General features: G+C 44.1%; 3 protein-coding genes and 2 long non-coding RNA genes across 7 annotated transcripts; 3 read left to right on the plus strand and 2 right to left on the minus strand.

Moving 5' to 3' along the window:
• The first annotated feature begins 13,086 nt into the window (after window positions 1–13,086).
• Window positions 13,087–16,291, plus strand: LOC120713704. The gene is made up of 4 exons (XR_005691244.1): window positions 13,087–13,542; window positions 14,167–14,221; window positions 14,362–15,820; window positions 15,909–16,291. It is a non-coding gene; the product is annotated as an uncharacterized LOC120713704 (long non-coding RNA).
• Window positions 16,292–16,742: 451 nt separating this feature from the next.
• On the minus strand, window positions 16,743–18,167 carry LOC120713705. The gene has a single exon (XM_039999655.1). The coding sequence runs from the start codon at window positions 18,082–18,084 to the stop codon at window positions 17,230–17,232; it is 855 nt and encodes a 284-aa protein (XP_039855589.1). The 5' UTR covers window positions 18,085–18,167; the 3' UTR covers window positions 16,743–17,229.
• A 6,417-nt stretch (window positions 18,168–24,584) lies between these two features.
• LOC120713706 lies at window positions 24,585–25,624 on the plus strand. Its single transcript, XM_039999656.1, has one exon. It carries the CDS (start codon window positions 24,659–24,661, stop codon window positions 25,355–25,357), a length of 699 nt encoding a protein of 232 aa, XP_039855590.1. The 5' UTR covers window positions 24,585–24,658; the 3' UTR covers window positions 25,358–25,624.
• A 9,860-nt stretch (window positions 25,625–35,484) lies between these two features.
• On the plus strand, window positions 35,485–46,553 carry LOC120713707. 3 transcript variants are annotated; one of them, XM_039999659.1, is made up of 5 exons: window positions 35,485–35,912; window positions 36,030–36,158; window positions 36,250–36,441; window positions 36,570–36,817; window positions 46,042–46,553. In XM_039999659.1, the coding sequence occupies exons 2-5, from the start codon at window positions 36,044–36,046 to the stop codon at window positions 46,096–46,098; spliced, it is 612 nt and encodes a 203-aa protein (XP_039855593.1). In that variant the 5' UTR covers window positions 35,485–35,912; window positions 36,030–36,043; the 3' UTR covers window positions 46,099–46,553. The 3 variants fall into 3 exon arrangements, with proteins under 3 accessions (XP_039855593.1, XP_039855591.1, XP_039855592.1); XM_039999657.1 differs by lacking the exon at window positions 46,042–46,553 and having other exon boundaries at window positions 36,570–37,012; XM_039999658.1 differs by lacking the exons at window positions 35,485–35,912; window positions 46,042–46,553 and having other exon boundaries at window positions 35,922–36,158; window positions 36,570–37,012.
• Window positions 46,554–60,737: 14,184 nt separating this feature from the next.
• LOC120713708 lies at window positions 60,738–61,975 on the minus strand. The gene is made up of 2 exons (XR_005691245.1): window positions 61,829–61,975; window positions 60,738–60,991 (listed from the first exon to the last, which is right to left on the minus strand). It is a non-coding gene; the product is annotated as an uncharacterized LOC120713708 (long non-coding RNA).
• Between the last annotated feature and the right edge of the window lie 10,114 nt (window positions 61,976–72,089).

The following is a 72,089-nucleotide window of genomic DNA, read 5'->3' on the forward strand; positions in this document are numbered from 1 at the left end:
AATGCAGTCACCATCAAAAACAAATATCCACTTCCTCGTATTGATATTCTTTTTGATCAACTAGCCGGAGCTAAGGTATTCTCAAAAATAGATCTGCGATCTGGCTATCATCAGATAAAAATCAGACCGGTGGACATACCAAAAACAGCTTTCTCTACTCGTTATGGTTTATATGAGTATTTGGTGATGTCTTTCGGATTAACCAATGCTCCCGCTTATTTCATGTACCTCATGAATTCGGTATTCATGCCGGAGTTAGACAAGTTCGTCGTGGTCTTCATTGATGACATCTTGATCTACTCCAAGAATGAGGAAGAACATGCCCAGCATCTTCATATAGTACTTCAGCGTCTGAGAGAGCACCAGCTTTATGCCAAATTCAGCAAGTGTGACTTTTGGCTGAAGGAAGTACCATTCCTCGGTCACGTCATATCTGCTGAGGGCATCTCTGTGGATCCCAGTAAAGTACAGGATGTACTCGATTGGGAAGCTCCCACTTCAGTTCCTGAAATCCGCAGTTTCTTGGGCTTAGCTGGGTATTATCGCCGATTCATCCCAGAGTTCTCCAGAATTGCGAAGCCAATGACTGAACTTCTTAAGAAGGGTGTCAAATTCTATTGGAGTGCTCAATGTGAGGAAGCTTTTCAGAAATTGAAAACACTTCTCACTTCTGCTCCAATCTTGGCCCAACCAGATACTACAAAACCATTCGATGTCTACTGTGATGCCTCGGGCACAGGACTTGGCTGTGTTCTGATGCAGGAGAACCGAGTGATTGCTTATGCATCTCGATCACTCAAGCGTCATGAAGAAAACTATCCCACTCATGATCTTGAATTAGCAGCTGTGGTCCATTCACTGAAGATCTGGCGACACTATCTTTTAGGTTCATTGTGCAACATCTATACCGATCACAAGAGTCTCAAATATCTGTTCACTCAAGCTGATTTGAACATGCGTCAAAGAAGATGGCTTGAGTTGATTAAAGATTATGAGCTCGAAGTGCATTATCATCCTGGCAAGGCAAATGTAGTTGCCGATGCGCTGAGTCGCAAAGCTCACTGTCATTGCATCTCAGCTATACCATTAAGCGAATCTCTTTGCTTTGAAATGGAAAAGCTGAATTTAAGTATTGTACCACATGGCACATTGGCTCATCTAGAGCTTACTCCTACTCTTCGCGATCTCATCATAGTGGCACAAAAGCAAGATAAGGGGGTTAAGGAAATTCAGAGAAGACTATCAGAAGGAGACCCTAAAGTGAATTGCTTCCACCAGGATAATGAGAATGTGTTATGGTTCAAGCACCGACTAGTAGTGCCTAAGAATTTTGAGCTTAGAAAACAGATCCTTGATGAAGCCCATACTTCACGATTATCAATTCACCCGGGTAGCAACAAGATGTACCAAGACCTGAAGCAACGATTTTGGTGGACTCAGATGAAAAGAGAAATAGCCAAGTATGTGTCAGAGTGTGATATCTGTCGAAGGGTTAAAGCCAGTCATCTCAGACCAGCTGGGACTCTTCAGCCCTTGAGTATTCCAGAATGGAAATGGGAAGATATAAGTATGGATTTCATCGTCGGCTTACCTCGAACTCAAAAGGGTTACGACTCTATTTGGGTTATAGTGGATAGATTGACCAAGTCGGCACATTTCCTCCCAGTTAAGACGATGTACTTGACTAAGCAATATGCGGAATTGTACATGGATCGCATACTATGTTTACATGGTGTGCCAAAGACTATCATTTCCGATCGTGGAACTCAGTTCGTTGCTCGTTTTTGGGAGCAATTACATGCTTGCTTGGGAACGCATCTTATTCGCAGCTCTGCATATCACCCTCAAACAGACGGCCAAACCGAGAGGATAAATCAAATTTTGGAAGATATGCTCCGTGCTTGCGTCTTGACCTATCCACAGAAATGGGATCAATGTTTGCCATTAGCTGAATTTTCTTATAACAATAGTTATCAAGAGAGCATCAAAATGGCTCCATTTGAAGCCTTATACGGTCATCGATGCCGTACACCTCTGAATTGGTCTGAAACCGGGGAAAGAACAATCTTTGGGCCCGACATGGTTCAAGAGGCCGAAGAACAAGTCCGCCTTATCCAAGCCAACTTAAAGATTGCACAGTCTCGACAGAAGAGCTATGCAGATAAAAGAAGAGATCCACTCGTCTTTAAAGTCGGTGATCACGTCTATCTGAAAGTATCACCATGGAAAGGCGTGCAAAGATTCGGAATAAAAGGGAAGTTAGCTCCCCGCTACATCGGTCCATATCAAATTATGGAACGATGCGGTCCTGTGGCTTATCGGTTGGACCTTCCGGCAAATCTTTCTGCAGTTCATAATATCTTCCATGTGTCACAACTCAGATTGTGCCTTAGAATTCCGACGGAAGCTGTAGAAAGTGACTCGATTCAATTAGAGTCTGATCTCACCTATTCTGAGCATCCTATCAAGATTATCGATCGCAAGGATCGAGTTACTCGTCGCACAACCAACCGATTCTACAAAGTTCAATGGAGTAATCACTCCGAAGATGAAGCGACTTGGGAGAAGGAGGAATTTCTGAAATCCAAGTATCCGGAATTTTTGAACACTCATCCAGGTACTACAACTTCGAACCCCTTCTGCCTGTCTTTATTCCTTTGTGCCTGAATCTCGGGACGAGATTCCTTTAAGGGGGGAAGGCTGTAACACCCCTGTGTTAATCGTCTCGCTAATCAAGAGTTAACTCGCTAATCGTGCACTCAAATTCGTCGTTAACGCTAATCGCGTTCGCTTAGCCAACATCTAGTTAGCAGTGTTCGATCTCGTTTTTGTCCTTGATCCGAGCTCCAAATCAACTTTCGCCCAAAACGAAAGTTGTAGATCTCCTTTTTCTCTACAACTTTTATTTTGGCCAAATTTCATGTTCCCATATGAAAATTTGAGTTTCAACTAGTCAAACTCGGGCAAAATCATTTAAACGAAGAAACAGTGTCTTCACTGTGCAGCTCGCCGGCCATACCGGCGACTGTGCTCGTCGGCGCCGCCTCCACGCGTCGGCAATCGCGCCCGACCTCGGCGTCGGCGCCCTTATCCTCGTGGACGCCCGAAGCTTCCCGTTCCGTTCCCCATTCTTCTTCCTCAGAGCTAGGTCGAGCTCAAGCGGGCAGAACCGAGCAGGATCGCCGCCGTTCGTCGCGCCGGCCACGGCTCGCCGCCCCGCTTCGATTCATCGCGCTCCAACCCACTACACCTCGCCCCGAAGCTCGTCCATCTCTCCACGAGCGCGGCCGAGCCCTATCCGGCCGAAATCGCGCATCAGACCACCGTCCACCATTGAAGCTCCGCTCCGAGCTTCGCCCCTCTCGTCGACGACCACCTTCCGGCCTTCCTCCGCGCAAAATCGATCCACGGTGAGCCCGACCGCAACCCTAGCTCACTCCCCGACCCTCTCCCCACCCTAATCCGCGGCCGCCGCCCTTGAATCGCTGCCGCGCCGCCGCGGAACACGCCGCCCGCCGCCCGCGTCGCCGCCGGCTCTCCCTGGGCGCCGCCCCTCGCCGCTGCCGCGCGCCCTAGGGCCACCGAGCCTCCCCGGAGCTCAAGCCGCTCGCCCTCGCCGCCGGCCGGCCCGGGCTAGGCCGGAACACGGCCGCCGCCGCGCGCCCCGCCCTGCGCCGCCGCGCGCCCCGCCCTAAGCCGCCGCCCGCCTGCGCCACCCCGCCCTGTGCTTGGCGCGGCCGAGCCGCGCCGCTCCGTCGGCCGGGCTCCGCCGGCGGGAGCCGGAGCCGCGCCGCCGCTGGCCGCCTTGGCCGCGCGCCGCCCGTGCAGCGAAGCAGAGGAGGGGGCGGGCCTGGCTCCCTGGCAAGTGGGGCCCGGCTGTCAGCCCCCCCTCTACCCCTTTATGTTTTTCTTGTTATTTCTTTTCGGCTGAAAGTTCAAAATTGCATAGAAATTTGTAGAAAAATCCAAAAATTGCAAACCCAATTTTGTTAGGTTTCTAAAATCATGATCTTCAGAGGAAAAATACTGGTTCATGTGAATTGTCACTTTTGTTGTGATGAAAATTCAGTTTGTGTTAAAGCTAGTTTAATTTTGTACCACTTGTTCTATAACTCTAAAATTTATGAAAAATTTGCAGTAGCTTTATCCTTGCATGTGTAATCCACGGTAAAATTTTCAGATGCATAGCCTTTGTGCTTGGTTGTGCATCTGTTAGTGTTTGCTTTCCTTTTCTAGGGTTAAAGGAAATGTGTTTCTATAACATTATTTTTTTGGAAAAATTCTTTGGCATGCTTTACCGTCTTCACATTACACTGATTAGTTGTGTTGCTAGATCATGTTTGCAAGTTAGGGTTTTGCTGCTCTTTTCGTTATTTAAGTGTTGTCAGTCGTTTTTGGCAGGAAACGCCTCAGGCTAATTTGAGTTAATCGTTTCATCGCATTATGTGCTTATGCTTTGCGCTGTGTTCTAATTGTTGCATGACATATTTTATTCGTGTAGACGCCACGAACGAAGCTGTCCACGAGCTGATCGTTGAGCCGGTCCAGGAGCCACGAGCAGAGGAGCAGCAGCAGGTCGCCGTTGAGCACGCTCCAGCAGACCTAGTTAACCCCGCTGACCTGCAAGGCAAGCCCCGGAGCATAACCATAATTTAAAGTATTCATTGTTTATTTAAGTATTGTGCATTTATGTTCTAGGAGTTGAATGGAACCATAGTATGCATGTTTTTCCTAGGTACCGTGGGCCTATACTAGTATGCAGGTGTCGATAGAAATGCTTTGCTAAATAGGATTTCGGTAGAAGTCGAGTGATTGCTGTCACTCGCGAGTTTAGGATCTTGATCCCTTAGCTTTGGCTTGAAATGATTTGTTGAGTAAAGAGAAATAGAGACCGGGCGGAAATGAGTCGGTTTTGGTATGGAATGGATGGAAAGTTAGCTCCGCCTGTGTCGATTGAGGACCGTTCCGTTGTTGGCAGTGCTGATCGAGGATTGAACAGTACTAACCACATACCGGAAGTAGGAGGTAGTCGAAACCGGTAAGCTGTGTACCACCTTACAGCGGTAATTTGAATTCCGCCATGCTACGCTGGGCGTGGGAGTTGGCGGGTGTTGGATAGGATGCCGCCTCCGGGTTCTCCGGGAGTTCACTGCGAGGGGCCCATCACCTGGGTTTTAGCAGGCGTAGTTCAGATGCCGTGGTAATGTGGAAACAGTTGACGCGAGTGGCCCGACGGGGCTTGCATGTGTCGTGTGAGTTAGGTCCACCTTGCAAGGTTAAATCGGATCGATTCGCCGTGACTCGCGGTTATGAGAGCCTTGATCTCTTTGTCACATCGTAGTAAGAAGTGAAATAAGTCTTGAAAGGTAGCGATGGAATGTGTATCTGTTGTTCTAAAAGATAATCTGTTCCACCATGTGTGTTTTAGATGAATAGACGAACTTAGTAATACTTGGTATACTAAACGGAGCTAAAATACTGAAAGTAAGGATTCACTTTTAGCAGCCTTTCAGCAAAAGGACTCCAGAGCCAAAAAGCCTTGCATGTCTAGGTAATGGGCTAAGTATACCCAAGGTCGGGTAAGCCTTGCTGAGTATTAGTATACTCAGGGTTGTTGTTGTAACCCTTCTGAGCAGGTTGCGTCCCTGCGGACTTCGAGGAGATCTGTGCGTCCTGGATTGGACAGCCACTTCCTCCAGGTTGGACCGTCGAGTGGGCCCCGTCTTCCCCGTGAAGATTGGGCAGGTTGGCATCACATCGGTGGGCAGGATGTGGAGCTCACCTTTTATCGTCGTCGTAGCTATCGTATTGTATTTCGAACTCAGTTTTAAACTTCCGCTGTGCGTTTGAACTCTGTTGTTTGTATTTAAACCTTTTATGTAAAACCTGTGTTGTAAATTTAATTTGAAGATTTCTGTATGCTGGTAACACCTGTGCTCGTCTTTGTACGGGTCTAAGTGCAATTGTGATCCTGGAGTACAGTAGTTTAATCGGGATTTTACCCGACAGCCTGTCAGGTTACACCGTTTTAAGTGCACAGTAACTTGATTAAGTATTAAGATGATGGTTAGTGCATTTAAGCCGGTTTAATTTGGACGGTGCTGCTACAAGAATGATCAGTACTTAAAAGGAGAAATACTAAATAAGCATAAAACAATGGTCATTGCACGAGTAATGTAGAGAAAAATGTTACAACTTCTATTTGTCACCACTTATAAAATTATAATGTAACAAATTATATAAAGACAGTGTATCAACTTATGAAGTAAATATTGACAAGTTATCTATAGTAACATAGTTTAACTCCTCCCATCCCTGACATTGCTCTTGTCTTCCTCCTCGGAGAGGAGGCAGATTCGGCATTTTAAGTTCTCGCTTTCTTGCCATGCTGTAACAAAAAAAAACTAGTAAACATACCAGAAATAGGTTATAGAAAAAAAAGACATGTAGATTTTGGTAAAACAAAAGGGTGTGACATATTTGACATAAGTTGACACATGACGTATAAAATTTGATACCTTAGACAAGTTAAATTAAGATTACAAAAATGATTAAGTTGATACAGGTGTGCCGTAACTCCGAGATCTCAATTCCAGTCTAAAAAAGCACAGAACTTAGGTGTACCATAACTACAAGTAGAAAAAAGAATAACTTGGTACCTCATATAACTTAACTTGAGATTAAAAAATTGTATAAGTTGATACAGGCGTACAATAATTATATGTGACAACAAAATATAACTTGATATCTCATACAACTAACTTGATATTACGAGTTTCGTAAGTTGATACAGGTGTACCATAAAACTTCGATATGTCTCATTTGTTGTCTAAAAAGGCACGCAAAAAAACTTAGACCTCATTGTTTCAAAGCTATTTTGAAAAACCTTGTCATGTAATTATTGGTTCTCTCTAGCAGCATTACTAGGAGAAAAATTCCAATGAAGGTAATCCTAAAATCCACTACTACCAAATGTAATCATTAAAAAAGAAATTCGGTTTGCTAACAAGAACAAGAAATTGCCAAATAAAAGCTGAATATGTGCATAGACTCTAATGTCATCAGCCCAATACAAAAAATGGTTCTAGTGGCAACTGAAAACAAAATATGGCTAATCTGATTACTACCAGCCTGCTACATAAAGTCTAGCGAACGTGAGCACTGAGCAGGGAATCCATGGATGAGCCGCGTGGCTTCCGATCAGCACAAAATGTTGGGGATCCATGAAGCAAACATGTCGAATCTTCCATCGAGGTTTACTGACCGCTAGCCAATATCTATGTTGACACTTTATATTGTAATTTGATAGTGACCTTGATCTAATGTTTTGACAGAGTTTACGCAAAAAAGGTGCATCTATAACTCTGACACTATTTACATGAAAAAAGTTCACACAACTTGTCACACTGGTCCAGCTTCGCACCGGCACCGCCCCCCTCAGCTTCTCCTCCCCCTCCCCCAGCGCAGCATCTAGACGGCGATTCACGGCAGTGAGGACGTCAGTGGAGGCGATGACCGCTAAGAAGCTGGGCCACCTCTCCGAGCTCGGTGTCCGTTAATGCCCCAAGTAAGCTGCTACCCACCCGAACACGCCCCTTGGTATCTCGATCTCTGATCCCTGTTCCTCGCTCTACACTGTGCCTGCGCCACTTGCTGGTGGTTTGCTTGTGAATGGACGAATGGATTTCGAAAAGAGCAAGTTCACGTGGACCTACTCAGCCAAGGAGACATGCTAACTGCTACAGGGGAAGGGGAAGGTGTACCTGGAGGGCCACAGGAGATGAGTTCGCGGAGATCGCCGCGAGGGACCTGGTCATCTTCCTCAAGGTATGAGCTGCACCTGCAACGCGCCGATACCATCGACAAGCACTTCAACTGCGAGTACCGCATGAGCACACCCCCCCTCCTCGCGCCCTTCGCCGCATAGATCCCCACCGCGCGCCGCGCTGCCAGAGCTGAAACAACGCAGCACCATGGTGAGGGGCGGCGGTAACTGTAGGGGGGACGAGGACTCACATTGAACCGCGGAGAATCGCGGGGAGCCACCCCGCTGGTCGCCGCACGTGCTTCTCGCCGCTACCCGCTCCATTGCTCTTCCGGCGAGCGAAAATCACCTCCCCAATTCGTCTCCGCCGCATTGCCGTAGGAGGCTGAAGGTTATGCTCCAAATGGGAAAAACAGAGGAGGTACATGGACGGTTTGTAGTCGCGCAGGCCGGAGGCTATGTGGGGCCACGTTAGCCTGCTGGGCCGCAGGGGTCGCGCACTCCGTCGCTGGCGCGACGGGTCATCTAGTAAACTTTACGTAAAAAACAAATATATATATACATATAATGGTATGAAAGTCCATTTATATGAAATCTTATTAGCAACGGCAAACCTGCGTAACTCAACGATTCTCCTTCTCCCCCGCCCTCCTCTCTCCAACGGACATCAGTATCGGAGAGAATTCCTTATTTGCCATCAAAATTTACATTGCTTCCCTATTTGCCATTGAGAAAGTTTTCTTTTCCTATTTGCCATTGAGCTAAACTTCATTTCCTTTCCTGCCACTTCCGTCCGTCTGTAAGGATGACGGTGTTAGAGAGCAGATGAAAGGACTATTTTACCCTCGGTACAAACTCTATTGTAAAATTTGGTGTTTCCTTTCTTGCCATCAGAATTTGGCTATCATTTCCTTTCTTGCCATCAGCCTGTGTATCGCTTCTTGATGTAATTAAAAGTGGACATGGAGCTGTTAAGATATGCACAATTATATTTTTTTCACACATGAATAATCACCAATAATTCATCCATAACACATCAGATTCAAGACACATCCATAACACATCAGGTTCAAGAGACATGACCTAGACCGTGACATTACCTTATGGCCATTAAACAATGTACAGATCACATTATATCATGTGTTCATTGTGGCCAAGCAAAAGGATTATACTACTAGGTGAGAGATCCCACTGGTGATGAAATGCTAAGTTGTTCATGCATACATAAGGCCAGAATCACATTACATCATAGTTGCTCATGCAAAGCACCACCAAAACAAAATAAATAAGCATCCATTCACAGACTGAGCCTTCTTTTACTTCTTGTTGACATTGCTGGGCTACTTGGATATGTTGTTTTGCTTCTAGTGCCCATTGCAGGGCTGTCAAGTTTGAGCTTCTTTACCTTTTCTGTCTTCTCCTTGACTGCAGCCCTTTTCTTGCCTCTAGTTTTGGTTGGTGCCTTCTCAGTTTGTTGTCCGGAATTAGACAAAATCACAGGATATTCAATGGAGAGGGCCTCAGGCTGATTGGATCCACTTATTCTCCTTGACCTGACATGCATACATTTAAGTAAGACAAAAAAAATAAGTGTGAAGATAGCACACAATATGTTAATCAACTACCTGACATATTTTCCTTTTCCAGAACTTGAGGTGCGACCTTTTCTTTTTTTCTTAGCTGAAAGTTCACTGTTTTGGCTATGAAAAAAGATAGAATAAATAAGTGATTGTTACTTGTTTTTTTGTTGGTACTAGTGTTTCAACAGTATGAGGCCTAACCTTGGTGGAAAACTCATGCAGGGTGCTGCTGCATCATCCAATGGGACAATGCTTAACTCAGTGGCTGCCATGGTAGTTTTCTTTGTCTTCTTCTTTGGTGGCCTGCATAGGAATCATAGAAACATAGGAATAACATCAAATTATTTTATAAATTCTTGTAAGAATGTAAACACACATGATCTGTACCTTTCAGCCAACAGGGCTGCAATGTCCTCCGGGTCACCTTCCCTGCATTTGTACCAGCGATGACCATAGCCCTTGCAAACCTTACATTTGTGCTGCCCCTTTTTCTTCTCTGCACATCCTTTGAAGCTCTCAGTTCTTCTCCTACCACCTGCTACAGCCTTTAAAAGTGGTGGATTCATGAAGAATCCATGTTCAGATTTTGGCCACTGAGACTTGTCCACCAATGCAGGGAGTTGCTGAGCATAGGCTGTTCTAAATCTCTCTACAGAGTAGAAGGGGTCCACATAATTCTCTAGGGATGCATTGCTAAGTGAAGTAATGAATGCTAAAGCATGTACACAGGGAATGCCTGAAACTTGCCATTGTCTACAAGTACATGTTTTGTCATGTAGGTTGACCACACACCTAAAGCCATTGCCAGACAATACAGAAACTTCAGCAAGCCCATTTCCACATTCTATCACATCCAAGTCCAAGTCCCTGCTCCTTTCATTCAACCTTTTCAATATGTGGGGCAGAATTAACCCTTCCAAAATGTTTGAGATTTTCCTCCTTCGGTTCCACTTTTGCATAAGCAATTGTCTAATTCTGTCCATGAGATCATCCAAGTTCAAGGACTTGTAGTCTTTAATCCAGTTGTTGAAGCTCTCTGCTAAATTGTTAGTCACATAGTCAACCTTACTGGCCGTTGAGAATTGACTTCTTGTCCATAATCTAGTGTACCACTGCCTTAGATATTGTGTTGCAGCTGGGTTTGCTTCTTCTATTTCAGCCCAGTGCTTCTCAAAGATGTATGGATTCCATGCATATGCAGCCTGCCATAGATGTTCATCAAACACCTTTCCACGATACCTCTTCTTAAAGTTTGTTACCAAGTGGTACATACACTCCCTGTGTTCTGCTTCTGGAAACACATCTTTCACTCCTGTCATCACTGCTTGCCCAGCATCAGTGCATATGGCTAAGCCTCTTGGTGATCCTATTACCTTCTTAAGCATTCGCATGAACCAAGTCCAGTTCTCATTGGTTTCAGAATCCATCACTCCAAAAACAACAGGATACATCCAGTTATGACCATCAACAGCACAAGCAGTAGCCAATTGCCCCTTATACTTTCCTGTCAAGAAAGTGCTATCTATTACTAGATATGGCCTACAGCCACTAAGAAACCCCTCTATGCATAGTTTAAAAGCAACAAACAGTCTACTAAATCTGATCTTGTCATTTATTTTGTGATGTTCAATGTCAACTAAACTACCAGGAGAGACCATCTCAACTTGTGCCTTAAACTTATAAAGATTGTCAAAGCTAGTATCCCAATCACCGTAAATCTGTTTCAGTGCTAGCTCCTTACCCATATATACTCTCTTATAGTGGACCTTTATCTTGTAGTGCTCTCTGATCTTTTGTTGTAATGCTTTTGGTCCCAACTTTGGATCCTCAAGTAACCAGCCCTTCACCTTGTCACATACCCAATGCTTGGATGCATTCTTCGCTTTCTCTTTCCTTCTAGTGCTTGAACAGATATGACCAAAAGGGTTACGTGTTACCTGAACAAGTGAAATAATGAGAGGTCAAAAATTGTACAGCAAGCAAATTTTACAACAATGAACATTCAGCAATTACCTTTATAGTTTGCTTGTCATCCATTGTAGAAGCATGTAACCTCTAGGGGCAGTTATCTTCTTGCTTCCTTGTACAATAGGCTCTGAATCTGCCCTTATCGCTCTTTTCTGTGTTGTATTCAAACTCATGTTTGATAGCATGTTGAGCTAATGCCAATTTAAATACTTGAATATTTGGATATGTCATCCCAACATGCATTGGAGGGTCATTTTTATCATAATCTGCATCTATAGGATCCATCCCTTCTACCTCATTTTCATCATCCATCTCAGAGTCTGAGCCTGAATCAGAATCTTCTTCTACCACATAGTCCGCGTCCTTGTCCTCGCCCTTGCTTGGAACATCATCTGCAGGCTCCTTGCCCAAGTACGTGCTCTCCTCATCAATATCTACGTACTCATTCTCTAGTAATGGATTTGGACAATTTTCGTCCTCAGGTTCAGGCTTTCCTTTGTTCATAGGCTGCTTTCCTTTGTTCATAGGCTGCTTTTGCTTTGGATCACAAGTAAAATCAGAATCAACATCACTAGCACCAGGGCACTTAGTGATTGGTATATATGGTTCCAAAGGATCATTGTATGTGATGGCCATGTCAACAACCTTTGTTCTCGGTGTGTTTCTGAAACATTGACAGCAACTCTTGGTCTGTTTTAACTTCAGGAAAAGCTGCCAAATAACTATCATAATAGTGCACATGAACAACTTCCTAGTAACCTGGGGGATACTGGTTTATGATGGACTCAATGAAATCCTTAAAATTTGTCGTGTCTGAATCAACAACCTTCTCGAACAGAAAACAAGTGACATCTTTCCTAACCTTTTTTGGGTTGCCAATAATTCTAATTTTCAGTAAGTAACTTGAACTAGCATCCATCCTATCAACCAAAATAATAAAACTAACTCAAATTTTGTTGGATCTCTTCTATTTCTACTGAACTAGCAACATCTTGAAACAAAGGAAAAAAATATTGTGCTGGAAAACCAAGCCATTCGCGAGTACTCACCCTTCCAATAACCATTTGCTTGCTCCGGCGAGGCTCCCGCAGAGGACAAGCTCCGCACCTGGGCTGCTCCCGCGGGGGGCGCGGCCGCTACCGCCCGCCGCTCCTCTAGCGCCGGCGGCTGCGACAGATTGCCCCTGGGCAGCGCGGGAGCTGGGGCGCACATGCCGTTTGCGCTGCTCGTGTGGGGGCCGCGGCCCCTGCCGCCCACAGCTCCTCCAGCGCCAGCGGTCGCATGGAGTCACCGGGCTCCCTGGACGCCTCGGGAAGGGGACCGCCAGGCTCCCTGGGCGCCTCGGGAGGGGGACCGCCGGGCTCCATGCCGCTCCGGGGGGGCGCGGCCACGCCCGCCCACCCTTCCTCCAGTGCCGGCGTGCTCATGCACGCGTGAGCGGGGGTGCGGCCAGTGCGGCCCCTCAGCGCAGGAGCAGCCAGGCGGGGAGAGAGCGTGGTGAGGAGAGCGTCAGATTTAGGGTTTGGTGAGGACAGCGTGGGGAGAGAGGAAATTTGGGGTAGAAAGGGAGCACGAGGGAGAGAAATAGAAAGGGAAGGGAAAGAGAGCAAGGGGCAGTTTAGCCAATATGAAAAAAATTGTATGCCTCTGCGTAACAGACCATGATGGAATAGATGGAAGTGGTAGGAAGGGAAACGAAGTTTAGCTCAATGGCAAATAAGGAAAAAAAACTTTCTCAATGGCAAATAGAGAAGCAATGTAAATTTTGATGGCAAATAACGAATTTTATCTCGGTATCGCAGGTGGATTCGCGCCTCCCGCTTCCCCTCCTGCGCCGCCGCCGCCACGCGCGACCCTGGCGGCGGCCGCCGCACCGGCGAGGACGCCCACGGAGGAGGCGGTCTTCGAGGCTGTGCTGCAGCAGGCTGCGCTGGTGCAGGAGGGCGCCGGTGTCAAGGGCGCGGCGGCGCTGCTCCTGCGGTGGGCGAGGAGAAGGAGGCCGAGGGGCTCTTCAGCGACGCCTATGTCCGGATGGCTCCTGTTTCTTTCGGGTCAGCGACCCAGCTGCAATGTCCAGGTGCCGGTGTGCCGCGTACGCCGTCCGTGGCGGCCGCGCGGGGCAACCGGGCAACGGCACGCCGCCGCGCTGCCGCAGGCGGCACGGCCGGTGGGGAACAGCCTGGCGGGCGGCGTGGTAACCCAGCAATGAAGAACGGAAGAGCGAAGAAGGTATGGAAATACTGCCAGGCAACTTCTACTTTCTGAATGTAAAATCGCACATGCAAATAGGCTTTTACCTTATAGTGGAGATTGAGGCTTTAATTGTTTTCTTTGCCGTATTATCAGTTTATCACTGAATCGCTGAATTGCAATTTTTATGTTTGAATCACTGAATTGCAATTTGTAACATGTCAAAAAGAACATTGTTGAGCTATTTATATTAATTGAGGCTTTAATTTTTTTTTGTCGAGCTATTATTCAAGGGTGAAATTTCTTTGCTCGGATATTATTAATGATGCAAACCAGTTTAAGATGGAACCTCATGTGGCAATCCCGCAAGCAGCACTGCATGGTGGGGTTCACATTGGGAGGTTCTTTCTGGTATCTCCTGAGCTTGAAGCACAGCAAAATGGATTGCCCTGTTCTATTACTTTTTCGAGGAGACATATAACCAAAAGAAAGTCTGTCGTAGTAGTAAAATGTGACAATAGGAAAGCTAAAGTTCTGATCTAAAACACACATATAAAAGGTTAATTAGAGTCCCATAATTGGTTTTTCAAGCTCATGTATGTTTAACTGAAATGTGTAGTTGCAGAGGATTAATTAAGTTACATCTATATGCCAAATGCATAGGGGAACTGAACCTATTGGTGGAAAGGAAATATCTATCAATGATCTTGTTATTAAGGTAATTGCCAAGTCAAACCTTTTTAGATTGTGTTTTTCTTTTCTTTACCTTGGTTCGGTGAAGATTGGCTATTTTCATCTTTTAACTTTTGTTTCAATGCAGTCTCCTATTAATTCCTCCTGTCTTTAATTGATGTGCAGGTTGCATCTTCGGCTCTTCGAAAAATCCTTCGTGTTGCAGCAGGAAAATTGGAGCCAGTGAAGCACAGCGAGCAAGGTAACTACCCTAACCTGTTAGGATTTCGGACACTACGAATGTAGCCATGTAGGATTGTTGATGGCTAGGTTGTCTGCAATTGGGAAATAATAAGTGGCATGGACAATGAGTCAATGACCATGATGAGATATTGTCTAAATTAAATTCATATTGTTTAGGGATTTAACTATTTTGCTGTTTATCAATTGGAATTTTGATTACCTATTATCAGACAATCAACTCCACACCCAGCTACATTGCAGAGAATATTCCATAGCTTCCACACAGATTACCTGTTCATTTTTTTTTGTTTTTAATACTGAACACTCCGTTTTCTTATAGATATTTGCTTATCTTCTCCATTCTTGAGATAACTGACAATTATAGCGCAATACCACCTGGAGCAAAGTTTGATAACTAGAGCAACTCAACTGATCTGGTGCTTTGTTGGGATGCCATCTCTATTCTATCTCTTGGTTATAAAGGACACATTGAGATGGTCTTATAACTGATTATTTTTGTATTTCAGAGAACAAAATACAGTTTCCTCTTTTTTTTACTTCAAGCACTTTCATTCTCTTGAGATCTACTAAATACGTAGATCCATGTGATGCATAGTAAATTTGCCATACTAAATGTATGTAATCTGTGCTCAAGTCCTGATTTATTCTATTTATTTATCTGACATTGAACATTTTCTTTCCATTCCATTTTTCTGATAGTATATGGCAAGCTATAAAATCATGGCTTGTTTAGAATCTTAACCCTTGTTTTCCTTGCAGATGTACACACTCTTGATTTGGAAATGAAGCCCATGCCCAACTTCTAAATGATTTTGGTTTAATCATTGCTTGTTTAATATGTAAATACAGGTCCAAGTGTGAAATTGACCAAAAGTATCGGACAGGAAGCTTGGGAACAAAAGGAGGTTTTGGCCCATGTTTATATTGTTATTCTGCATGGATTGGGCTGAGCTCTGATATATGATTCTCCGTTGGTGAATCCGAGATATTTAATTTTGGTTCAGCTGGTAAATCGAGTCTTTTTTAGCCGGAGTGGTCTTGGTTGGCTGAACTTAAACTTTTGAGGCTACTAGATAAAAGTTTCATCTGACCATGTCTGTTTGCCTTCACTACCTAAACATTGACTTGTAGTCTTTTTCCAACTGTGCCAACTTCTAAATGATTTTGGTTTCATCTTTACCTGTTTAATATGTAAATACAGATTCAAGTGGGAAATTCACCAAAGTATCGGACGTGAAGCTTGGGCACGAAAGAATGTTTTGGCCAACTTATCTGTTGGCTGCAGCATGTCAGCTACTGATCCTCGTGTGTTGAGGTAACAGGGGACTTTTGTTACCATGGAATGCTGGAATTTTTGTCTGTATATTGTGGACTGTTTGAGGTAACAGGGACTTTTGTTACCATAGAATTTGGAATGCTGGAATTCATGATTTGATTGTTGCTAATTCCGGGCTCATGTAATGTTCTAGATCCTGTGTCTACCAGCTGTTGCGCCGAACTCTAGGAGGTCGTAGTGAAGTGAAACACCGCGCGCGCGGGGGGTGGGGCGGGGGTGACCTCTTATTATATAGCCAATATGGCTTGGAGTACAAGATGTACACATGTGTGTACTACAATATACGGCGCGCGGTGCTGTACATCAGAAAGTAAGTTTGCTGCTGCTATCTCCATGCCACATCCAAATGGTCGAGGTGGACCTGAGTGAACCGCGTAGGTAGACACAAAATGGATGCTCCACGAGCTTATGGCTCGAGGGGTGCAGGGTGGCTGCCATTATTTTAGTTTTTTAAGATACTTACCATCAGTTTTGTAAAAGAATTTTGGAGGTTATACAAGGTATATTTCTCAATCATATGTTTGGTTGTATTGTAATTAGTGGAGTTGCAATTTAATTCTTGAAAAAGAAACATTGGAATGCAAAAGTTGTCTACAAAATTTTAGAGGCAAGGCTTGGTTATTTTTTTGGTCTCCAAATAAATTTTAGTAAATTTCACTAGATGGAATTCATAGACCATATGTTTATATTGGAATTCCATGTCTGGTGGTTGTTTTAATTTGCATGTTTGAATGTCGTTGTAGTGTTAGTACGGACAGGCTACTAGTAGTTAGGTTTTGGGTTAGCCGGCTGCTTGTATAGTCATATATATTGGACCTTTTTTCATGGCCGGAACTTTGGACCGGCCTACAATTTGCTTGTACGCTGCCGTGTAGTCGGGGTTGATCAGTAATAGGGGACTGGGGATGGCAGGTCATTGACAGAACACAGGTTATGCTAGATCTTTTCAGGTCGGACATCGCCAACAGAAATCAAAATGAGTCCTCACTGGATTATGCAAACAACATTCAAGATACAGAATTTGTGTCTTCCATGCAGATAACAGGGACAGATGGACAGCAGCCGCCCACAAACTTCTTTCTGCAGCAACCATCCATCAATACAGGTCAGCCTTCCTTGTTATTGCAGAACAGTGGACCGTGTGCTCTCAGCCACCCCTCCAACAATGTACAAACTAAACGCTCTCCTGCTTGGTTATTTAAGCCAAATATTAAAAATGGTACGCGCACATACACCCGGCACGGGGCCGTATAGGATGTGGAATGTGCGCAACGCAATGTGCGCACATACATCAAGCTACGGAATGCGAAATTACAAACACAAGGACAGGGTCACATACGAACGCAAGAATCCATCGAAGACAATAGCCAACAGACCCAACGAGAAATGTGCGCCCAACAGTGCTACATATTATGCGACGATGCCATCGTTCCAATATCCATCTGCAATAAACCTTACTGGCCGAACGCGGAGCGGCCGTACTCCCCGCTGTAAGGAAACGCTCCGCCGCATGGGTTTGCCCGGACGCTTGGAGTGGTGCTCGGCCCAGTCCGTGGCATCATGAGCGGGTCCATGATGCCAAGCGGGTTCACGACGGCAAATGGGTCCTCCTGGTTCACATACATCCTTGGCGGCGGCGGCGGCATTGGTGGGAGGATCCTCCCAAACCGTCTCGTGCGGTCGGGGACGCCGTTCTGTTCCAGACATGCGTACGGATAGCCGAGCATATGATGGTACTCGGGGATGCAGTTCGCATGGAAGTGGATGAGGCAGCGAAAGCATCGGTACCCCCACGTGCCCGGCGTGCCGCACCCCCGACACATGGTCGGGAACGTGCAGATAAGCGTGAGCTCGTGGTCCGGATGGTGCGCCTGGCTGCTCGGTAGCGTAACCGGGAGCTGGGTGCACACCGGGTGCAGGAACACGCCGCACGGCGCGCACTGGTAGTGCATCCCCTCGATCTCGTTGGTGCAGATGTCGCAGTAGACCGGGATGTGGCCGTCCGCGGCTGGCGAGGAGGCCACCAGAGCCCTGGCGACCTCCGGTTTCATGGGGCTTATGATTCCTTCCAGGTCGGGGCCGGAGTCCACCAGCTTGAGAAGGTGATGCGGGTGGCCCCAGAAATTGAGATACTCCGGCGACGTCGCGCACTGGCCATGGAGGTCGAAGGGGCAGCTGTCACAGCTGTACCGGAGGGCTTGGGAGCTGCCGCGCTTACAAGCTGCGCAGTTGAAGGGGTTGCCATCGCTTTTCAGCACCAAGGTACAGCTTGCGTGGAGGCGGTGGTGGTCTATGGTGCTTTGTGCCATTCCGGCACCTATTAAGAGATTGTGTTAATTGACAGTGTGGTGCATGAGAGGTGGGGGTGTGGGATGGCTATGAACTTTGTTCTGCCGTTGGCTCAGCTCTAGTGTCTCTGGTGGTTTATATACTAGTGTCGGCATAGTACTGGTGAAAGTGCGCCAACAAATAAAGTCCACTCAATGACTCAACAAATGCAAAGCTAGAAGTAGTGACAGTGCGCCAACAAAGTCCACTCAACAAATGTTCATCTTAATTTTTAGTTTCATGTGAAGTTTCTATATTTTTTTAAAAGATTGACCAGTCGCGATGGTGTTTTTATAATATATATATATATATATATATATATATATATATATACACACTCTCTCTTGGTCCTAGAATACATGGCACACATTAAATATAGTTTACTGCGACATAAATTCGTCCATTGCTCACCCACTTAATTTGTTTTAAAATTCCTTCCATTCCTTGTATTTACTTTCATATACCATCCTATCACGATGCTACGCTATAAATACTAAACTTAGACATAACCACATCATCACTTCATATTTTAGCCATATTAACAATTATATCCAACTTGAGCATTTCATATGTCATTATTTTCGTGCTATGGTTATAGTTTAGAGTCGTCATCCACTATATGTATTGTCACTTCGCTATGCTACATAGTCCATTGTGATCCTAGGTTAATAATCTACCCTACGACTATGGACGCCCTGATGGTGTAGCGGTAAAACTTCCAGTAGATGAGGGAACTAACTGTAGAGAAGCAAACCAACCATGCCCAAATCATGGCGACAAAAAAAAGTCCCGCGATATAAGCTACTTTCAGAGTTATATGCGACCTTAAGGCCCGTCTGGATTATTGTTATTATTAGCGCTAATTTTTAGCTCTAGAGAATCTTACTATTTAGGAGTATTAAATAAAATCTATTTACAAAACCTTTTCATATATGGGTGCTACTTCGTAAGACGAATCTGATGAGCTTAATTAACCAATAATTTACTATGATGCTGCTATAGTAACCATCCGCTAATCATGGATTTATATATCTCATTACATTCATCTTGTGAAATAGACTTTATTTAATACACCTAAATAGCAAGATTCTCTAGTACTAAAAGTATTTTGCAAACTCTATCTGTATGAATACCTCTAGAAGATTGGATTGGAGGATTCGAGATTGGTGAAGTCACTGTAGATGCCTAACTTTAACCTAGGTGGGAGCTTCATCACAGGAAACCTAATTGCCTTAGTTACATTTAGTTTGCATCAATAACATTTTGATTTCATAATGTTTTCTAGGTACATTGAGCCTCCTAGGTGTGCGGATCAAACGAATATTGCGAAACCAAGGTAGTACTATTTAGAACATCTGGAACACACATAATCTCTCGTTGTTGTTTGGAGCCATCTAAGATGAATTGGGAATCGTACAGAATAATGTATTCCGGGTTTGGATCCCATTGGATCATAGAAGTTCAATTTTTGAAAGTTAGATTATATTAAAGCTGGATTGTAAAAGCTATGGGGTTGTTTGGATCCCAAATTTGTGTACGACTATAGATCGTTACTTTATGTTGTGAAATAGCAAAAAATACCCTTGTATTTATAGCTACTTGAGCCTAGTTTTTTTTAAATATATGGACAACATCGTGTATTCTACAAGATATGAGAAATTGGTTTGCCTCACTTAGAGAAATTCTAGAATTTAATCGTCGTTCAGTTCTAGAATCTAGACCAAAATCTTGGATGTTTAAATTTCTAACTAAATTATAGAAGCTGGATTCCGATATCGAGTAGGATACAAACATTCTCTTAAGGGCCTGTTCAGTACCGATTCCCGAGCCGCTGCTGCTGCTGTGCGGCACTCACGCTGCTACAGTATACCAGCAGCAACAGCCGTAGCGGCGGTTGAAAAAGAATCGCAAACGAGCGGGGGACTATAACACAATCTTGTTTGCAACCTTAAGGTAGGAGTAGGATTTCTCACAGGTCGCGGTCTTTGTTTGGGAGCATCTAATATAAACACATTTCTGAAATGATGGTTCCAAGTTCCAACTATGTAACTTATTAGCTCGAATGCGTCCCAGCTTTGAGCCATCATAGAAGACATGTCGTAACTCAGACGGTTCTAAGGTAACATATCATCAGAGATCATATATGACGCGTTTTTTTGGTAGTGCATGGAAATGTTTTAATGTTCCAGCAATGTTAGGCAGACTCTTGTTTCGTTTTCTTAGTACTTTGGTATATCGATCTTTGTCATTTTTTGGGGTAAAGTCCCAATAGGAGAAACTATATGGTTCAATTGCATTAAATAAGAAACTAATCATCATAACTATAGTTTTCTTGGTGTGGTCAGTGAAAGGAAAGACAGAGTGAAGGACATACGAAAAGACAAAAGTTTTTGGTTGGATCGTCATGAACGGGACGGGTCCTCTGTTTGGATGGGAGCTTGAATCGCACCATCAAAGTGAAATATTCTCCAGGGGATTAACCTCTTCGCATGATCCATTGGTTGGTGTGTGTGGGGTGGGGAGAAGAGGGGTATTTGTTATGACTGACCTTTTTTTTTGCGAAAGGATGGAAATGTATTAAACAAGAACAGCACAGTACATCCCCAACTTTTTACAGAAAAGCCCCTTAAAGAACTGAAAATTACAACATGCAACTCCAGCACTCAGCAGCTTCACGCCGTCTTCCATGAAACCAGCCGCCGATGCCTACCGGCAGCAGGCCAGCTCCACCTTCCCCCATGACGCCGGACTCCACGCCTTGGATTTGCCGCATAAGCCCGCGCCCAGACTCCTCCCAGACACATCGGTTCCGCTGAAAGCATATCGGCCATCCGCACACCATGGAGCAGAAGATAAGCTGAGATCCGCCATCGCCGGTGGAAGACCCAGCGACCGGAAGAGCAGTCCCCCATTGGCTATTCTGCTCACCACAAAGGATACATGTGCCTTGATCCTGTTTCTAACCGGGTCATTAGTTCCCGTCACGTCATCTTTGACGATTCTATGTTTCCTTTCGCTAAGCAGTTTGCCCCAATCCAGGCCTTCGCGTTGGAGTTTCTGGATGATTTTACTAATGCTCCGCCGGTGCCTATAGGCCCGTCGCTTCCTCTGTCCTCTGCAGGTTCCTACCGTGCTGCATAGCCACGTGCACCCCCCTTAGCGGCCTCCACACCTCCCTGTGTGGATCCGGTGGCCCCTGCTGGCCTCGTCTGGCCGGTCCCTGCCACGCCACCACCTGCGCCATGCATGACACCGGCCGCGCCCGCAAGTCCAGCGTCCGCACCACGCGCGACACCCGCAGCTGCCCCGGCGACCCTCGGCGCCGCGTTTGACGCACTCCCGGCTTCGCCTCCCGTTGCGCCAGTGCTGGCGCTGTTTGGATTGGAGCTTGAATGGCAGGAACGGGACAGAACAATAGAACATATCCGTCCTCTTTTAATTAGGGCGTTTTAAGCTTGAATGGCACCATCCTAGTTGAATGACAAAGACCTTGACTCGATCAAACATGGGTCACTGAGCGATAAGTAGGTTGATAGCAAAGGAAGCCTAGCGGCGCAGTTGAACGAGGAGGCGCTGGGGAATATGGCAAAGACCTCGACTTGATCAAACATGGATCGCTGATCGACAAGTAGGTCAGAAAAATTATGACAGAGGAGGGTAGTGGTTGGGGGTGAGGGAGGGGGTGCTATGACAAACATCTTGACTTGATGATCAATAGGTCAACAAAAATTTGACAGATACCTTGAGTTGATAAATAAGAACATGGCAGATACCTTGAGTCCATAAACAAGAACATATTTCAATTAAAAGATCAGAAGCCTGACATGATGTGGTTAGAGAAAGCTAAGAGTGAAAGACCTTGCGCTAGTGTGCTGCCAGTCCGCCACCGCCTTTTTTCTTTTTATCTCTGTTTCCCAGTACCGTATAGCTACAGCCTCACCTAACGGAGTGCCCCCTTTTAAGGCATAGTAGAGAGAGAGGGATGGCAAGTTAAAGTACAAATTATTGAAAACATCATAATGATTTAATGGCATAAAGTAAACTTATTTTAGGCTTTTCATATTGGGCAGTCCCAGAGTGTCTTAAGATGATGTATTCGGCAGAAAAAGAACAATTAAACACTATCTTTCCAATGGATAGTGTACGTCATTAGGTGGTGTCTTAATAGCAATTTAGAGAAAATCCTAAGAGAGGGCCGTCTCAATTTGTGTGAAGGCACTGGTGTGCTATTAGTACATGGTGTGCATCGGGAGTTCCCCTAAACATGTCCCAAACCACCATTTTACCCCTATTAATTGCGTAAGACACTACCTTAGCACACCCACTGGAACTGCACTTACCTGCAATACTTACATGGGTTGTTTTTTTGGCAAGGTTGAAAGGACAGGTAGCGCGCTCTAGCCTAAGAGGGGGAGTGAGTGAATTAGGCAAGTAAAAACTTAGACCTATGGCTCCAACTAGTTTGCACAAAATTAAACTAAATCAAGCTATTTAGATGTGCGACTATGGTTGTTCTAGTGTGAAACCCCTATCCCAAAAGAGTTTAGCAACCTATAGCCTTTACTATCAAGAAATTACTCTATGAAAGTAAAAGCATACAAATTGCTAATATGAAATGCGGAAGCTTAAGGAACGGGATAGGAGATAGCAAACTCTTGACGCGGGTGTTTATCTCGTGGTTCGGTTAGCTACAAAGGCATACCTACATCCACGTTGTTGTAGCACTCACTAAGAGTATTGCTACTCGGCCACCAAGTCTCTTCCGTGAACACAATCACGGTCACCTTGGCCCTGAGTTCCACTAAGGAGCTTCTCCACAAAGGATGGGGGTCTCCACGTCCCCCGCACAAAGATGTCGTCGCCGCTCCACACCAAGTCGGTGGGTCGATGACGTTGCCGTCGAGCTTCACGCTCCAAGGTGCAGGCGCACCAAGCTCTTATTTTGGTTCGCTAATGAACCATAGCACAAAGGCTCAAAGCCTTGCAATCTCACTCACTAAGAGCTAATCCTTTACACAACACTCTTAAAGTGTGCTAAGGGCTAAGGATATAATCTTGATGCTCTTGTATGGCTTGGAGATGTTCTTGGGTGTGTGTGGGATGTCCAGCAACTCCAGCAAACTTCAAATGGCCGGGGGATGCCATATATATAGGCCTTGAAGTCGTGAAGCCGTTGCTCCAACGGTCAACATAAATCTGTGTATCATCGGATGAACCGATGCCTCTGGCAGGGGTAGCGTCGGTTCATCCGGTCACTCTAAGACCCGAAGTAGCCGTTGAACTCCTGACAGCTGATACAGTGATCATCGGTTGAACCGATGCTTGCCCGTCGGTTAAACCGGTCACTCACAGCGACTTCTTCTCTTCTGCTGACGTCATTACACCGGTGCTTTGCTCCGATGCATCGCCGGTTCATCCGGTGCTGAAAAATCTTCTCCTGGGCGTTTGACATCGTCTCTGGAACACAGTATGCCCAAAGCACCGATGCCTGTCGTGATGCCGTCGGTTCAACCGGTGCCTTAGAAACACCAGGGCGTCGGATCATCCGGTAACCATCGGATACACCGATGCTTAGGCGTTGGCTCATCCGGTGCTACTGATTTCTGCAGAACTCATCCAATTCAGTGTTTCTTTGAGTTCTTTCTTCGTGTTTTGCTTTGCATGGCCTTTTTACTTCATCCCTGGGATCTAGAAATGTTCACTTAACAATACCATTAGTACCATTGATTGTGTTGTCATTCGATCACCAAAATCACTTGAAATGGCATAAATGGTGTCATGTTCGTTACAAAGGTAAAAATTAGAACACTTTGGTCGGAGAGAAGGAAGAAGGTATTTCAGTTTTAAGCCTGCTCGTAGATGTTATCTCTTTCTAATGAAAAATAGTTTCACAACAATGGGAAACTCCCGCAACTTCCAAGGGTAATTGTTCCAGTGGCAGTGCTAGAAATTGTGAGTTGGGTATTCCTAGGCAATAAGAAAATGATAAGTTAAAATTGCCTGCTGTCATATTTGCTTGTTGGTTTGTTTGCAATCAGTTTAGGCTTAGATAGGAAGCTAAGAGCGGGTGAATTTGTCTAACACAAGCAATATACATCTATATATCATAGATATACTTCATTGTTTTGCTGAAATGTTGGGTATTTCTGTGCATACCCATGCACCAATGTGGCTCCGTCCCTGAATTGTTCAAAGGGGTGCGACCTCAACTCCTCAAGTTCCTTTTGTTTTGAAGGTTGTGATTGTGGGCAAGAATCAAATTGTGAAGAACTTACTCAAAATAAACAGCTTCCATTTGAAACAGTCTCTACAGCAACTAGCATATGTGAAAGGTTATTATGCGAAAAATTTACTATTGGATGGAATTCATTAGACTTTCCTTGGTATTTGGAAGCTCCCGGCGTCTTAGCCGCTGGATTGCGGCATATGGCTTGTGGTGTTCCGGATGATGCGGGGATCCCCATATATACGCGGGTCGGAAGGTGTCTTCTGCCCATCTCCAATCTCCCAATCATTCACACACAATCCAAAGGGCAGAGCATACCGCTCGCTGCCATGGAGGAACAGATAAGAGACCACCGTCTTCATCCCAGCTGCCCCCTAGCGCTGGACAGGAGCGGGAAGCAGTTTGTATGCAGTGCATGCAAGCTCGCCGGCTCCAGGATGTTGACTTACTGCTGCTCTAAGGGCTGTGATTTCAATCTCCACGGCCAGTGCGCGACGTGCCCGGAGAAGTTTAGCTTCTGGGGCCACCCGCAGCACGACATCGTCCTTGAGCACTCACGCGCGGACATGGGCCGGACGCTGCTGGAGGTGCGGGCGGATGTTCACGCAGCCCTGGTGTCATCGACTCCCCACGGCGGCGTCCTCCCGGTTTGCTGCGAGATGTGCACGAACGAGATCGAGGGGATGCACTACTTCTGCCGCTCGTGCGGCTTCTTCGTGCACACTGTCTGCGCCATGCTGCCGAAGCTGATGCCAAGCGTGGCGCACGAGCACGAGCTCGCTCTCTTCTGCTCCGCTCCAACCATGTGCACAGCGTGCCAAACGCCCGCCGTTTGGGCCTACCGCTGCATGCCTTGCCTCGCCTTCTACCACCAGAACTGCCTCCCAGAGAACGCAGAGATGTTTGCCAAGCCCTTCAAGAATCTGCCGCCGAACCCGTTCGTCGTACCACCGCAGATGGTTCCCCCGACGATCAACGAAGCCAATCCATTTGGCTTGGCACACACATACCGCCACCGAGGCCTGTAATGGCAGTACGCTACACGCACGCACCACAAGGGGTCTGGAGGTTGCAGCTATCCGGTAGCACCATAGTACCAGTACTTCAATTCCAATTTCAATTCCATATATCATTGTGCTCAACTTTCTTTCGTCGATACGCCATGTACTTTACTGTGCTGTACCGCACAGGAAGATCCAATCCGTCCATCTTGTTGAATCGTACTCAATTGATGTCGTTCTTCCAAACTCATAGTAAGTCTTCCATCTTTGTTATTGTGGGAATTGATCTTGCCATTGCTGAGTGCTGATGTTGTAATTTGGCCCAGTTTCTGGTTGTTGGGATGTACCGTGTATAGTGAATCATCACGAAACACGCAACGCAAGCTGAAGGGGGCTAAGCTCGGTTCGTGCACGTGGGAGATCGATAGGAGCTAGTGGGGTGAGGGTGGCCTCAGAAGCAGGGCAGTAAGATCTTGCTGCTGATGAGATTGTCGACGTAGGTGTATCTACTTATTACACACTCCGGATAAGCCTCAGCTCGCTCAATCTCTCACATCAACCCCCAATCCTCAAACTTAAATTTGCAATACATTTTTGCGATGGATTTTATGGTTGGTTTCTCTCATTACAACTTAGCAAAATATGACCACTGTGACTTGGATTTCTCTCATTCTAACCTAAGAAAAATATTCTGTATATATGACCGTGTGCCGGTACCGAACTACCGATCCTCTAACCCATATTACTTTACCTGGATAGAATTGATTAAAGAAGCAATTACAGTGCAACATAAATGTGTGGATAGGAGGCTAAGTTGTGGTGTTCCGTAACATACTGTGCAGAGGAGAATTTGATAGAAAATACATTAAATTTTACCGAATTCATGAAATTTACCATAACTAAATAAACATATGAACGGAAATAACGTACAAAGCTAGTTAGGGGAGCCAAATCTGTACAAAATTCCATGATTAGAGGGGTTTTTTTTTTTTTTGGGGGGGGGGGGTCCTGCTTGCCCACAGGAGTGCTTGTCTGTTTTTTTAGGTGAACAGGAGGAGTGAACCCTTACTGATTAATATATTTATAAATTAAAGAGTTTTGTACAAACAGAGTGAAATTATATAACAAAACAAACGAAGAAAAAAAAGAAAGAAACCAAACAAAAGATTGTTTGGTTGTCTGAATTTACAGAATCACTATGCATCCACTCATTAAAATTATACCGTCATACAACACGACTAGACACGCCCAGAATGAGCTCAACTAGTTATGCAACATGTGGCCCATATGCCAGCCGCAGGGTGAATGGTCTCTGCACCCACTCGTGCAGTTAAACAAAAACATTCACAGGGTTATTACAAACGTAGGTATAGCTACCATGCACCAGACACTTCCTTTTCCATACAATGCATTCATTCAGGCTACATCCATATATCCGAGTTAAATAATACTGCATGTATGAAATCCTATTTGGCCATCAGACGCACACCAAAGTGGATGGCTACTTGTTGACGTTTTCTTACTGACCAAGAAGAAACCCTATTTGGCAATAAAAACACACAAAGTCGATAGCTAGCTGTCTGACATTTTCTCATTGACGAAGACGAACAAGTCAATGCTAGTTGCCAACGTTTTCTTACCGTGTGCTTGGTTGGGTGAATGAAACGAACCTAGATGGGTCGAACCCCTCTTTTTGATGTTTGGTTCTGGGTTGGACAGGGGACCAAACCAACTCTGAGGGAATATTCCCCTCAGATGCGGGTTGGACCCGTCCGCCCAAATCTGGCGGACGAGTTCAACCCCCTCGGGTTCCACCCTTTCCGTCTCCTCGTCTTCAATGCCGGAGCAGAGAGGCGAGTCAGAGCTTCTCATGGCAATCCAAGCGGAGGAGCGCGGCCGGGCGGCGGTCCTGGCGGAGGCGTGGGCGGAGCGCAACTGGCCGGGGCGGACGAGCACGGCCATGGCGAAGGCGTGGATGGGTAGCGTGGCCATGGCAGGTGGGGGAGCTGGAGGAGGCGACGGGGCGGCAGCGAACTTGACCGCGCCACCGCGGTGGTAGGCGACGGCGGCGGGGAGGTCGAGCGTGGTGGCGGCGACCTCGGCCCCGGATCTGGCAGCGGCGAATTCGGCCCCGTGGATCTGGTGCCGTCCAGAGCGGCGGCGCATGGAGGCAATGTCGGCCGGCGGACGGGAGGGCGGCGATGGAGGGCGACGCTGGTGGGCAGGCGAGGTCGGCCGGCGGGCGGAAGACTGCGCGGCTGAGGAGGATGGGGCCGACGGGCGGGCCGCGGTGAGCAGGCGAGGAGCTTGGCTCGGTGCTGCTGTCGAGCGGAGGAAGATAAAGAATCTGATAGACTGACACTGACACATGGGACCCGCTGATTACTGTAGCTATGGCATGATAACTGTACTCCATCCCTCTGTTACCATCCCTCCGATCAAACAAAAAACAGGATGAACACAGCCTTTTGAACCAAACACTAAGAGGGGGTGGTTCCATCCCCAAAACGAGGGACATAGCCAACCCATCCCTCTAGTCCCAGAACTAAACACATGGTTATTGATGAAGATGAAATCCTATATTTGGCAATCAAAGAAACACCAAGTCAATGGCAACCTGTGAACGTTTTCTCATTGATGAAGATGAAATCCTATTTGGAAATAAAAACACGCCAAGTCGATGACTAGCTTTTCACATTTTGTTACTAACGAAGACAAAATCCTATTTGGCAATCAACACATGCCAAGTCAAATTGCTAGATGTCAACGTTTTCCACTGACGAAAAAAAAATCCTATTTGACAATCAAACACACACCAAGTCGATTGCTAGCTGTTGACGTTTTCTTATTGATGAAGATGAAATCCTATCAATCAAACACACGGCACGTCGATGGCTAGCTATTGACGTTTTCTTACTGATGAAGACAAAATCCTATTTGGCAATCCAACACATGAGAAGCCGATGGATCCTATTTGGCAATCAAACACATGGCAAGTCGATGGCTGGCTGTCGACGTTTTCTTATTGACCAAGAAGACTTATTACCTTTAGAACTTGAACGGTCTATGCTACGGAAAACCAGTTCGGTGAACCATAAATAAAGCTCCATTCATCGATTAAAAGCTCCAAGACTATGCTAGCCCCAAGACACCAAACCAAAGTTTATGGCCTCTTTGGCATGGCTTCTCGCGAAGCCTACTAAACGGATAAAGAAAATTGGATTCACACGTCTAACACTTGGAGCCGGAGCCCTTTTTAAATGGAATGGAGAAGCCCAAAAAAACGGTGGCTTCTCTTGGATCCTTTCCCTTCAAGGATCTCTAAAATTACTACATTATATTGACATTAAGAAGATGTTTTGCCAAACGATTTCCAAAATGGCTCCTACTCCTCATAAGAAGCTACTCCACCTGAGTAGCCAAAGCTGGAGATGAATTTGAGGAGACAGAGTCATGCCAAATGGGGACTTAGTCGTTCACATTTTCTCTTAACCCTCCTTTGGAACTGGTTCACATTTTCTCTTAACCCTCCTTTGGAACTGATGCGGCACACTATATTGGAGGTCAAGTACAAGGTGCTAATAACTATAAGAACAACATAAAGTGTTGAAGGAACAACATCAATAATGTGCTAGTAGAGATAACACCCTAAGGGCAGTTCGAATCCACAGAAAACAATCCGAATACACAGATAGTACAAGTTCAATCCAATGCTCAAGAACAAGATCTAATCCAAGATATATAATAAGTTCATCAAGTTGTATTGATAAAATGGTGAATACAAGAGACAAATTTACAAAACATAAGGGCATTGCCTCTGTTTTAGGCTCCAAGGCCTTAGACAACTCAAATACAACTAATATGACAATCCATAACCTACTAGATGACAACCAAGTTACAACTATATGACAACTCTTGTATAGCTCATAATAACTCACATGTTACTCATATACAACTAAGAAACAACCCATAGAATAGCCTAGTATCTTCTAGCATGATATATATGAAATATGCCAAATTTTACCTAGCTAAGTAAACCAGGAAGCTCTGGAGGTAAAACTCAATTTGAATTCTAGGTCTTAATAGAAATTTCATATTTCTCTTCTAACACTTGGTATCATCTAGTTTGTGTTGACATTCTTTATGAGACTTGAATGCTCATGAGACATCTATATGTTGTCCCTCATGAGGAACAAAGGATTGAATCAGGAATTTATTGGGATTTGAAATGTGTAGAAAATTTTCCTATGCCCCTTTAGAATAATGGACTAGACACCAAAGAATAATCCAAAATTTTTATAGAAGGGAGTTCATGCCTTAAAAATTTAGGAGAAAATATAACATGAGCTCCAACCTAATAAAAACTTTCTTGTATGTCTGTCTCTCTCTTCACGTTCTATGTTGTTCTTATGTTGCGTCCAAAGGATATATTAGGAAGCTTCATGTGTTCTAAATTCTTGTGAGATTGCCATTGTCATGTATCCTGTATTTTTTTTCTATTACTATGTTTTGCAAAATCATATGTTCCAAAGGACCACTAAACGAGATACTACTATGCTAGAGCTGCACCGGTGTATACTCGGAAAAATTATGAACCTCGACAAATCATTCAAGTGCTACTTGCTCGAGCCTACAGCAATACAAGCCAACACCCACCAAGGCCGTGTTTAGTTGCGTGTTGTAAAGTTTTTGAAAAGGCATCTTTCTATATTTGAAGTACTAAATATAGACTAATCACAAAAATAATTACAGAACTCGTCTGTAAATCGCGAGACGAATCTAATGAGCCTAATTAATTTGGCATTAGAGGTTATTTACTGTAGCATTAATGTAGCAATTTAGCATCTAATTACAGCCTAATTAGGTTCATTAGATTCGTCTCGTCATTTACAGACAGCAGTCGCAATGCGTTTTTTATTTCGTCTAGATTTAAGTTTTCATGCAGGTGCCGAAATTTTTTTTTGAAATTTTGATTTTTGTAACTAAACACGGCCCAAACAAAAAAGGAATTCCAACAAAAAAATAGCCAACACCCACCTAACAAAAAAAGAGCCCGACATGCACCAGGCCACTACTACGGTATTACCCTCCAGTGTGAAGCATTGGGGGTGCAAGAACAAGATTCCATATTAAAGGGTTGTGTAACAGTAGGATCCAACGTGAAGCATGCAGCAGGAATCTTTACAGACATGTCACAGTCACAGCAGGCCTTCATTTCTCTGTGTCGAGTGGGCCTGTTTGGTTGCTCTTACTAAATTTTAGTGAGGGTCACATCAAATGTTTGACCATTATTTAAGAGTATAAAATATATATTAATAATAAAACTAACCGTAGAAATATGTGCTAAATCACAAGACGAATTTAATAAGGTATTTGACCCCATAATTAGTAGATTGTTACTGTGTAACATCACTGTAGTCAATCATCGATTAATTAGGCTCATTAGATTCGTCTCGCAAAATAATATCCATATGTGAAAAGATTTGCAAATAAAATTTATTTAATACTGCTAAATAATAAGATTCTTTCAGACTAAAGTTACTAATATTTAGTGATGGAACCAAACCGGGCCTGGTCGATGAGACTTCATTACTTCAATTGGTGCTCTTTAGCCATTCACATTTTTCTGACATCAAAGGACAGCTAGCCGAGGGCATGGTGTGCGGTTGTTTAAATTGACTTGACCCACTGTACAACTATAGAGCTCGATGGGGGCTTTGGGGCCTACCCGTGTTACCAACTGCTAAGTTAATTAATCATTCATGTCTCCAAGGTAGTAAGTACTACCTCCAAACAGGCCCGACGAAGACTTCAATTGGTGCTCTTCATAGCCATTCATATTTTTCTGACATCGAAGGACAGCTAGCTGAGGGCATGGTGTCCGGTTGTTTAAATTGACTTGACCTACTATACAACTATAGAGATTGATGGGGGCTTTGGGGCCTACCCCGTTTTACCCACCGCTAAGTTAATTAATCATTCATGTCTCCAAGTTAAGTACCACCTCCAAACAGGGCCCAACGATACTTCAATTGGTGCTATTCATAGCCGTTCACATTTTTCTGACATCAAAGGATAGCTAGCTGAGGGCATGGCGTCCGGTTGTTTAAATTGACTTGACCTACTGTACAACTGCAGAGCTTAATGGGGCTTTGGGGCCTACCCCGTGTTACTCACCGATAAGTTAATTAATCATTCATGTCTCCAAGGTAACTACTAGCTCAAACAGGGCCCGACGAGACTTCAATTGGTGCTATTCATAGCCATTCACCGTGTTCGGCAGTCTGGAGCTGGAGGCTGGAGCTGGAGTGGTATGAGAGAAAAATACTATTATCTAGCTGGTGGACGGAGGCTGGAGCTGGAGTGGTGTGAGAGAGAAATACTGTAGGGCTGGAGGGCAACCGACCAGCCGAACACGGTGATTCACATTTTTCTGACATCAAAGGACAGCTAGCTGAGGGCACGGCGTCCGGTTGTTTAAATTGACTTGACCTACCGTACAACTGTAGAGCTTGATGGGGCTTTGGGGGCTACCCCATGTTACCCACCGTTAAGTTAATTAATCATTCACGTCTCCAAGGTAACTACTACCTCAAACAGGGCCCGACGAGACTTCAATCGGTGCTATTCATAGCCATTCACATTTTTCTGACATCAAAGGACAGCTACCTGAGGGCACGGCGTCCGGTTGTTTAAATTGACTTGACCCACTGTACAACTATAGAGCTCGATGGGGGCTTTGGGGCCTACCCGTGTTACCCACTGCTAAGTTAATTAATCATTCATGTCTCCAAGGTAGTAAGTACTACCTCCAAACAGGCCCGACGAAGACTTCAATTGGTGCTCTTCATAGCCATTCATATTTTTCTGACATCGAAGGACAGCTAGCTGATGGCATGGTGTCCGGTTGTTTAAATTGACTTGACCTACTGTACAACTATAGAGATTGATGGGGGCTTTGGGGCCTACCCCGTTTTACCCACCGCTAAGTTAATCAATCATTCATGTCTCCAAGTTAAGTACCACCTCCAAACAGGGCCCAACGATACTTCAATTGGTGCTATTCATAGCCGTTCACATTTTTCTAACATCAAAGGACAGCTAGCTGAGGACACGGCGTCCGGTTGTTTAAATTGACTTGACCTACTGTACAACTGCAGAGCTTAATGGGGCTTTGGGGCCTACCCCGTGTTACCAATAAGTTAATTAATCATTCATGTCTCCAAGGTAACTACTAGCTCAAACAGGGCCCGACGAGACTTCAATTGGTGCTATTCATAGCCATTCACCGTGTTCGGCAGTCTGGAGCTGGAGGCTGGAGCTGGAGTGGTGTGAGAGAAAAATACTATTAACTAGCTGGTGGCTGGAGGCTGGAGCTGGAGTGGTGTGAGAAAGAAATACTGTAGGGCTGGAGGGCAACCGACCAGCCGAACACGGTGATTCACATTTTTCTGACATCAAAGGACAGCTAGCTGAGGGCACGGCGTCCGGTTGTTTAAATTGACTTGACCTACTGTACAACTGTAGAGCTTGATGGGGCTTTGGGGCCTACCCCATGTTACCCACCGTTAAGTTAATTAATCATTCATGTCTCCAAGGTAACTACTACCTCAAACAAGGCCCGATGAGACTTCAATCGCTGCTATTCATAGCCATTCACATTTTTCTGACATCAAAGGACAGCTAGCCGAGGGCATGGTGTGCGGTTGTTTAAATTGACTTGACCCACTGTACAACTATAGAGCTCGATGGGGGCTTTGGGGCCTACCCGTGTTACCCACTGCTAAGTTAATTAATCATTCATGTCTCCAAGGTAGTAAGTACTACCTCCAAACAGGCCCGACGAAGACTTCAATTGGTGCTCTTCATAGCCATTCATATTTTTCTGACATCGAAGGACGGCTAGCTGAGGGCATGGTGTCCGGTTGTTTAAATTGACTTTACCTACTGTACAACTATAGAGATTGATGGGGGCTTTGGCGCCTACCCCGTTTTACCCACCGCTAAGTTAATTAATCATTCATGTCTCCAAGTTAAGTACCACCTCCAAATAGGGCCCAACTCATACCTCAATTGGTGCTATTCATAGCCGTTCACATTTTTCTGACATCAAAGGACAGCTAGTTGAGGGCTCGGCGTCTGGTTGTTTAAATTGACTTGACCTACTGTACAACTGCAGAGCTTAATGGGGCTTTGGGGCCTACCCCGTGTTACCCACTGTTAAGTTAATTAATCATTCATGTCTCCAAGGTAACTACTAGCTCAAACAGGGCCCGACGAGACTTCAATTGGTGCTATTCATAGCCATTCGCCGTGTTCGGCAGGCTGGAGCTGGAGTGGTGTGAGAGAAAAATACTGTTATCTGGCTGGTGGCTGGAGGCTGGAGCTGGAGTGGTGTGAGAGAGAAATACTATAGGGCTGGAGGGCAACCGACCAGCCGAACACGGTGATTCACATTTTTCTGACATCAAAGGACAGCTAGCTGAGGGCACGGCGTCCGGTTGTTTAAATTGACTTGACCTACTGTACAACTGTAGAGCTTGATGGGGCATTGGGGCCTACCCCATGTTACCCACCGTTAAGTTAATTAATCATTCATGTCTCCAAGGTAACTACTACCTCAAACAGGGCCCGACGAGACTTCAATCGGTGCTATTCATAGCCATTCACATTTTTCTGACATCAAAGGACAGCTACCTGAGGGCACGGCGTCCGGTTGTTTAAATTGACTTGACCCACTGTACAACTGTAGAGCTCGATGGGGGCTTTGGGGCCTACCCCGTGTTACCCACTGCTAAGTTAATTAATCATTCATGTCTCCAAGGTAGTAAGTACTACCTCCAAACAGGCCCGACGAAGACTTCAATTGGTGCTCTTCATAGCCATTCATATTTTTCTGACATCAAAGGACAGCTAGCTGAGGGCATGGTGTCCGGTTGTTTAAATTGACTTGACGTACTGTACAACTATAGAGATTGATGGGGGCTTTGGGGCCTACCCCGTTTTACCCACCGCTAAGTTAATTAATCATTCATGTCTCCAAGTTAAGTACCACCTCCAAACAGGGCCCAACGATACTTCAATTGGTGCTATTCATAGCCGTTCACATTTTTCTGACATCAAAGGATAGCTAGCTGAGGGCACGGCGTCCGGTTGTTTAAATTGACTTGACCTACTGTACAACTGCAGAGCTTAATGGGGCTTTGGGGCCTACCCCCGTGTTACCCACTGTTAAGTTAATTAATCATTCATGTCTCCAAGGTAACTACTAGCTCAAACAGGGCCCGACGAGACTTCAATTGGTGCTATTCATAGCCATTCACCGTGTTCGGCAGGCTGGAGCTGGAGTGGTGTGAGAGAAAAATACTGTTATCTGGATGGTGGCCGGAGGCTGGAGCTGGAGTGGTGTGAGATAGAAATATTGTAGGGTTGGAGGGCAACCGATCAGCCGAACACGGTGATTCACATTTTTCTGACATCAAAGGACAGCTAGCTGAGGGCACGGCGTCCGGTTGTTTAAATTGACTTGACCTACTGTACAACTGTAGAGCTTGATGGGGCTTTGGGGCCTACCCCATGTTACCCATCGTTAAGTTAATTAATCATTCATGTCTCCAAGGTAACTACTACCTCAAACGGGGCCCGACGAGACTTCAATCGGTGCTATTCATAGCCATTCACATTTTTCTGACATCAAAGGACAGCTACCTGAGGGCATGACGTCCGGTTGTTTAAATTGACTTGACCCACTGTACAACTGTAGAGCTCGATGGGGGCTTTGGGGCCTACCCGGTGTTACCTACCGCTAAGTTAATTAATAATTCATGTCTCAACCATTGTGTACCCTATAAATTATACCCAGGAAACTATCTCTATTAAAATCTACGTATGATAGCTATCTCTCGTAGGCTTCAACTTGATCTGATAGCCAGTGTTTTGTCTATCACCAGACTCCAACACACACCTCCCTAGACTCCAACACACACCTCCCCGACGTCCACCCTCTGCCCGCAAAACCCCCCACGCCAAGTCCCTAGTTCGAACCACGATCTCCCACTTAAAAAAATGAAATACATTGACCGTGCAGATGGTCTTCCGCTGAGGGAAACCCCACCCACCTCCCCCCTCCCCCCCCCCCCCCCACCCCCAAAAAAACCAAATGTTTCCACTGTGAATAGGGCTGGTCTCTCGCTGAGGAAAAAATTCCAAAAAAAAAATCAAACGTTTCCACCATGAAACCCTACATGTGCACATCGCCACTGGATATCTATGCTACGGCCACCGCCTATCGTCGGGTCTCTGCCGCGGCCACTGCTCGTCGTCACATTCAACCCCGATCATTAGGTCTACGCTGTGGTTGCCGCCGATCGTCGTGTTCCGGTCGTCGGGTCTCCGCCGAGGGTGCTGGTCGTCAGGTCTCCACCGCGGCTGTTGTCCATCATCGTGTTCAACCGTGGGCAACGCTTGTCTCGGGACTCCACGGCCGCCCCCAGACGTCGTCGTGTTCCGGTCGTTGGGTCTCCGCCGCGGCCCTGTAGACCATCTGTATGCCCAGAACGACCCTCAAACATTGCATCGCAAGGTGCGGGATATTTTTTTAATCTACTTCCCTCTATTGTCTACTTCCCTCTCTACTTTATATGTTTCACTAATATTAAATATTACATTGTGCATATTAAATATTACATTGTGCATGTAGGTGGGTCATCCAGTATGGATTACCTACGTAGTCAAAGTGAGAGATACAACAACATGGATGCACATAACAAGGAGGCTCTATTGCAACGTAAGGGGCAGCACTATAGAAGAAACGCCAGCGACTTGCCAGGTGAGAATGTTTACAACTAAGTCCGCTAAAACTGAGGTTGAAAAAGAAAATTGTACTCTTATTATGTGTGACCATGTTATTTTATTTCCAGATGTAAATTTGCCTGGCCTAGCCTCCAACAATGTAGCTGCCAAAACCAATTTAGATGAATTCGACCGTGCCATATTCGAACCTACCCATACATTTGAAGACGGTGAAGAAACCGACATGAACGGTGGCCATGTATTGCACACCGACGATTTATATGCTGCTGATAATGGAATCGTTCTGCTACAACCACAAGGTTCCATTACTTCCTACATACATCGTTTCTGACAATTACCTTAATTATATTATATAGATATATATATTGTATTAGCCAATCAGTTTTTTCATAAATCAATTAATACTGGATATTTATTTCTCCCACAGATGACAATTATGAGTCATATGGTGTGTGTGCGGAGGGTGCAGGAGGGCACAGTATGACTGATGATCCTTATGAAGTGATCTACCAGAACCTGCCACAGAGGCATAAATTAAGAAATGTTCCTGACTGCCGTTTCTGTGGTGCGATGAGGTTTCAGTATGAGCCACCTGGGTTTTGTCGTAGAAAAGGAAAGGTAAACATACATATATCGGAGGTTCCCAAAGAGCTGAAAAGGTTATTCACAAGTCAGGTACACGATGATGAAATAGACATTCAAGAATTTCTCAAACATCTTATTCCTCATGTAAAAGACTGATTTTCCTTTATGGATGTGGTGTGAGACTTAAGTATCAGATTTTTAGACTATAGAAACCTACACTATCATTTTAATTTTTTATGTGTATGACTTAAATGCAATCGTAGTGTTAGCATTGCTATTCTTCACTATCGGAACATATATTTTTCTTTTGCCTGCATTTGTTCATGGATGGAATGTCACCCGTAGCGTTAGCACGGGCAAGCTACTAGTACCTTTAATTAATCGACTAAAGTCGTGGTCAGTGTTTTGGAGGAAAAAAAATACAAGCATGGCAACGACCAAGGAAAGGGTTGTTAATTTGGAACGCACGAATAATTTTATAGATTTGGTGTAAGAAATTCACAATTAATAATCAGTTCATTATTACAGAAATTTCACATGAGATAAAAAAAACACCTATTTTCCAAAGGTTGCCTTAAAATTTCGGCCACCAGTAGAAAGACATGTAGTACCTTACTTGGATGCCACCTTCAGGGCAGATGTGTTTGGTTGCCCACATCAAGGGTCCACGGTAACTACTCATGTGTATAATCAGAATAAAGAGATTGTTTGGACGCCTGCATTAACAGAATCATTCTGCATCCACTCTTTCAAAATATGCCCTTGTACAGGATGACTAGACATACCCAAAATGAGCTCAACTACTCTTCCACCGTGTGGCCCATATGTTAGCCTCAGGGTGAATGGTCTCTGCACCCAGTCGTGATGAAGTTAACCAAACACATTAACACGGTTATTACACTCATAGGTATAGCTACCATACAATCAACCAAACACTTTCCTTTCATATACAATGCATACATTCAGGTTGCATGCATATATCCGAGTTAGACAATACTGCATGTATGAAATCCTATTTGCCAATCAAACACATACCAATGCAAGTCAATGGTTAGCTGTCGATGTTTTCTTATTGACGAAGACAAAATTCTATTGGCAACCAAACAAACACCAAGTGATGGCCAGCTGTCGAGGTTTTCTTATTGACCAAGAGGACTTGACTTTAGGTCTGGGGTAGCTATGCTACGGACAGTCAGTCTAGTGAACCATAAATAAAGCTCTGCTCGTCGATTAAAAAATACAAGACTGCTAGCACCAATATTGCCAGCTATGTTTGAAATCCTATTTGGCAATCAAACACACACCAAATCAATGGTTAGCTATCGATGTTTTCGTATTGACGAAGACGAAATTCTATTTGGCAATCAAACAAACACCAAGTTGATGGCTAGCTGTCGAGGTTTTATTTCTTATTGACCAAGAGGACTTGACTTTAGGTCTGGGGTGGCTATGCTACGGACAATCAGTCTGGTGAACCATAAAGAAAGTTCCGCTCATTGATTAAAGCTACAAGACTGTGCTAGCACCAAGATTGCTAGCTATCAAAGTTTTCTAATTGACGAATAGGACTTACCTTTTGGTCCGGGAAGGCTATTCTGGCCGTGTTTAGTTCTTTTTGCAAATTTTTTTTGAAAAAGAATCTTACCAATTTGAAGTACTAAATGAAGTCTATTTACAAATTTTTTGCACAGATGGGTTGTAAATCGCGAGACGAATCTAATGATGCTAATTAATCTACGATTAATTAATAATTAGCGGATGGTTACTGTAGCATCATTGTTGCAAATCATGGATTAAGTAGGCTCATTAGATTCGTCTCGCGATTTACAGCCCATCCATGTAAAAAGTTTTGTAAATAGACTTCATTTAGTACTTTAAATTAGTAAGATTCTTTCGCAAAATTTTGTGTTTTTGCGTTTACGGAGTGGGAACTAAACAGAGCCTCTATGTAAAATCAGGCCGGTGGACCATAAATGATGCTCCGCTCCCCGATTAAATGCTCCAAGATTGTGCTAAGATGCCAAGCCAAAGTTTACGGCCTCTTTGGCATGGCTTCTAAAATAGATTCTCATGAAACCCTACTAAACGTATAATTAAGAAAAGAAAAGTATACATACATGGGAGCCCGAGCCATTTTTAACTAGAATGGAGAAGCCCATGTCCTCTTCCAACAAAGATATCTAAAATTACTAAATTGCCATTGAGAAATTATTTTGCCAAATGATTTCCAAAATAGCTCCTGCTCCTCATGGGAGGCTGCTCCACATTAGGAGCCAGAACTATGTCTTAGTAGAAAATTCACATTTCTCTTCTAACACTTAGTATCAAATCTACTTTCAGTTGGCATTCTTGAAGAGACTTGAATGTTCAAGTGCCATCTATATGTTGTCGCTAATCAGGAACAAATAATAGAGATAGGAATTTTGTGGGAGTTGAATGTATAGAAATTTTTCCTGTGTCCGTTTAGAATAATGGATTGGACACCTAAGAATTTTACAAAAATTATATAGAGCTAGGCGTATGGTGCGTACATTTGCGCAGCCAGTAATGAAATTTCAAAAATTTATGTCTTTGTATCTTACTTTTTTTTAAAATATGTACTACTTTTTCCATATATCACCCTTTTCGTTATAGTAAGCTATGCCTTAGTGTTGATAAATATAGTTCAAATCTAACCTACGACACTAACAATTTGTTTTGTTGAGCTTTAATAATATTTTAGATATAATTATTTCTGTTTTTCTATTCCAATTGAATAATTATTATTGGTTTTAGTTTTTCTAATTAATATATATACTTGTAACTTAGACATATCTAGAAGATATTTTAGATTTTATTTTTCATAATGACAATACTGGGTTATTTTTATTTTGGTGTAAGGGTATTTTGGACTAATATTTATCGTAATGGCAGTGGTGGGTAATTTTTATATTTTTTTTCCTTCGATTAACATGGGAATTAGTAAACCTTGAGAGCGAACGTGGATGCTTCTTTTGTTTGCCAAATACTAAGATAATAGAATAGATGGTTCATTCCAAAAAAAATCGGAGAAAATATAACATAAGCTCCAACCTCATAAAAACTTTCTTGTGTGTTTATCTCTCTCTTCACATTCTATGTTTTTCCTTTGTTACGTACAAAGGCTCTATTAAGAAGTTTCATGTGTTTTAAAATTCCTGTTTGATTGCCGGCCGGTGTCATGCATCCTGAATCATGTGTTTCAAAGGAGCTCTAAATTAAAGGAGAGACTACTAGGAGGCTCTAGCAACGACATTCACAGGAACGGACATGGCGACCGAAGCTTCAGGTGCGGCGGCCGGAACGGCCCCCACACTGCCGGCAGCGCGGCGTCGGGAACTTGTCAGGCGCGCTCCGGCGAGCCACCTGACAGCATCCTGCCCGCTTCGGGCGCACGGCTCCCCCCCCGTCTGGGCTCCACAAGGGAGAGGGAGCGCACTTTTCCACCAAAAGGAGGTAGATGCGGCAGGTGGGAGAGAGGCTAGGTGGTGAGCTCTCGGCCATGGATGGAGCAGGGCCCTTTGGAGAAGAGATCTGGGCGCTCTATCCACCCCACGCTTGAAGATGACGGAGCGATACAGGAATTTTTTGGGCAGCTTTGGTTCGTCCCCACCGATTCCCCCACACCTAGGGTTAGGGAGAAGAGGGCGGCGGAGAACCTGGTCTGGATCCGCAAGGATCTCTGGACCTCGAAACAATTCAGTGCGAGTGATTGCTTTCCAGTTGGGGATTCAGATACTTTTGCTGGGAAACCCTCAAGGATTTCCTTCGCAGAGCTCTTGTGGGGTGAGGAAGGGAGAAGATCCTTTGCACAGGTGGTGAAACAAGCGATGGCGGGGAGAGGAAGAGGGCGATAGAGACCGCGGGCTCCTGATACGGAGTGGGAGAGCTGGGGTGGAGGGAACGGGGGATGGCAATTTCCTCCTCCACCAGGGTTCTTCCAGAATCCCCAACCTCCGATCGGCTTCTTCCCCAACTAGCACTACCCCCAGCCGCCAGCCATGCAACAGTTCGGCCCTCCATATCCCCCACATCCCTTTGGGTCCAGATCGAGAGGGCAGTTCGTCGGTCGCGGGAGGGCGAATCAACCGCGGAATCAGCCTCAGCAGAACTCCCAACAGAAGCAACAGCAAGGTGAGAAACAACCCCAAGGGCAGATGGATCCGAAGAGGCAAGAAAAGACCACAGATCCTCCATGTGGTTCAAAGGTAATTCCTTCTGAAACCAACAAATTTCCACATGTGGTCTGCTTCAATTGTGGTGCTTCGGGCCATTACATTTCGAGTTGTTCTGAGCCTCGAATTTGCTTCATCTGCCATGAGAAAGATCATGTGTCTGATGGTTGTGAGGAATGTAAGAAACCAATATTGGCAGCTCAGTACTATGGCACTTCCAGTACAGGTTTGGGCTTCTACCACATCGATGTTGAGGCTAGGGTTGGCAGGTTCAATCTCTGGAAAGGTTTTGACAATTCTGGTGTCTTCGTTATTGAGGAAGGTGACATAACTGAGGAAGAGATTATTGAGAACCTAAAGGAGCAGGTGGATAAGAATTGAGATTGGCACTTGACCAAAGTTGAAGATTACCATTTTTTAGTGAAGTTCCCTCCCCACAAAAGAGTAGATAGGAGTGTGACAAACGACAAGACCTCATACTTTTACTTGAGAGGAGGTGTCTTGGCTTCCTTGAAGCCTTGGGATGGTGAACTGGAGGCTGTTGGCAAATGAGAAAGTCGGTGCAAATCAAAGGGATACTGCCAAAATGGTGTGATTGGACTACAGTTAAGGAAGTGGCTTCTAGTCTAGGCAAACTGGTTGAGGTGGACTGGCTGTCCCTATTCAACAGTTCTTTTAGTATGATAAGAGTTAGGCTGATGTGCAAGAATCCACAGAAAATACCTATGCAAAGAATAGTAGAGATGAGTGACAAACTGTATCTGCTAACTTTCAAAGCTGAAGGCATTATACAAGACCAAAAGCCAAGTGAAGGTGGAGATAAAGGTGCTGAAGATGGTGAGGAAGGTGATGAGGACCTAGACAATGATGACCTACTTGGGGAGGATTTGGGGGGTGAGTGGGATCCAACAGCTCCTAACCAAGATGGCAACAGAGACAATGACCAGGCCCCTTCTGGCAATGACAAGCCTGGGGAGGGTAGCACATTAGGGGGCAGAGGTAAAGCAGGGGGCAAGCTGGCCAGCTCTCAAAAGGGGAGTGTTAAAAATTGCTTGCAGATGGATCAATTTGCTGATAATGAAGGGCTATCAAATTGCTCCAATCAGATTCCCAGGTGTATCAACCTTCTACAGGCTATGGAGCTGGAAGGACAAGAGGTAAGCAGTGAGGCTGAGCAAGATGAGGAGCAGAACTCAGACAATGAATTGATGCAGCTGCCTGATGACTGGGTGTATGCTCTCCAGAGTAAATCTGTATCTCAACAGGAGATGACCTACAAAGATGAGCTTGAAACTGAAGTGGCATCAAAAAGATAGAAAAACAAATCTAGGACCTAGGGGCCAATACAGGTTGAAGGGAGGAGTAGGAGGAACCCTACTGACACTAGGACTGCTCTAGAGAAAGCCCAGGACATCAAGAGGAAGTGGAGCCCACAAGCTCTCAAAGGTAAGAAAACCGAACACACATCTTCTACTTCTAATCCCAGTTCAGATTTTGTTTCTAAGGTAAGAAAACCGAACACACATCTTCTACTTCTAATCCCAGTTCAGATTTTGTTTCTCTAGCTAAACATATAGGAATTTCAGTTCAGGATGAGAACCCTGGCTATAAGAAAGTAGTCTCTTCTATGGAAGAATTAGAACACCAAAGAGAGCTTACCTTGAGAAAAGACTGCAAACAGTGCTGTGCTAGCCCTAATAGTTCTAAAGTAACTGAGCTCATTAGTAGTGATGCTAGATTTGGGGAAAAGGATGGAGATCCTATAACACCCTCTGATAATTCCTTCTCCCAGGGGCATGGCCATGACCCTAATGAGATAATGGTAGCTGGTAGAAAGTAGGTAGGAATAAATATAAATCTAGATTGAAATGATAGGTCTCTTCTGGAACATTAGAGGCTTACGTAAAATTGGCAGAGTCCCTGCTATTACTAGTAGAATTAGGGACACTCATGCTGACTTTGTAGGGATTTTGGAAACAAAGAAAGAAAATTTTAGTCCTGGGTTTCTTAGGTCTCTAACTGGGACTGTCCCTTTCAGCTGGAATTTCTTACCAGCAAATGGCTCAGCAAGTGGTATCCTGGTTGGTGCTAATGCTGATCTATACACTGTGGTAGTGGCAGATATCCTTAGTTTCTCTGTGAGCATTATGATTACTGACAAGAAAACTGGCTTCAGCTGGAAGCTGGTTGTAGTTTATGGCTCTTCCTATGAGGAAGGAAAACAAGCTTTCTTAGATGAATTACATGCTGTGATGGGTAAGTGGCAGGGCCCCACCATCATAGGAGGTGACTTTAACCTAGTAAGGCTAAGCAGTGATAAAAGTAACCTTAGAATCAATCATAAGTGGGCAGATGCCTTCAATGATTGGGTCAATAAGTGGGCTTTGGTTGAGCTCAGTGCTAATAACAGGAAGTTCACCTGAACTAACTCCCAGGAGAATTTAGTTATGGCTAAAATTGATAGGATTATTGTGTCTACTGACTGGAATTTAGCTCTTCCTCTGGCTAGAGTGAAGGCTTTCGACAGACTTCCTAGTGATCATAATCCTTTGCTACTAGATGCAAGCACTAATGCCTTCTTTGGTAAGAAGTGCTTTAGGTTTGAGAAATGGTGGCTAGAAAAAGATTCTTTTACCAAAATAGTTGAAAAAGTTTGGTCTCAACCCTACAATGAGGTTAAGAGCATAGATAGATGGCAATTTAGAGATAGATGGCAATTTAGAGTGAGAACTTTTCGAAAGTTAGTCAGGGGTTGGGCAGCTAATGAGGTTGCTGAGATGAACAGAGAAAAAACTGCTCTGGCTAATGAGTATAATAGCTTGGATAAGCTCCTGGAAGTCAGATGATCTCTGTCAGACAGTGAGAGAGATAGGATGGATACTGCTTCTAGAAATTTAGAAAAAATCTGGGCCTTAGAAGAAATTAAGGCTAGACAGAGATCGAGAGAGAGGGACATTATAGAAGGGGATAGAAACACAACTTATTTTCAGGCGGTGGCAAATCAAAGAAGTAGGAAAAAGAGGGTGGATTTCCTAGAGGGCCCAAATGGTCAAGTTCATGACCAAGCTGGAATGGTGAAAATAGCAGTAGACTTTTACAAAAATTTGTTTGCTAAGGAAGAGAGAGCTGGCATCTCCTTAGAGGAAAGTTTCTAGGACATTTCTCATAAAGTTACACCTGAGGAGAATGACATGCTTTGTGCCCCCTTTTCTGAAGCTGAAATTAAGGAGGTTGTTTTTAGCTGCTACTTAGAAGGGGCACCTGGGCCTGATGGCCTTTCTTTCTTATTCTACCAGAAATTTTGGGAAGTGATCAAGGCTGACTTGGTAGAAATGTTTGACGATTGGCATAAAGGGGATCTAGATCTCCGTAGGCTTAATTTTTCCATGCTAACTCTGATCCCAAAAGTTGAAAATGCTTGTAACATGAAGTTCTTTAGACCTATTAGTCTGATTAATTGTAGTTTTAAAATCTTCTCGAAAGTTTTAACCCTCAGACTTGGCAAAGTCTCTAATAGATTAGTGGCCAAAAGCCAAAGTGCCTTTATTAAAGGTAGGTACATCCTAGAAAGCGTGGTAGTGGATCATGAATTGGTCCATAGTGTTAAGAAATCAAAGCAACCTTGGGTTATCCTCAAGCTTGATTACGAGAAAGCTTATGATAGGGTAAGTTGGGACTTTCTCTTTGAAATTCTTAAAGCTAGGGGTTTTAATCTGACTTGGATAAGTTGGATTGAACATCTAGTGATTGGAGGGTCGATTGGGGTCAACCTTAATGGTGAAGAGAGCAGCTTCTTTAAGCCAGGGAAAGGCTTAAGACAAGGGGACCCTATCTCCCCCCTCCTTTTTAATTTAGTTGGTAATACCCTCACTAGAATGTTGGAGAAAGCCGTAGAGAGTGCTTTGTTTGGGGGTCTACTAACTGATTTTAGAAATGGAGGTGTTGTGTCTCTTCAGTATGCTGATGACACAATCCTGTTCTCAGACTATGATGAGCAACACCTTTGGAACTTAAAGGGTTGCCTGATGTGGTTTGAGCAACTCTCAGGTATGAGGATTAATTTCCACAAAAGTGAAATTATCCCTCTTAACCTGAGTGGTGAAGAGATACACAAGATTTCACACATCTTTGGTTGTCCTGTGGGGTCCTTCCCCATTAAGTACTTAGGTGTACCTCTTCATTATGAAAAACTGAAAAGAGAAGATATCCAACCCCTGGTAGATAAAATGCTGAGGAAAGTTGCTAGCTGGAAAGGAAGGCTCCTCTCACATGCAGCTAGAGTAGTTCTGATTAAAACGTGTTTAGCCAGTATTCCTATATACCTCATGTCCTTTATCAAATTCCCTAAGTGGGCGATAAAGGCAATTAACACACAGATGGCCAACTGTTTATGGGATGATTCAGTTGATCACCGTAGGTACCACCTAGTTAATTGGGAAACAGTGTCGATGTGTAAAGATTTTGGTGGCCTAGGCATCCCTAACTTGAGAGACCTTAACCTTTGCTTGCTTGGCTCCTGGGTTAAAAGATATCACAATGATGGAGGTGGCCTAGGCATCCCTAACTTGAAAGAACTTAAAATGTACTTTCCGAAGGACTGTAGGTCAAAGATTGATGAATGATTGGCTGGAGGTTAAGCAAATTGCCTCTAGCATCAATTTCACCCTCGAGGAAGACTCTCTGATTTGGATGTTCTCATCCAAAGGGGTTTACTCTTCGCAAACTCTCTACAAGATTATCAATTTTAGAGGGGTCAAACAAACCCATGTGTCTGCTGTCTGGAAGCTTGTCATCCCACCAATGGTCCATTTTTTCCTGTGGCTACTCTCTAGAAATAAGAATCTGACTAGGGATGTTTTGGAGACTAGGGGCAAAATTCTAGAGGACAATACTTGCCTTTTCTGCAATGAAAGAGAAACTTCTCATCACCTGTTTTTTGAGTGTGTAGTTGCAAGACACATGTGGGGCGTGATTTCTGTGCTCCTAAACTTAGATATAGGTTCTGACTTTGAATCAATAGGTGGCAAGTGGCTCAGCAATAAACGCTTTCTAGTTCTTAACACGTTTACTTCTGCTTCCTTATGGTGTCTTTGGAAATTAAGAAATGATATGCATTTTCAGAACACAAGGTGGAGAAGTATGGAAGTGCTTCTTCTGAAAATTGCTGGGACACTTTAGAATTGGATAATTCTGTGTCCTGGAACCAGAAAGACAGCCTCTCCTCTTTGGTAGAAGAACTAAGGAAGATTGCTTCAAGACCTGGGAGGATTACTGGCTGAAGCGTGGTCTATCGGCGACGTCCCTATCCCTCTGGAAGCTCTCTGACTACAGCTGGGAGCCGAAGCTCATGCCAGAAGAATTGTAAGGAACTTTGTGAAGGTGAACTGCTGATGGCCGGTGGTGAGGAATCTTGATCTGCCATGCGGAGGCCTGAGGACTTGAAGAAATTTTGGGCAAGTGTCTGTGCTGGTGACAGTGGCGAGGTTTTGTGCCACTGCCCTTCCGTTAGTCTTGTCTTACTCTAGCTTTGGTGTTGCCTGTCTTACTGTTGTTGGGTTGTATACCTCTGTTGGCTGCCTTGGTGGTAAGCCGAACTGGTGCTGTAAACTGTATTCGTCTTTTCATCAATTAAGACGGGGAGCTTGGCTCCTAAAACTCTAAAAAAAAAAGGAGACTACTATGGTAGAGCACTAGAGCAGCACCTACGTATACTTCTCGGAAAAAGTGTGAACCTCAGACACATCATTCAAGTGCTACTCATACCAAAATGTTCGAGCGTACAGCAAAACAAGCCAAATCCAACCCAGAAAAAAAAAACGACAAGCGGGACATGCACCAGGTCACGACCCTCGGCGTGCAGCATTGGGCGCAAGAATAAGATTCCAGATTAATGTGTTGTTTAACAGCATCCTATCCTCCAGCGTGAAGCAGCAGGAATCTTTCTTTGGCATAACTCAGCACCCTCTAAACAGCACCGTAGCTATTCTGAACCACCGTCATTTTTCTCACGGAGGTTCGGTTCATCAATGAGAGGTTGGTCGACCAGACCTCAATTGGTGGTCTTTACAACCGTTCACATTTTTTCTAAGATCAAAGGACAGCTGGTGGACGGCGCGGTGTCCGGTTGGTTGTTACTAGAATTGACTTGACCTATTGTACTCCCTCCATTCCAAATTATAAGTCATTTCAAGAATCTTGGAGAGTCAAAATTTTTCAAATTTGACCAAATTTATATGATAAGATAATAATATTTATGATATCAATTAAGTATCATTAGATTCTTTGTTAGTTATATTTTCATACTACATCTATTTGATGTTATAAATTTTTATATTTCTCTTTATAATTTTGATCAAATTTTAAAATAATTTGACTCTCCAAGATTCTTGAAATGATTTATAATTTGGAACGGAGGGAGTATGACTGTAGAGCTCGATGGGGGCTTTGGGGCCTTCCCCGGGTTCCCCACCGCTAAGCTAATTAATCATTCGTGTCTCTCGGGTAAGACATGATGAACAAAAGGTCACTGTCCCTCTGGGTATGCATTCATACTCTTAATTAATCGGCTAAAGCCGTGGTCAGTGTCTTGGGGGGGGGGGGTACTACCATCATGACAAGGACCCGGGAGAAAGTGATCATACTCTTAATTAATCGGCTAAAGTCGTGGTCAGTGTTTCGGAGGGCCAAACGAAAAAAAAATACTAGCATGACAAGGACCAAGGATAAATGGTTGTTTGGAACGCAGGAATAATTTCACAGAATTGTTGTAAGAACTTCACAATAATCAATTCACTATTACATAAATTTCACATGAGACAAAAACAAATCCTACTTTCCAAAGGTGGCCTTAGAAGTTCGGCCACGAGCCGAAAGACTTGTAGTACCTTGGATGCCTCATTCAAGGCAGGTGTGTTTGGTTGCCCGCATTATTAGGGGTTTGCTGCATCTACTCATGTACATAATCTGAATGAAGAGATTGTTTGGTTGTGAAAGGAGCAGGTGCTCTATCTTAAGAGGGGGAGGGGTGAATTAGGCACTAATAAAAACTTAGACCTATGGCTCCAACTAGTTTGCACAAAACTTAAACTAAAACATGTTATCTAGATGTGCAACTAATTTGTTCTAGTGTGAAAATCCCTATCCCAAAAGAGTTTAGCAACCTATAGCCTTTCCTATCAAGAAACTATTCTATGAAAGTAATGGCACACAAATTGCTAGTATGAAATGCATAAGCTTAATGAGCGGGATAGGAGATAGCAAACCCTTGACGCGGGTGTTTATCCTGTGGTTCGGTTAGCCACAAAGGCACACCTACATACACGTTGTTGTAGCACTCACTAAGAGTATTGCTACTCGGCCACCAAGTCTCTTCCGTGAACACAATCACGGTCACCTTGGCCCCGGGTTCCATTAAGGAGCTTCTCCACAAAGGATGGGGGTTTGCACGTCCCCCGCACAAAGTGTCGTCGCCGCTCCACACCAAGTCGGAGGGTCGATGATGTTACCGGCGAGCTTCACGCTCCAAGGTGCGGGCGCACCAAGCTCTTATTTTGGTTCGCTAATGAACCACAGCACAAAGGCTCGAAGCCTTGTAATCTCACTCACTAAGAGCTAATTCTTTACACAACACTCTCAAAGTGTGCTAAGGGCTAAGGATATGATGTTGATGCTCTTGTATGGCTTGGAGATGTTCTTGGGTGTGTGTGGGATGTCCAGCAACTCCAGCAAACTTCAAATGGCCGGGGTGAGGCGTATATATAGACCACCAAGTCTTGTAGCCATTGCTCCAACGGTCAGCAGAAAATCTGCGTATCATCGGATGAACCGATGCCACTGGCTGGGGTAGCGTCGGTTCATTTGGTTACTCTAAGACCCGAAGTAGCCGTTGAACTCCTGACAGCTGACACAGTGACCACCAGTTCAACCGATGCTTAGCCGTCAGTTAATCCGGTCACTCATAGCACTCAACTCTTCTGCTGACGTCATTACACTGGTGCTTTGCTCCTATGCATCACCGGTTCAACCGGTGCTGAAGACTTGGCTCTTGCGCGACTTGCATCGTCTCTGGAACACAGTACGTCCAATACACCGATGCCCCTTTTTGAACCGTCGGTTCATCCGGTGCCTATAAACTGACTTGGCTTCGATTCCCTTCTACACCAAAATACCATGGCGTCGGTTCTTCCGACAACCATCGGATGCACCGATGCTCATGCGTCGGTTCTTCCGGTGCTACCGACCGAAGAGCGGAACCCCCGTAGGGGCGGCCATTCGGGCCTAACTTTGCCTATTTTTGAGTTCTTTCTTCGTGTTTTGCTTTGCATGGCCTTTTTACTTCATCCCTGGGATCTAGAAATGTTCACTTAACAATACCATTAGTCCCATTGAATGCGTTGTCATTCGATCACCAAAATCACTTGAAATGGCATAAATGGTGCCATGTTCGTTTCAGGTTGCCATTCAATCGTTCAAAAATTTATCCTAATACAACATGAATAGACACACCCAAAATGAACTTGTACTCTTGCAATGTGTGGCCGGAATGTTAGCCTCAGGGTGAATGGCCTCTGCACCCAGTCATGCAATGAACCAAACATATTCACCCGGTTATTACACTTAGCTACCATACACTTAACCAAACCTTAACCAAACACTTTCTTTTCATATACAATGCATACATTCAGGTTATATGCATATATCTAGAGTTAGGTAATACTACATCTACGAAATCCTATTTGGCAATCAAACACACACCAGCATCACTGCTAGAAAAACTCTCATTAGTACCGGGCGGGAACCCCCGGTTAGTACCGGTTTTCCGCCTGGTACCACTCCTCCGGTACTAAGTGCGCGTGCACTTAGTACCGGTCAGGCCGCCCGGTACTAAACGGCCTGTTTAGTACCGGTTGGTAACACCAGCCGGTACTAAACTACTGGCCACGCCAGCAGCTAGGCCGAGCAGTTTAGTACCGGTTGGTATTACCAACCGGTACTAAAAAAAGTTTTTTTCCTTTTTGATCCTTTATATTTGTTCTCTTTTCCTTTCAATTTCAATTAATTAGTATTAGTAGTCGTACTCGCAGCGATTTGTGCATTCGTACTCGTACTCATATCTAGAATTCGTATTTGTATATTAAGCAAAGCAAATAAAAGAAATTATATGCATACATGGATAAAAGAAATGTTAAAAATTATATACATACATGGATAAAAGACAATAATATTTACAAGTATGAATTATCATAAGTTTTTTCCAACAAATTCTTCAATAATTCTAATCATCTTGATCGTCATCAGCACCGGCATCCTTCTTTGCGGCGTTTCTTGTCAGCTCGAGCCACACTTATCCTTGGATCGGAATGAAATTCACCTTTTGGATTTATCACCTCATCCAACAAAAATCCATAGAGTGCTTCTTGAATTGCCCTGATTCTTTCCGGTTCGATGAGGTTCTCTTTCATGTTCCAAATCTGTCAATAACAAATAAACACCAATATTTTAATTTAGTGCCTGCATGGAATTAGATACAAGAAATTGTTACTAATGTTATATGTACTTCAAAGTTTTTTTGTGTCACCCTCTTGGTATCTCTGCAAAAAAGAGCATGTGCTCACATATGTAGTATCTGCAGAGGTTGGTTCTTTGATTCTGTCTCAAACACTATATACATATATACATGTTATGAAACATTCATGTTGTTTGAATAAATAAAAGTAGATGTGCGATATTCGTACCGGCTTGTTATAGTTGAATTCAAGTTCAGTCGGTGTTGACGTGACTCCTAATTTCGCTTTGAGGAACCAAGACCATGCCCTTTGCATGATGTGTACGAGATCTTGAAATTTTTCTGGTGGCTTCTTCAAGGAGTCCCACACAGTAACTCGGGACCGATCGATTTCGATCACAAGTAGGATCCAGTGGAAATTGTTGATACATACATATGGATACAAGAAATGTTAGATATATACACTTATTGGCTAATTGAAGTGACTAAATAAAGTCAAAGGACTCACTCGAAGTTGTACGGAAGCAGAATGAATGTGCGATCGTGCTGCCCTTCCAAGGACATGACTATATTATCCTCGGTCCGATTAGGATATTGGCGTACACTCTGCTCATGTATAACATTCGGATCCATGAAGCCAACGTTGTAAATCCCACTCTTCCGGCATTCTTGCAATTTCATCCTGCACGATTACTAATAAAAGGAGGGAATGAGAAATCAAAACGAATTAGTAGAGCTAGAGTATAGAATAGACAGGAAACACTTACATAGCCCATACACTGACGAGGGACTTGTCTAAAGCGTCTTGATGGAATAGAAATAAAAAATGGTCAAAATCGATCCAAATGTCATCCATCCCCTGATAGAAATGGGTATGTTTAATTCGAGCGGCTAGCATTATGTACCCCTCTACATATGATTTCAAGTACCACTGATGGAACTCACGCATTCTTGTTGGTAAGGTGTCAATCAACTCTGGCCACATCAGAGGTTCCCCCAGTACAAATGGCTTTCTTCCTGCCCCTTCGTGAACCGGGATTTTTTCATGACCTAGGAGCTGAGCTTTTGTGACGTTTGTTTCCTTGACAAACTAAGCAGTAGCTTCATCCTCTTTTGAAAGCACTACTAGAGGGGGTACCCTTTGTTTGGGTTGTTCGCCGAGCTGGGGGACTTGGTTGTACCTCCGATTACTCTTCTTCTCCCATGATTTTGTAATCGAGCGGTCGTAGTCCGACATCAGTGGAGACTTTGGTTGGCACATCATGGATAGATAGAATTTCTTCCCTGCCGGATCCACTAGTTCCTCTGGCGGAGGCCTCTTTGGCTTCAACTGCTTGTGCACGTCTTCTTGCACCCAAGCAGTCAATTCCTCTGGAGTCATTTCGTAACCTGACTTCTCTGGCGCGGGCTTCTCTTTCTTCTTTCGTTCTTGGGTCTTCTTCGGCCTTGGAGGTGGCGGTGGCGGCACCCAAGCATATTTCTTCTTCTTTGCGGGGGGAGGAGATGGCGGAGGCGGACTAACACTGGGCTCCCCGGAAGTGGCCGGTGACGGCGATGGACTAACGCTGGGGTCCTGGGCTGCGGTCGGTGACGGTGGATCCATACTGGGCCTCGGAGACCCTTGAGCAGCTGGTGATCTCAGAGACTGGCTAGGATCCCTTCCTGCAATTCTTATGTATTGTTTCTTCCAACAGATCCAAGTGTGGAGGGCCTATCCTAACTCCTCTTCTCCATCGCCTCCAGGGATCTCGAGGTCGAGGTCTTCCCATCCGTTCTCGACACGGTCAACCATGACTCTAGCATATTCTTCTGGAATCGTCATGCCATGGATTGTTCCGCCTTGAACAGGAACTTCAGCAACCCCGTGAACGACTACTTTCAGTTTTTTCCTTAGCGGAAATAGAAGCTCACAGGGGGTCCTCACGGCCATGTCGTCCATGGGGTAATGTTCCGCAACCGTTTCCTCTCGATCTGCGGCTGGGTGTTCCGTTGAAGCGACGCTGCTACAACGCTGCGAGCCGATGGGGCTAGTCTCCAACTGAGCCGCAGATGCTAGTCTCCAACTGAGCCGCAGATCTGGCTTCTGGTGGCTGCTGCTGGCTAGTTGCAAGTGCACCTTTGATCGAAGCAACCCGTTCTTCTAGGGCACGCATCTTCTCTGCTACTTCAGCCTTTCTTCTCTGCCGGCTTCGATACGTCTCTATGTCGCTACTGAAGCCATGCTTCCATGGAACTACGCCCATGCCTCGCACACGTCCTGTGTGTTCTGGTGTGCCAAGAGCGTACATCAGCTCGTCTTTCTCTCTGTCCGACTTGAAGATGCCTTCGGACACAGCCTTTAGTGCCACTTCGAGCCTGTCGGCCACTTCCCTTATGGCATCGCTAGTGACGAATGACCCATCTTCCATATTCAATGAGCCTCCATGAGCGTAGAAGTAATGTTTTGCTCGCAACGGCCAGCTGAAAGTCGCCGGTACGATTCCACTGGCAACGAGATCATCTTCCATCTTCTGCCATTTTGGAATCGCCGACGCATATCCTCCTTGCCCATGATGATGGAAGTGCTTCTTTTTGCTCGCATTCTCTTTGGCTTGGGCTGTCTTCTTCTCGCTATCCTCGGACGACTTGTACTGCACGAATGCCTCCCAATAAGGACGTTGATTCTTGAAGTTTTTCTCGAAGTCCGGCGTGAGTCCCTTTTGAACATAATCTTTGTTCAAATTTTTTTTGAACGTTTGAAAAGCAATAGCCATCTTCTACATGACCCAATTTTTGAACAGTTGTTCTTTGTCCTCCGGAAAGCTGAAGTGTCATTTCATATCTGCCCATAACATTTCTTTCTCGGTTTCGGGGACGATGTCAGCATCCATATCTGTGGATTTACTTTTCTTCCACACCTTGAAGGTAATGGGAATGTGGTCCCTGACATAACATTCACATTGATTCACTACAGTCGTCTTCACACCCTTCGGAGACTTTGGTTCGCCGTCAAGGTGGAGTGAATTGATAATAGTGTGCCCCTCCATAATTTTCTTCGACTCTCGTTTCTATTTTGGTTTCCTAGTCGATTCGGATGCCTAGAAAAATATGTATTTAGTACGCATTGTACTTACATACAGAATTAATGCGTATGTTTAGATACATAAGCACGAATTGTATATACCTCTACACTATCATCTTGCACAGTCGTTTCTTCTGGCTGGTTATCATCGCCATCGCCAGTATCGTTAAGGTATTGGCCGCCATCGTCCTCGGCAGCATCCTCTTCGTGATGGTGCGTACCAATTATGTCCGCAAGAAAGGCCTCGTCGTCATCACGGCGAAAGGGTTCCATTTCGTTTCCTATGTGAATCAACATATGTATGATATCCGATTTTGTACTAATTAACAATGTATGAAAATATGACAAGTGCGCCTTCGATAAAGCCGTACAACGCATACATGGACAAAATTTCTAAAACTTACATCATATACATCTTATATACAATGTGTCCTTGAATTTGATAAAATATGCCCTGAATTTTCTAAGATTTTTCTAAGCTTTTCTACTAATTACACCTATTTATAGTATAGAAAACTAAAATTTACAAAGAAAATTAGAAATTCAATAAATAAAGCTGTACAAGACAAAATTTACATCATATACATTTCATAACATTCACAATTCAACAATACCAAATAAAACAATAAATGTGAAGTCCGTAAAGACATGAAGTTTTCTATAATGTACAAGGTTTTTGTATATAAAGACATACTTCTGTACAATATACCTAAGCAATAATTTTCCATACATTTTTCATAATTTTCATAAATAATCATAATTTCTCTACATTTTCCATACATTTTTAATAATTTTCCATACTTTTTCCAAATTTTTCCATAATTTCTCTACATTTTCCATAATTCCTCTACATTTTCCATACATTTTCTACAAATTTACTACAATTTAAACAAATATCTATAATTTTCTACAAATTTTCTAAAATTTCTACAATTTTCACTATTGCGTATCAATTTCTAACATTTTCCTACTATTTTTATTATTTCTACGTATATATCTACTAATTTTTTACAAATTTTCTACAAATTTCAACAAATTTACTATAATTTCAAAAAATATCTATAATTTTCTACAAATTTTCCAAAATTTCTACAATTTTTCTTCAATTTTTTACAAAATAGAATACTCCTTTAAACTAATTAAAAAAATGGCTGACGTCAGCACATAGTCGTGCTGACGTCAGCCCGAGGCCTCACATTGGGGAGGCTCGAGGCGGCGGCGATTCGGTGCGGCGGCGCCGATGGGGACGAGCTGAGGCAGGACGGAGGGAGGCGCGGGGCGGAGGAGGCTGCTCGGCGGGCGCCGAGGGTGACGGCGCGGAGGAGTCATGGGCGGCGGCGCAGCGCGGAGGAGGCTGGCGTCGGAGGGGACGACGCGACGACGGGCGGCGGCGGCGCGCGCGGGAGGGCGCCGGAGGGGGTGGCGCGGGGCCGACGCGAGTAGTGCAGGGCGGCGCGGAGGACCTCGGGCGCCACGCGCGAAGGGGGCCGGACGGCGGTGGCGGCGACGGGCGGCGGCGGTGATCGATCTCTCGCGTCGGGGGGGGGGGGGGGTGACGACAAACGCTAAGTCCCCCCGGTTATATAGTGGAGGCAATTTAGTACCGGGCCCTGGCTGCGCCCGGTACTAAACTGTCGACCGCGACGTACCAACCAGTACTAAACTGCCCCGCTTAGTACCTGGCCGTGGCACCAGCCGGTACTAAACGTCCCCAACAGGCGAGAAAATTTTGGGAGGCTGTTTAGTACCGGCTGCAACCATGGCCCGGTACTAAACTTCCAAAACGATTCTGCCTTTTTCAGTTTTGTAATTGTTTTGTAATTCGTCTAAATATATTTTATGTGCAATAAAATTCAATAAACAATTAAAAAATCTATATTAGTGTTTAAATATATGTTTAAATCTATATTAAAAAATCTAAATTCAATAAATATATGTTTAAATATGTTTTATGTGCAATAAATTCAATAAAAGCCTAGAAAATAGATAAATTTACTATTTAAGCACTTAATTTATCATATTGAGTTCAAAATTTGCTATATTAGTGTGTCAAATGTGTTTTAGTGTCTAAAGTATTATACAAATGCATAAAAATGCAAATATTTACTATTTAAGCACTTAATTTATCGTATTGAGATCAAAGTTTATTATATTAGTGTGCCAAATGTGTTTTAGTGTCTAAAGTATTATACAAATGCATAAAAATGCAAATATTTACTATTTAAGCACTTAATTTATCGTATTGAGATCAAAATTTGTTATATTAGTATGTCAAATGTGTTTTAGTGTCTAAAGTATTATACAAATGCATAAAAATGCAAATATTTACTATTTAAACACTTAATTTATCGTATTGAGATCAAAATTTGTTATATTAGTGTGTCAAATGTGTTTTACTGTCTAAAGTATTATACAAATGCATAAAAATGCAAATATTTACTATTTAAGCACTTAATTTATCGTATTGAGATCAAAATTTGTTATATCAGTGTGTCAATTGTGTTTTAGTGTCTAAAGTATTATTCAAATGCATAAAAAATGAAAAAAATACTTTAGTACCTAAAAAAATTAATAGTTTTATACTTTACATCACAGCATAGGTTTACGCTCTGAACTCGTCACATTGAGTTCAGAATAAGTTTCAAATATATTACATCAATCGCTTGGTCACATAGGCATCAAAGTACAATATATTAATTACACATCATTGTTTAATGGAACGTTGATAATCTTTGTTTTTATGAATGTCCCTTGATCATGATCACGACGCAAGTAAGGAGCGTCCTCTTTGGATAACAGGATGCTGGGGTCAACATCGACCGAGAATGGAGGACGGTCATCAAATTGATCAAAGTCTTCTGACTTTTCCAAAATGTCTTCAACTCCAATGATTTTTATTTTTCCTGGAAGAACTATGTGGCGTTTTGGCTCGTCGTCGGACTTGCCTTGATTTTTCTTAGGTTTGCTTGCCATGTCCTTCACATAGAACACCTGCGTCACATTCTTGGCGAGGACGAATGGCTCGTCTTTATATCCAGTTTTTTTGAAGTCCACTATTGTCATCCCATACCGGTCTGTCGTTACGTCGCCTCCAACTCGATTCACCCATTGGCACCGAAATATAGGAATCTTCAAAGGCCCATAGTCTAGCTCCCATATTTCCTCTATGACACCAAAGTAGCTGTCCTTATTTCTATCATGGACTATTGCATCAATACGCACACCACTTGGTTCGTGCTCTTTTCATCTTGGGCTCTTGTGTAAAATATATATCCATTGATCTCATACCCTTGGTATTGGATGATTGTGGCCGATGGTCTCCTAGCAAGCCATTGCAATTGTACATCAATCGTGCTATCACCCATGAGTTTCCTTCTAAGCCAAACCGCAAAGCTATCTATGTGATGACGTGTAATCCAGACCTCAGACTTCCCTATGTTTTCAAACCGGATAATATTCATGTGCTCATCCATATATGGGGCCACGAGGGATGAATTCTGTAGAACGGTGAAATTTGCTCTGCGGATTTCACTTTTAAGGATGTGCATGTTAGATTTCTTACCTAGTGTGCCCTTTCCTTTCAGTCGCCCATCATAGCGTGACATGGGTACTCCAATCGAACTAAGTTCGTCAATGAAATCAACACAAAACTCAATGACTTCCTCTGTTACGTAGGCCTTGGCGATACATTCTTCTGGCCGAGAACGATTCCGAACGTACTTCTTTAAGACTGCCATGTATCTCTCGAAAAGAAACATATTGTGTAGGAATATAGGGCCTAAAATGTTTATCTCTTTCACAATATGCACGAGGAGATGGGGCATAATATTAAAGAACGAAGGTGGAAAGACCATCTCAAAACTGACAAGACATTGGACCACATCATTCTGTAGCCTTGTGAGCTTATTTGGATCGATTGCCTTCTGTGAAATTTCATTAAGAAAGGCACATAGCTTCACCACTGCTAATCTTACATTTTCTGGTAGAATACCCCTCAGCGCGACTGGAAGCAATTGGGTCATCAGAACGTGGCAATCATGAGACTTTAAGTTTGTGAACTTTTTCTCTTTCATATTAATTCTTCCCTGCATATTCGAGGAGTAATCAGATGGTACCTTCATACTGTTCAAGTAATCAAACATACTTTCCTTCTCCTCTTTGCTGAGAGTGTAGCTAGCAGGATGTAAGTAGTGCTGTCCATTTTCTCTCTTCTCAGGATGTAGGTCTTCTCGTTATTTTGTTTCTTTCAAATCACGTCTTGCTTCAAGTGTATCTTTCGACTGCACATACGTACCGAGGAATCCTAACAGGTTCACGCAAAGATTCTTCGTCAAGTGCATCACATCGATTGTGTTGCGGACCTCCAGGACTTCCTAATATGGGAGCACGAACACCTTCCTCCTTCCACAGCAGCAAAAAGTTCATCAACCAACGGTCTTAGGTACACGTCAATATCATTGCCCGGTTGTTTTGGGTCTTAGATAAGCACCGGCATCATCATGTACTTTCGCTTCATGCATTGCCAAGAAGGAAGGTTGAACATACAGAGGGTCACAGGCCATGTACTGTGACTGCTGCCCCACTCCCCGAATGGATTCATTCCATCCGTACTTAAACCGAACCTTATGTTCCTTGGGCCGTTATCAAAATCTGTAAATTCTCAATCCACACTTCTCCACTGGGACCCATCCGCAGGGTGTCTCAGCATCTGATCTTGCTTACGCTCTTCTTTGTGCCACCGCATCAATTTAGCATTGGATTTATTTATGAAAAAGCACTTCAAACGTGGTATTACTGGAAAATACCACATCACCTTAGTGGGAACTTTTTTCTTGACGGGCTCCCCGTCGACCTCACCAGGATCATTTTGTCTGATCTTGTACCATTTTGCATCACAAACAGGACAAGCATCCAGTTTCTCATATTCTTCGCCTCGATAGAGAATACAATCGTTAGGACATGCGTGAATTTTCTGTACCTCCAATCTAAGAGGACAAACAACCTTCTTTACTTCGTATGTTGTAGAGGGCAGTTCATTCCCCTCTGGAAGCATGTTCTTTACGATTCCAAGTAGCTCCTCAAATCCCTTATCGGTGACACCATTAACTGCCTTCCACTGCAGCATTTCAAGTGTGGTACCCAACTTTTTAAGCGCCTGCTTCAATCTGGATACAATAATTTTTTGTGATCCTCCAACATCTTCTCAAACTTCTTTGACTCCTTCAAAGTTTCACAGTCTCTTTGTGAATCCACTAGAACCTGACCTAATTCATAATGTGGTCAGTCTTCTGAAGCATTTTCTCCAGCCTCGTCCATTTCTTCAGCATCGTCCATGGGTTCATCTTCAAAGGCTCCCGCTTCATATAGATGAGCCCAGTCTGCAATATTATGATCATCATCTTCTTCACCATCTTACATCATAACTCCAGGTTCATCGTGCTTGGTCCAAAGAGTATAGTTATCCATGAAACCCTTTTCGTAAATGTGGGCGTGTAGAGTGCTTCTCTTAGAGTATCCTTTTTATTTTGACAAACGCGGCACGGACAACATATAAAATCTTTAGATGACTTGTGGACCTCCGTCGCATCGAGAAAAGACTTTAGACCATTAATCCACGCCATGGTGCACCGGTCGTCGTACATCCATTGTCGGTCCATCGATCTACAATTTTGAATTAAGTAACAACATTAGAGTGCCAAAATAATGCAACTAAATGCATAACAAATACCAAACTAATTAACCATGCCACTTGAAAAAATTGAAAAAAATCTGAACAAATTATTAGAATTAAAATGAAAATATAAATTGTAAACTATAATTATTTTGACACTCTTCAGTTCAACGCGAACACGTCGTTCCACGCCATAAGGGGATGCACAACCAATGTTCGCGGCTTTGTTTCAGGCTCACTTTCTCTAAAACCATCGAGAAGAAAAAAATATTTGTTTCGAAACATGTCTATGTCGTCAACCTTGACCCTGCAGTGATAACACTGACATTCGGGGCTACTATTGACATCCACGACACAGTGCGGTACAATAGGACCAGATGAAGGAGTACGGCCTTGTTCCGGATAATTTTATTCTCAACTCGCTCAAAAGGTGTGGATTTCATAATTGAGACCAAGACCGTACTCCTTCATCGTGTCCTCCTATATACCGCACCGCACCGCATCGTGGATATCGATGCTAGCCCCAAATAGCAGTATTTTCACTGCAGGATCAAGGTTAACGGCATATTCATGATCCGAAACATACATTTTTTAAACTTCTCGATGGTTTCCATATGAGCCCGAATAAATACATCATTACAGTGCCAAAATAATGCAACTAAATGCATAACAAATACCAAATTAATTAACCATGCCATTTGAAAAAAATCCCTATAAATTATCCACATTGAAACTATCCAATACACCTTCTCCAAATTCAAGTAATGGGTTCTATACATCTCAAATCCATGCATAAATCAAAGAAATCGTGCTCATTCTTACTATTTATAATAATTAAAATTTTCTCTAACTATGGAGCATCAAACAAAGAATAAAGACCATCAAACAAAAGAGGATAAAGTTGTAAACCTTTGGTGCATTTGGATGAGTGAAATCCCCACAAAACTTGAAAAAATGGGCAGAACCTCCACTCTAGGTCGCCAAGGAGAAGAAGAACCCGAGCTCTCGGTCAAATGCTAGCTCAAGCTCGGGGAGGAAGAAGGGACCAGAATATATAGAAGAGAATTAGTACCGGCTAGAGCCACCAGCCAGTACTAAAGCTTTACTTTTAGTACCGGCTGGAGCCACCAGCCGGTACGAAATGTCCTCGGAGCCATTTAGTACCGGCTGGTAGCTCGAGCCGGTGCTAAATGGCCACTTAGCCGTTGCGCGTGATGTCGGTGGAGCAGTTTAGTACCGGCTAGTAGCTCCAGCCAGTACTAAATGTGAGCGTTAGTACCGGACGAAAGCGAGCCCGGCACTAACGCCCACGGACGAATGAGCCATTTTCTAGCAGTGCATGTAAATTGTGACGGAACTGGCCAACTTAAATGGGCTCCAGTGCATCAGTCGTCATTCCCAACGAGTCCGACATGATACACACTTGAAATTAAACCATCCAAGTCCGATAGTCCGTCAAGCACGCACAAAGGTACCCGATCAACCATCGCAGCCAAAGATGGACATATACAAAAAACTCGCAAAATCGAGTATAGACAGACTATAACATCTCATACAACAACATATAAAGGACACCACAGTGGAAATGGAAATTATTCCAACACAGAGTTCAAAGGTAGGTTAACATTAATGGAAGTCTTTTAAGTCCAGCACAAGGTTCAGAACATAGCAACAACAGAGGTTGATACCTCAGTAGAAGTAGCAAGGTACCCTCCTAATACACCATGTAATTAATTAGACGAATTAAGAAGAGTCGACCACCATGCCAACTGGTGGTCTCCCCTCCAAAACATCCGTCGATCACAATCATTAGCGAAACCCGTAGTCTTATCACCTGAAATAGAGTAAAACCACGGACCCTCAGTACATATAGATACTCGCATGACATACCCAAATGATGTCTAGTGACCGACACCACTCCAGTGCATGTAGATGTACATTATGCCTAAATACATAGCAAATACAAATGTATCTAGAAAACCCAAAACAACCTATATTTTGCGACGGATTAAGTAGTTTTTTATTTACCAAAGTTTGGGAAAAGTTTTAAATCATTTCCCAGCAAGATTTACAGCCAACAAAAATCATTTTAAGATTAAAGATGACATAAAGTATTTTTGGGTCAAATTTTAGTGTTTTTCCTGCAAGGAAAATAATTACTATGACTTTATAAGACTGTTCTCCGTCTTTAAATCACAAAGAATTACAGGAACAAGATAAAATAGTAAGAAATTCAATGGAGTCACAACTAATCATGCTGGATCTATATAAAAAATCACCAATATGGCACATGAGCTTGTTAACCGTAGATATTGCCATTAATAACAGATACCCAAAGATCTGTTTTTACAACAATAAAATTTGATCAAGCAAGTGAGAAAAGTTGATTTTCTGGTAGAACATGACATCTATAGTACAACAAAATTAGTTTCGTGATTTTTAGGCATTCCTTCAATTTATGATGGATTACAAATTTGCAGCCATGTTTATCCAACCAAAAATAACAGAAAATAGGAAAAATTCAAAAAAAAATCATCTAATACCAGATCCCACCTATATACATGCCATGTATTCACCAACTGGCGCATACACGCTCAAATATGGGAAGAACACCATTGGAACGCACGAAGAAGCACAGTTTGCGGTGGAACCCGGTGCGCACATCAAATACCTCGTCGTTTCCTTCGTTATAACCACTTCCAAGGGACAAGGAGTAGACCCGGTCGAGATGACACAGATGGCGCAGGATTTGGTGCGCTGGAACGGCCGAAACGCGCGGATGACGACGAGTGCACTGCGACGTCGCGGCGTGGCGGCGACCAAGGCAGCGTTCCCGGCGAACAAGCTGCGAACGTCAACACGAAAGAAAGGTAACATGTCCAGCAAGGTAAGGCACACACCGTGGTGAAGTCCTTTTGCCAAAATAAAAGGGTTTTGTGTGGGGTTTACCTAAGGATGTCGCGACGGCGTAGGTCACCACGGCGGCCCGCGGCGGAAACTCTTGCGTTCCCGATGGAGGAGCTGCGAACGTGAAAAAAAAGCGCGAGAACCACCATCAGAATCGCAAGACGAATCCATTTGTGGGGTTTATTGGCCAAAAAGGCGACACAGAATAGGAGCTCACCTAGAGCATCACGACGGCGGCTCGCTGACGGGCACCTCCTACGGAGGCGCGCGTGGCCGGCCTGTGAGCTGAATCGGTGGAGGACCTCTTGAGATAGCTTACACCGCGAGGGACATGATTTTGGCGGGCTGATTTGGGATGATTTGGGAAGGGGGCGGAGCTCGGCTTCCTCCTTGCAATGGCGACTTGCGGCGGCAGCTCGGCTCGGCGAGGAGCGAGCGCGCGCACGCGTGGGAGAGGGACGAGGTGAGGTGAGCGCGAAACAGAGGGAAGGGCTCAGCTTCGGCTTTTAACGGCGAGGGCGGAGTCAACGAGGGCGGGCGGCGGTCGTCCAGGCAACGCCGCGGCGAAAGCGAGTGCCAGCGCGACGTCCCCGTGCCCTCACGCATGCGCTCGGGCGAGCTGGAAGACCGAGGAGGGTACGCGTTGGGGTCCAGATTTCCGGGTGGGGCCGGGACGCGGAGCCCAAGGGGGAAACCGCGGCGGCGGCGACGTCCTTTGCCGGGCGCGGCCTCGGCTCCTCCGGCCGCTGAGGCTGACGCCCTGGGCCCGCATGCTACAGTATTCCGGGGGGAGAGGGATAGGCCGGCTGACTGGTTGGCCCCTGCGACAGTGCACAACAGTATCCTCAATAAATCACCCTTGAAAGAATATTCTACTCTCTCCATTTCAAGATATAAGTTATTCTAATTTTTTTTAGAGAGTCAAAGTATTTTAAGTTTAACTAAAATTATATAAAAGATTATAAAGATTTATTATACCAGATATATATATTATAAAAATATATTCAATAAAAATCTAATGGTACTTATTTGGTATAATAAATGTTAGTATTTTATTATAAAAATTTGATCAAACTTAAAATGATTTGACTCTTCAAAAATTTAGAATGACTTACATTTTGAAACAGAGAGAGTAATACTCAACGTTACCTGTATTCCATCGTCCATCCATCCGGTGCCCATCCACAGCCAGCGCTGCTGTCGGCGCCGGCGCCCTGCCTCCACGACTTGGTCCTCAGGTCGCCTCCCCCTGCCTCGACGCCTTCCATGAGGCCCTCGTCGCTGCCGCCATCACCACCGCTCACGTAGCAGACCCCTCCTCTCAGCAGCCAGCAGCCAGCAGCCAGCAGCAGGCCGCAGTCCTCTCCACACGCCGGGTGGCCATGCCGGCAGCCGCGCCCTCTCCTCTTCCTCCCTAGCGGCCACACCCTCGCTCCTCCCCCATACCAGTGGCTGCACCCTCTCTCTTCCTCGCTAGCAGCCGCGACCTTCCTCTTCCTCGCCAGCGGCCACGGCTGCTGGAGTGCCAGGTGCATCTTCCTTCTTTGCACGGGCTGTAGCTGCACTGGACAGCTTTTTAGCAATTTCAATCGCTAAATTCATCTTATCGTAAAGAAATGCGAATTGGTCTCAGAATTGAGCTTTTTCTTTGTCATGCAGGGCCAATCTTGCATGTGGTGACAGTGGAGGATGATCTTGCCAATCTTGTCAATATTGTTCACCATGGACCTCCCTCGCCCATCGATGTGGCTGCACCAAACAGTTCAGGACGATAATGGTACCTTGCTTCGGTACTTGATTGCAGAGGATAAGCCGGATTTTGATTTGCTTGATGACCATGATGATGAGATGGACACAGTGGTGGCAGTCATGGATGCAAAGAGCTCCTACTACCGCTCAATTAATGTGAGATGACTTGTCTTGAAGAATCCTAGTACTGCAGTTTGCAACATGTGCATTATTCTTCTTAGCCTGAAATGTTTTTTTGACATAACAAGATTGAGACAAAGACAAATATATAGATGTGTTAGTATTTCAGATAATTGAACCATATTAGAAGATCAGTATTGTGAATCTGTGTTTCCAGTTCCAACACAGAAGCATAATGTGTGAGTTCATTTGTTGTGAATAATGGAAGTAGTTTTAACTCAAACAGAAACGTCCATTGTCTTAAATAGAAAGTTTAGTAGCATTGATTTATTTATTTTCTTGCAATTGGATTATGCTTCTGTAGTTTCACTATGCTTGGTTTTCACAACATCACATGGTTCATACACCGAAATGGTCCATATCACAACCCAAATATAGGGGCTACATCTAGCCAAGAGATTGGATGAGCTACATCTAGCCAATTCACAAGCAAGATTCATACAGGAAGTATGCGGGAAAAATCCTGTCTTGAGGTGGCCGAGTATGTCAATCCAAGGCTCTCCAGGTTCACTGCTGCAGCCACCGCTACCACAAGATCTGCTGCGGATGTCGTTGTCTTCCGGCCAGACACGCGAGGGGGAGAGGGAGGTGGCGATGCCGAGTGGGAGGGGAGGTGGGCGGAAGTACGATAGCGAGGGTGAGGGGGAGAGGGAGGCAGCAACGGCGAAGGGGAGGGGGACGCACGAGGGATTTGGAGGAGCGCTAAACACACCGGAAATTAGGGGAGAGGAGATGTTGTCTAGATTTTACTGGCTTGTATTCAGGGCGCCGCTGCAGGTGTCGTAACGCACGAAAACTGCTATTTTTGTAGTTTCACGTGCCTTTACGCGCCACCGTTGCTGATAGCCTTGAAATAATTGGATTTTAGGAAGACTTTGCTTGCAAATTAAACTTAGCAAATGATGTCCAAAATCCATAAAATTTTGTAGGTAACTTGTAGGTGTTCCAAATAACCCATTTTGGGGGGTAAATATGAAATTACAATTTGAAACCTAATAAAATTTGCACACCGAAAATAGATGGTTTTCACATGAAATGATGCACCTTTTCCCAATAGTGCCAAATAGTTTTGCAGAGAGAAGCTGGCGATGAAACTGAGTGTCACATCAATGTAGCTGTCAACGTTTCTTATTGACCAAGACGAAATCCTATTTGGCAATCAAACAAACACCAAGTTGATGGCTAGCTTTCCAAGATTTCATATTGGTCAAGAGGACTTTCCTTGAGGTCTGGGGTGGCTATGCTACGGACAATCGGTCTGGCGAACCATAAATAAAACTCTGTTCATCAATTAATTAAAAGCTACAACACTGAGCTAGCACCAAGATGCATGGCCCGTTGTACTGTTAAAGTTTTTCTTTCTAATTAATATAAAAATTGAAGTACCGTGGGGAACTCCCCCACAGTTTCCCTTCAAAACAAAAGGAAGAGAAGAACTTACCTTCAGGTCTTGGAAGGCTATTCTACGAACAATCGGCCAAGTGAAGCTTCAAGATTGTGCTAGCACGAAGATGCCAAGTCAAAGTTTACGGTCTCGGCATGGCTTCTAAAACTGCTTCTCATGAAGCCCTACTAATGAAAAACGAATTCGCACGTTGAGCACTTGGGAGCCGGAACCGTTTCTAACTAGAATGGAGAAGCCTGGGTCCTCTTCCTTCAAAGATCTCTAACATTACTACCATTGCCATTGAGAAGCTGTTTTGCTAAACGATTTCTAAAATGACCCCTGCTCCTCGTGAGAAGCTGCTCCACCTGAGGAGCCAGAGTTGGGTCTTAGTAGAAAGTTCAGATTTCTCTTTCTAATACTTAGTGTCAAATCTCATTTGAGTTGACATTCTTGAAGAGACTTGAATGTTCAAGAGCCATCTATATGTTATTCCTTGTCAGGAAAAATAATTGACTTGGGAATTTTGTGGGATTTGAAATGTATTGAAAATTTTCTATTGTCCCTTAGAATCCTACAAAATTTATATAGAATGGTTCATTCTACAAAAAAAAATCTGAGAAAATATAACATGAGCTCCAACCTCATAAAAACTTTCTTGTGGGTTTATCTCTCTTCGTATTATGTGTTTTTTCCTATGTCACGTCCAAAGGCTCTATTAAGAAGTTTTATCTGTTTTAAATTCATATAGGACTGCCACTGTCACGCATCCTGAATCATGAGTTTTTTATTCATATGTTTTGCAAAATAATTTGTTCCAAAAAGAGCTCTAAATTAAAGAGAGACTACTATGCTAGAGCAGCGCCGACGTTCTACCATGTTCGGTTGCCTAGGTTGCTGCTGCACTGCAGCTACTACTACAGCAGCCCAAGAGACAAGGGCAGCGCAGCTGCTGAAGCAGCACAGCCGAGCAGGGTGGTATGAAACTCGACACATCATTCAAGTGCTATCTATACCAAAATTCTCGAGCGTACAGAAAAACAAGCCAACTCCGACATGCACAAGGCCACTACCGTGAACCATTGAGTGCAAGAACAAGATTATATTCCAGATTAATGTGTTGTTTAACAGCATCCTACTGCATCCTCCAGCCTGAAAGAGACAAGGCCAATTGGTGCTCTTCATAGTTCATAGCCGTTCACATTTTTCTGAGATCAAAGGACATGCATCCATTAAATACTTGAATAATTATTTTAATATACCTCTTTGCCGATCCATTTTATATGAGCTGACTACACCTGATGGTTGAAAGTGACATAGCAGTTTCATTTAGCCAGCAGCCAGCTGGCTTATTAGCCATGCTCTAAATTGGCTTGACCTACTATACAACTGTAGAGCTCGATGGGGGCTTCCCCGTGTTCCCCACTGTTAAGCTAATTAATCATTTGTCTCCCGGTCTCATAGCTGTGTCCTGCAAAGAATTAAATTCTGAGATTTAAAATTTGTCGCAACAAAGAATACTTAATTATCTAAATGGGACTATCTCATTAAGTACTCCTAGCTCATCAGGGCAGTCCCAGTGGAAGACACCACCAAGTAAATTCCATGTACATAGACACTACCTCTACAAACCATTGTTCGAATTGTTAGTTTAATTTCTTAAAAATATATCACAATCCAATCATCTCATTTCTCTGTCCTCTCCCCAACCCTCTTTCTCGCTTCCTTGGTTAATTGGTACGGACATCATCGCAAGACCTGCATTGGGAGTGCCCTCATCCACTCTAATTGGACAACTACTTACATACATGCATGCAATCAATAGTTAATACAAATCAATTATCTAGGTTGCATGGCTATTTGAAATGGAAACTATACCAAATAAATATGAGCATCTTTGTCATTTTTATTCACCAATAATTTGTCCTAAATTTTCTAGAATCTTTTTTTTTTGGGACTGAGGTAGTACATGATGAACAAATGTCCGTCTCTCTGGGTATGCATTCATCCATGGGGTGTTTACACTCGTAGGTATAGCTACCATACATTTAACCAAACACTTTCCTTTCAGATAATATGGCTACATTCGGGTTGCATGCATATATCACTGTTAGATAAATACTGCATGTACTAAACCCTGTTTGGCAACCAAACACCCACCAACTCAATGGCTACATGTCGACGTTTTCTTGTTTTCTTATTGATGAATACAAACTGCTATTTAGCAATCAAACAAACACCAAGTTGATGGCTAGCTGTCAGAAGATTTCTTATTGACCAAGAGGACTTGCCTCTAGTTCTGGGAGAGCTATGCTACGGACAATCAGTCCGGTGAACCACAAATAAAGCTCCGTTCATCGAAAGCAACAAGACTGGTAGCACCAAGATGCATGGCCAGCTGTTGAGGTTTTCTAACTGACCAAGAGGACTTAGCTTTAGGTCTGGGAAGGCTATTCTAGAGACAAATGGTCCGGTGAACCATAAATAATGCTCCGCTCATTGATTAAATGCTTCAAGATTGTGCTAGCACCAAGATGCCAAACGAAAGTTTAAGGGCTCTTTGGCATGGCTTCAAAAGCAGCTTCTCATGAAGCCCCACTGAACGTATAATGAAAAAACGGATAAGCGCATCCAGCACTTGGTAGCCGGAGCCATTTTTAACAAGAGTGGAGAATCCCGTCTCCTCTTCCTTCAAGGAACTCCAAAATTATTGCATTGCCACTGAGAAGCTATTTTGCCAAATGATTTAAAAAATGGCTCCTGCTCCTCGTGAGAATCTGCCGCACCTGAGGAGCCAACGCTCGAACAAGAGCTGGCCTGGGTATCATTAGAAAATTCATATTTCTCTTCTAACACTTAGTATCAAATCTAGTTTGAGTTAACATTCCACAAGAGACTTGAATGTTCGAGAGCAATATATATGTTATCACTCATGAAGAACCAAGAATTGAGATAAGATTTTTGTGGGATTTGAAATGTATAGAATTTTTCCAGTGTCCCTTTAGAATAATAATAGATTGGACACCCAAAGAATCCTGCAAAATTTATGTAGAATGGTTCATTCCATAACAATTCCGGAGAATATAACATGGGCTCCAACCTAGCTCATAGAAACTTCCTTGTGTATTTATCAGTGTTTGCACATTCAGTGTTTTCCCTGTGTTGTGTCCAAAGGCTGTATTAAGAAGTTTCATATGTTTTAAATTCCTATAGGATTGCCATTGTCATGCATCGTGAATCGTGTATTTATTTATTCATGTGTTTTGCAAAATCATGTGTAGGACTACTATGCTAGAGCAGCACCGGTGTACACTTCTCGGAAAAATATTTAACCTGGACATATCATTCAAGTGCTGCTTATACCAAAATGCTCGAGCGTACAGCAACAAGCCAAAGCACCAGGCCACTAGCCTCCATCGTGAAGCATTGAGTGGAAGAACAAGATTCCAGATTAATGTTTTGTTCAACCCTCCAGCGAGAAGCAGCAGAAATCTTTCTGACAAGTCTCAGCCACAACCTCTAAATTAACAGAACCGTATGTAGCTAGTATTAACCACCTTCATTTCTCTCATCGAGGTTTGGTTCCTCAACGAGTGTTCGGTCCACGATACTGCAATCGGTGCTCTTCATACAATTAACCAAACACATTCACGTGGTTATTTCTGTCACAGCCCATGGGCTGACTGGGCCGCGCAGGCTACTGTAGCACCGCGGCTCAGCTCCTTAGTCCTAAACCGGAAGCAGAGAGGGAGCCGAATCAGCTTAAATTGCCGGTCCCTGGGAAGCTATTAACTCCGGTTCGAATTTTTTGCGCGAAGCGAGGACGGAAGAGTAAGAGAGTTATTTAGCAGGTGTGGTTTACTCAACGTGTAGAGTATATCTTAACCGTTATCCCGGGCCGGGTCGTTACAGGGGTATCAGAGCCATACTCTCGCGGTTTCACGCCACGTACGGGCAGAAGTGCACGTACATGAGCATGTTGTGCGCGTGGGGACACAGATGCCACCGGCATGTGTGGACGGACACACACATGGGCTGCTGGCAGTGAACCCATGGACGTGGCACATGAGATCGTTAGCACTAGACGTATGGGACGTGGCCAACAGAGGAGATCCTGCTCCTTTGTCCCGTATGGGTAAGCTGGTTCAACGGGGACGCCGAATCCTAACGGGGGGATTGTCACGGCCCACGGGCCGACTGGGCCGCGCGAGGTCACTGTAGCGCGAGCTACTGTAGCGCCGCGGCTCAGCTCCTTAGTCCCAAACTGGAAGTAGAGAGGGAGCCGAACCAGCTTAAATAGCCGGTCCCTGGGAAGCTAGTAACTCCGGTTCGAAACTTTTGCGCGAAGCGAGGACGAAAGCGCAAGAGAGTTATTTAGCAGGTGTGGTTTACTTAACGTGTAGATTAGATCTTAGCCATTATCCCGTGCCAGGTCGTTACAATTACACTCTTAGGCATAGCTGCCATTCAATTAGCCAAACACTTTCCATTCAGATCATATGCTGCGGACAATCAGTCCGGTGAAGCTCCGTTCATCGAAAGCAACAAGACTGTGGTAACACCGAGATGCATGGCCAGTTGTTGAAGTTTTCTAATTGACCAAGAGGACTTACCTTTAGGTCTCGGAAGGCTATTCTACAGACAACCTGTCAGGTGGACAATAAATAATGCTCCCCACATCGATTAAATGCTCCAAGATTGTGCTAGCACCAATATGCCAAGTCAAAGTTTATGGTCTTTGTCATGACACCTCCTTCCCCATCCCAACTACTCCAATGTCATCTGTCATTATTTTTTCTAACGTATCGATCAATGATTAATGTTCGATCAATAAAAGGTCTTTGTCGTATTCCTGGCGGCCCTCCCCACCCCACTTGGTCCTTGGTGAATGAAGGTCTCCCTCGGCCGTCATGCTTCCTATGGTTTCAAACCGACGACCTCTCTAAGGTTGTCCTAATTAAACTATTTGTGATCTCTTCGAAAAGCTCTAAATAAAGTTTAATTGTATCATAGACAATACAATCTGAGTTTGTGGCATGTGTTACGAAGCAATGGGACACGTAAGCCTTCTTCGATTAGAAGACCTAGCACTCTTTTTTTTTTATATAGAAAGACTCTAAGGGAAACTCCTAGAGCATAATGGTGCGGCACCTAGGAATTGAACACTGGATGGGAGCACTCCGATCAGTGTCCTTTGCTACTGCACCATGAGCCCCTTCGCAACCTAGCACTCGTTGGCAGGCAGCTCACAAGACGAGCGTCGTGGACGCCCTAGTGGTAGAGCATCTGAGTAGCATCCAACAGACCTGGGTTCGACTCCCCGTGGAATTAATAAGGTTTGCATAAACAAATTTTTTTTAAAAAAAATAGGCTGGGGGTTTCCCCATCTGACTTCGGTAAAAAAAAAAGACGAGGAGAAACCGCCCGGTGCGGGCTTCGATTCTGGCAGATTAGACCTGGGTGCTCATCAGCGAGGCAAGCTAGCCACATGGAGTATCAAGCTCGATCCAGATGCCTACTGAACCACCTCATCTCAAATATAAGGGGAAATATTCCTTTAAGGACAGTTTCAACCCAAATGACAATGCAAACAGCCTTAAGACACGGCCGTTCTATCCATGCACACAAACACTTATGTCTTTCACTCTTCTATCTTTCTTTTCACTTACACATCATGTCGAACTTATGGTTTTTTATTGTAATGTTCTTATTTATCAACTCAAGGTATATGTCATATTTTTTTAACTGACATATTGATCAATGGTCGTGTTCATCCAGTCAAGGTCAGTCATAACAAATAACGACCCCTCTTCTCCCCACCCCACACACACCAACCAATGGATCATGCGAAGAGGTTAATCCCCTGGAGAATATTTCACTTTGATGGTGCGATTCAAGCTCCCATCCGAACAGAGGACCCGTCCCGTTCATGACGATCCAACCAAAAACATTTGTCTTTTCTTATGTCCTTCACTCTGTCTTTCCTTTCACTGACCACACCCGCGTGAGGCTTGTGATTGTTTGAGTTGAATGATTGTTTGCCAGGTAAGTCATCTTTCCCATTTTCTTCCATGACTATCAGGTACATGAAAGTCAAGGTCTTTGTCATTGCACCCCCTCCCCCATCCCAACTACTCCACTGTCCTCTGTTAGTATTTTTTTTCTAACCTACGTGATGAATTTATGATCAAGTCAAGGTCTTTGTCGTATTCCCGGCCGCGCTCCCCGCCACACTTGGTCCTTGGTCGAGTCACTGAGTAAAGGTCCATCGTAGAGATGTAAATGGTACGGATATTTTCTGACAAACCGGCTGACCGAAGAAGGATGGATACCCGTTTAGATATATTTTTTGAATATCTGGTACTTATCTAGATATCCGATACAGATACCGATATCCGTCCGTAGATATTCAAATACAAATACAATATGACCAATATCCGATCCGTATCTGATATCTGCTAGTTTTTTCGAATATATCCGATGTACTATTCAAAGAAATATCCGAATAACCAAGCATTGAAGCAGCAACCTTGCTACAACTTGTGACCTTCAAGTGTTAGCAGTACAGTAGAGTATGATATATGTTTATATAGTCTAGTAATTTGGATTGTTGTGTTGTGTATTGTAGCTGAAATGCTGAATTTTTTGTTATGCTCTATCGATGTGACTCCCTAAAGACATTGTTATGTATTGTTACTTTGCTCTTTTAAAC

The sequence above is a fragment of the Panicum virgatum genome, chromosome 6K (assembly GCF_016808335.1).
Source record: "Panicum virgatum strain AP13 chromosome 6K, P.virgatum_v5, whole genome shotgun sequence".
Lineage (NCBI taxonomy): Eukaryota > Viridiplantae > Streptophyta > Magnoliopsida > Poales > Poaceae > Panicum > Panicum virgatum.

Coding starts and splice junctions, on each gene's coding strand:
- LOC120713705 (XM_039999655.1), bottom strand. CDS start 18,084: ATGGCACAAAGCACCATAGACCACCACCGCCTCCACGCAAGCTGTACC.
- LOC120713706 (XM_039999656.1), top strand. CDS start 24,659: ATGGAGGAACAGATAAGAGACCACCGTCTTCATCCCAGCTGCCCCCTA.
- LOC120713707 (XM_039999657.1), top strand. CDS start 36,044: ATGGATTACCTACGTAGTCAAAGTGAGAGATACAACAACATGGATGCA. Junction 36,159..36,249: donor AAACGCCAGCGACTTGCCAG/GTGAGAATGTTT, acceptor TTTTATTTCCAG/ATGTAAATTTGCCTGGCCTA. Junction 36,442..36,569: donor CGTTCTGCTACAACCACAAG/GTTCCATTACTT, acceptor TTTCTCCCACAG/ATGACAATTATGAGTCATAT.